Source organism: Leuresthes tenuis, unplaced genomic scaffold (genome assembly GCF_036924035.1).
Source record: "Leuresthes tenuis unplaced genomic scaffold, fLeuTen1.0.hap1 SCAF_9, whole genome shotgun sequence".
NCBI lineage: Eukaryota > Metazoa > Chordata > Actinopteri > Atheriniformes > Atherinopsidae > Leuresthes > Leuresthes tenuis.
The window spans coordinates 29083690-29155778 of record NW_027325363.1 but is presented as its reverse complement, the minus strand read 5'-3'; positions in this window follow the sequence as shown (position 1 = coordinate 29155778).

The following is a 72089-nucleotide window of genomic DNA, read 5'->3' as shown; positions in this document are numbered from 1 at the left end:
TCAGCTGCAAGAAGGTGTGAATGTCCACCCATAATTACTGAAAAATGGGTAAGAAAAGGTGCGAATGCCCAACCATACATCATCAAAAGCAGGAGCGGATGTGTTCGGCTACAAGGTTTGAATGTCCAACCATAGTTTATAAAAAGCGGGTAAGAAAAGATTCGAATGCCCGACTATACACCATCAAATGCGGGAGCGGAAGTGTTCGGCTGTGAGTAGGTGTGAATGTCAAACCATAATTGCTGAAAAATGTGTTAGAAAAGACTAGAATGCCAGACCATACATCATCACAAGCGGGTGAAGTGGCGTTCGGCTGCAAGTAGGTGTGAATGTCCAGCCATAATTACTCACAAACGGGTAAGAAAAGGTAGTATTGCCAGGCCATACATGATCAAAACAGGGAGCGGAGGTGGTTCAGCTGCAAGGTGTGAATGTCTGACTAAAGTTTGTAAAAAGCGGGTACGACAAGGTGCGAATGCCTGACAATGTATGATCAAAAGAGGGAGCGGAGGTTTTCGGCTGCAAGGTCTGAATGTCCAACCATAATCTGTAAAAACCAGGTAAGAAACGGCTCGAAAGCCTGACTATACACCATCAAAAGCGGGAGCAGAGGTGTTCAGCTGCAAGAAGGTTTGAATGTGCATCCATAGTTTGTAAAAGGCGGGTAAGAAAAGGTTCAAATGCCCGACCATACACCATCAAAAGAGGGAGCGGAGGTGTTCCGCTGTAAGACGGTGTGAATGTCCGAACATAATTTGTAAAAACCAGGGAAGAAAAGGCTCGAAAGCCCGACTATACACCATCAACAGCTGGAGCGGAGGTGTTCAGCTGCAAGAAGGTCTGAATGTCCATCAATAATTGCTAGAAAATATGAAAGAGAATTTTCGAATATCAAACCGTACATGATCATAAGCGAGAGAGGAGGTGTTCAGCTGCAAGAAGGTGTGAATGTCCACCCATAATTACTGAAAAATGGGTAAGAAAAGATACGAATGCCCAACCATACATCATCAAAAGCAGGAGTGGATGTGTTCGGCTACAAGAAGGTTTGAATGTCCGACCATAGTTTGTAAAAAGCGGGTAAGAAAAGGTTCCAATGCCCGACTATACACCATCAAATGCGGGAGCGGAGGTGTTCGGCTGTAAGAACGTGTGAATGTCCGACCATAGTTGGTAAAAAGCGGGTAAGAAAAGGTGAAAATACCCGACTGTACACAATCAATAGCGGGAGCGGAGTTGTTCGGCAACTAAAACGTGTGAAAGTCCCACCCTGGTTTGTAAAAAGCGGGTAAGAAAAGATGCGAATTCCCGACAATGTATGATCAAAAGAGGGAGCGGAGGTTTTCGGCTGCAAGAAGGTCTGAATGTCCAACCATAATTTGTAAAAACCGGGGAAGAAAGGGCTCGAAAGCCCGACTATACACCATCAAATGCGGGAGCGGAAGTGTTCGGCTGTGAGTAGGTGTGAATGTCAAACCATAATTGCTGAAAAATGTGTTAGAAAAGACTAGAATGTCGGACCATACATCATCACAAGCGGGAGAAGTGGTGTTCGGCTGCAAGTAGATGTGAATGTCCAGCCATAATTACACACAAACGGATAAGAAAAGGTAGTATTGCCAGACCATACATGATCAAAACAGGGAGCGGAGGTGGTTCAGCTGCAAGAAGGTGTGAATGTCCGACTAAAGTTTATAAAAAGCGTGTAAGACAAGGTGCGAAGGCCTGACAATGTATGATCAAAAGAGGGAGCGGAGGTTTTCGGCTGCATGGTCTGAATGTCCAACCATAATCTGTAAAAATCGGGGAAGAAACGGCTCGAAAGCCCGACTATACACCATCAAAAGCGGGAGCGGAGGTGTTCAGCTGCAAGAAGGTTTGAATATCCGACCATAGTTTGTAAAAAGCGGGTAAGAAAAGGTTCGAATGACCGAACATACACCATCAAAAGAGGGAGCGGAGGTGTACCGCTGTAAGAAGGTGTGAATGTCCGACCATAGTTGGTAAAAAGCGGGTAAGAAAAGGTTAAAATACCCGACTGTACACAATCAATAGCGGGAGCGGAGTTGTTCGGCTACTAAAAGGTGTGAAAGTCCGACCATGGTTTGTATAAAGCGGGTAAGAAAAGGTGCGAATGCCCGACAATGTATGATCAAAAGAGGGAGCGGAGGTTTTCGGCTGCAAGAAGGTCTGAATGTCCAACCATAATTTGTAAAAACCGGGGAAGAAAAGGCTCGAAAGCCCAACTATACACTATCAAAAGCGGGAGCGGAGGTGTTCAGCTGCAAGAAGGTCTGAATGTCCATCAATAATTGCTAGAAAACATGAAAGAAAATTTTCGAATATCAAACCGCACATGATCATAAGCGGGATAGGAGGTGTTCAGCTGCAAGAAGGTGTGAATGTCCACCCATAATTACTGAAAAATGGGTAAGAAAAGGTGCGAATGCCCAACCATACATCATCAAAAGAGGGAGCGGAGGTGTTCCGCTGTAAGACGGTGTGAAAGTCCGACCATGGTTTGTAAAAAGCGGGTAAGAATAGGTTCGTATGCCAGAATATACACCATCAAAAGCGGAAGCGGAGGTGTTCGGCTGCAAGAAGGTTTGAACGTCCGACCAAAGTTTGTCAAAAGCAGTTAAGAAAAGGTTCGAATATCCAACCAAACATAATCAAAAGCGGGAGCAGAGCTGTTCGACTGCAAGTAGCTGTGAATGTCCAGCCATAATTACTTAAAATTGGGTAAAAAAAAAGGTGCGAATGCCCAACCATACATCATCATAAGCAGGAGTGGATGTTTTCGGCTACAAGAAGGTGTGAACGTCCAACCAAAGTTTGTAAAAAGCAGTTAAGAAAAGGTTCGAATATCCAACCAAACATAATCAAAAGCGGGAGCAGAGCTGTTAGACTGCAAGTAGGTGTGAATGTCAGATCATAATTTGCAAAAAGGTGATGAGAAAGGGTGAGAATGCCCGACTATACACCATCAAATGCGGGAGCGGAGTTGTTCGGCTGTGAGTAGGTGTGAATCTCCAACCATAATTGCTGAAAAATGTGTTAGAAAAGGTAAGAATGCCGGTCCATACATCATCAAAAGCGAGAGAGGTGGTGTTCGGCTGCAAGTAGGTGTGAATGTCCAGCCATAATTACTCACAAACAGGTAAGAAAAGGTAGTATTGCCAGACCATACATGATCAAAACAGGGAGCGGAGGTGGTTCAGCTGCAAGAAGGTGTGAATGTCCGACTAAAGTTCAAATATATTAACAAAAGCGGGAGGAGAGGTCTTCGGATGAGATTGGTTGAGAATTTCCAACCATAATCTATAAAATGCGGTGAAAAAAAAGGTGTGATAGAACACTAAAAGGTGGAATAGAAGTGTTCGGCTGCAAGAAGGTGTGAATGTCCGACTATATTTGGTGAAAAGCAGGTGAAGCAAGGTCTGAATGCCCAACCTTACATCATCAAAAACGAGAACAGAGGTGTTTGGCTGCAAGAAGGCCATAGTTTGCCAAAAGTGGGTAAGGTGCGAATGACTGACTAAATATTAACATAAGTGGGGGCGGAGGTCTTCGGATGCAAGTGGGTGTGAATATCCCACCATACAAGTATGGTGGAGAGGAAGCTGTGAATGGCCGACCATAGTTTGCAAAAAGCGGGTGAGAAAAGGTGCGAATGTCCAACCATACATGATCAAAACAGGGAGCGGAGGTGTTTGGCTGCGACAAGGTGTGAATGTCCACCCATAATTAATGAAAAGCGGGCAACAAGTAGGTTTGAATGCCCAACCATACATCATCAAAAGCAGGAGTGGATGTGTTCGGCTACAAGAAGGTTTGAATGTCCGAGCATAGTTAGTAAAAAGCGGGTAAGAAAATGTTAAAATACCCGACTGTACACAATCAATTGCAGGAGCTGATGTAATCGGCTACAAGAAGGTGTGAAAGTCCGACCATGGTTTGTAAAAAGCGGGTAAGAAATGGTGCGAATGCCCGACAATGTATGATCAAAAGAGGGAGCGGAGGTTTTCGGCTACAAGGTTTAAATGTCCGACCATAGTTTGTAAAAAGCGGGTAAGAAAAGGTTCGAATGCCCGACTGTAAACCATCAAAAGCAGGAGCGGAGGTGTTCCGCTGTAAGACGGTGTGAATGTCCGACCATAGTTGGTAAAAAGCGGGTAAGAAAAGGTTAAAATACCCGACTGTACACAATCAATAGCGGGAGCAGAGTTGTTCGGCTACAAGAAGGTGTGAAAGTCAACCCATGGTTTGTAAAAAGCGGGTAACAAAAGGTTTGAATGCCCGAATATATACCATCAAAAGCGGAAGCGGAAGTGTTCGGCTGCAAGTAGGTGTGAATGTCCGACCAAAGTTTGTAAAAAGCAGTTAAGAAAAGGTTCGAATATCCAACCAAACATAATCAAAAGCGTGAGCAGAGCTGTTCGACTGCAAGTAGGTGTGAATATCAGATCATAATATGCAAAAAGCTGATGAGAAAGGGTGAGAATGCCCGACTATACACCATCAAATGCGGGAGCGGAGTTGTTCGGCTGTGAATAGGTGTGAATGTCCGACCATAATTGCTGACAAATGTGTTAGAAAAGGTAAGAATGCTGGACCATACATCATCAAAAGTGGGAGAGGTGGTGCAGTAGAAGTTGAAATTCATCTAGACATTGACAAATATGAAGGACATAGCAGTTTTCACTTGGTTTGAGTGAAGCAATGAATTTTATAGCAAAATCCGAAATCATGCATAACTCCTCAAAAGGAACGTATTGCTCAACCAAAGGGATGCTTCTTTCTCATTCAGGGTATATGAGGAACTTTCTGCTTGATACATTTTAGACATTGATAAATATGAAGGACAAAGCAATTTTAACTTGGTTTGAGCAAAGCAATTGATTTTATAGGAAAATCCGAAATTGTGCAGAACGTATGAAAATAAGCTTATTCTCGGATTCCTGATCCTTCAGTGTTGCTCTTTCTTCTACTGCAAAATCCAATGTTTTTCTTTGTTGAAGTCAATCTAGACATTGATAAATATGAAGGACAAAGCAGTTTTAACTTGGTTTGAGTGAAGGAATTCATTTTATACATAAAATCCCAAATCATGCAGAACGTATGAAAAGAAACTTATTCTCGGATTCCTGATCCTTCAGTGTTGCTCTTTCTTCTACTGCAAAATCCAATGTTGTTCTTTGTTGAAGTCGATCTAGACATTGATAAATATGAAAGACAAAGCAGTTTTAATTTGGTTTGAGTGAAGGAATTCATTTTATAGTAAAATCCCAAATCGTGCAGAACTCATGAAAATAAGCTTATTCTCAGATTCCTAAAACTTTTGATTTGCTCTTTCTTTTACTGCGAAGTACAACGTTGTTTTTTTGTTTAAATCTATCTAGACATTGATAAATATGAAGGTAAAAGCCATTTTAACATAGTTTCAGTGAAGGAATTCATTTTATAGATAAAATCCGAAAACGTGCAGAACTCATGAAAGCAAGCTTATACTCGGATTCCTGAAATTTTAGATTTGCTCTTTCTTTTACTGCAAAGTACAACGTTGTTTTATTTTGTTTAAATCTTTCTAGACATGGTAAATATGAAGGACAAAACAGTTTTAACATAGTTTGAGTGATGGAATGCATTTTATAAGCAAAATCCCAAATCATGCAGAACTCATGAAAAGCTTTTTCTCGGATTTCTGAACCTTTGCTCTTTCTTTTACTGCAAAATACAACGTTGTTTTTTGTTGAAATCTATCTAGACATTGATAAATACCAGCTGAACATCTCTGCTGCCACTTTTGATCTTTATGGTTGGGCATTCTTACCTTTTCTTACCCGCTTTTTACAAATTATGATCTGACATTCACACTTACTTGCAGTCGACCACCTTCTCTCCCGCTTGATATTGGAAAATTTTCTTTCATATTCCTCCGCTCCCTCTTTTGATGGTGTATGTTCGGGTATTCGAACCTTTCCTTACCCGCTTTTTACAAACTATAGTTGGAATTTAACACCTTCTTGTAGCCGAACAATTCCACTCCTGCTTTTGATGATATATGGTTGGGCATTCGCACCTTTTCTTACCCATTTTTCAGTAATTATGGGTGGACATTCAGACCTTCTTAGAGCCGAACACCTCCGCTGCCGCTTTTGATGGTGTATAGTCTGGCTTTCGAGCCTTTTCTTTCCCGGTTTTTACAAATAATGGTTGGACATTCAGACCTTCTCTCAGCAGAAAACCTCCGCTCCCTTTTTTGATCATACATTGTCGGGCATTCGCACCTTGTCTTACCCGCTTTTTACAAACTTTAGTCGAACAATCACACCTTCTTGCAGCCGAACACATCCTCTCCTGCCTTTAATGATATATGGTTGGGCATTCGCACCTTTTTTTACCCATTTTTGAGGAATTATGGCTGGGCAGTCAGACCACCCATATTTCAGACATTCAGACCTTCTTGAAGCCGAAAACATCCTGAAAACATCATACATTGTCGGGCATTCGCACTTTGTCTTACCCGCTTTTTACAAACTTTAGTGGGACATTCACACGTTCTTACAGCGGAACACCTCCGCTCCCTCTTTTGATGGTGTATGTTCGGGCATTCGAACCTTTCTTTACCCGCTTTTTACAAACTATGGTCGGACATTCAACCCTTTTTCTGTAGCCGAACACATCCACTCCTGCTTTTGATGATGTATGGTTGGGCATTCTCACCTTTTCTTACCCATTTTTCAGTAATTATGGGTGGACATTCAGACCTTCTTGCAGCCGAACACCTCTGCTGCCGCTTTTGATGGTGTATAGTCTGGTTTTCGAGCCTTTTCTTTCCCGGTTTTTACAAATAATGGTTGGACATTCAGACCTTCTTGCAGCCGAACACATCCTCTCCTGTTTTTGATGATATATGGTTGGGCATTCGCACCTTTTTTTTACCCATTTTTGAGGAATTATGGGTGGACATTCAGACCACCCATATTTCAGACATTCAGACCTTCTTGCAGCCGACAACCTCCTGAAAACCTCATACATTGTCGGGCATTCGCACCTTGTCTTACCCGCTTTTTACAACCTTTAGTCGGACATTTACACCTTCTTGCAGCTGAACCACCTCCGCTCCCTCTTTTGATGGTGTATGTTTGGGCATTCGAACCTTTCCTTACCCGCTTTTTACAAACTATAGTCGGACATTCAAACCTTCTTGTAGCCGAACACATCCACTCCTGCTTTTGATGATGTATAGTCGGGCTTTCGAGCCTTTTCTTCCCCAGTTTTTACAAATTATGGCAATACTACCTTTTCTTACTCGTTTTTGAGTAATTATGGCTGGACATTCACACCTACTTGCAGCCGAACACCACCTCTCCCTCTTTTGATGATGTATTGTCCGGCATTCTAGTCTTTTCTAATACATTTTTCAGCAATTATGGTCGGACATTCACACCTACTCACAGCCGAACACTTCCGCTCCCGCAATTGATGGTGTATAGTCGAGCATTCTTAGCCTTTCTCATCGGCATTTTGCAAATTATGATCTGACATTCACACCTACCTTCAGTGTTGCTCTTTCTTCTACTGCAAAATCCAATGTTGTTCTTTGTTGAAGTCGATCTAGACATTGATAAATATGAATGACAAAGCAGTTTTAACTTGGTTTGAGTGAAGGAATTAATTTTATACATAAAATCCCAAATCACGCAGAACGTATGAAAATAAGCTTATTCTCAGATTCCTGATCCTTCAGTGTTGCTCTTTCTTCTACTGCAAAATCCAATGTTGTTCTTTGTTGAAGTCGATCTAGACATTGATAAATATGAAGGACAAAGCAGTTTTAACTTGGTTTGAGTGAAGGAATTAATTTTATACATAAAATCCCAAATCATGCAGAACGTATAAAAAGAAGCTTATTCTCAGATTCCTGATCCTTCAGTGTTGCTCTTTCTTCTACTGCGAAGTACAATGTTATTCTTTGTTGAAGTCGATCTAGACATTGATAAATATGAAGGACAAAGCAGTTTTATCTTGGTTTGAGTGAAGGAATTAATTTTATACATAAAATCCCAAATCATGCAGAACGTATGAAAAGAAGCTTATTCTCGGATTCCTGATCCTTCAGTGTTGCTCTTTTGTTCTACTGCAAAATCCAATGTTGTTATTTGTTGAAGTTGATCTAGACATTGATAAATATGAAGTTAAAAGCAGTTTTAACATAGTTTGAGTGAAGGAATTAATTTTATAGTAAAATCTGAAATCGTGCAGAACTCATGAAAATAAGCTTATTCTCGGATTTCTAAAACTTTTTATTTGCTCTTTATTTTACTGCGAAGTACAACGTTGTTTTTTTTGTTTAAATCTATCTAGACATTGATAAATGTGAAGGTAAAAGCCATTTTAACATAGTTTCAGTGAAGGAATTCATTTTATAGATAAAATCCGAAATCGTGCAGAACTCATGAAAGCAAGCTTATACTCGGATTCCTGAAATTTTAGATTTGCTCTTTCTTTTACTGCAAAGTACAACGTTGTTTTTTTTTGTTTAAATCTTTCTAGACATGGTAAATATGAAGGACAAAACAGTTTTAACATAGTTTGAGTGAAGGAATGCATTTTATAAGCAAAATCCCAAATCATGCAGAACTCATGAAAAGCTTTTTCTCGGATTTCTGAACCTTTGCTCTTTCTTTTACTGCAAAATACAACGTTGTTTTTTGTTGAAATCTATCTAGACATTGATAAATACCAGCTGAACATCTCTGCTGCCACTTTTGATCTTTATGGTTGGGCATTCTTACCTTTTCTTACCCGCTTTTTACAAATTATGATCTGACATTCACACTTACTTGCAGTCGACCACCTTCTCTCCCGCTTGATATTGGAAAATTTTCTTTCATATTCCTCCGCTCCCTCTTTTGATGGTGTATGTTCGGGTATTCGAACCTTTCCTTACCCGCTTTTTACAAACTATAGTTGGAATTTAACACCTTCTTGTAGCCGAACACATCCACTCCTGCTTTTGATGATGTATGGTTGGGCATTCGCACCTTTTCTTACCCATTTTTCAGTAATTATGGGTGGACATTCAGACCTTCTTAGAGCCGAACACCTCCGCTGCCGCTTTTGATGGTGTATAGTCTGGCTTTCGAGCCTTTTCTTTCCCGGTTTTTACAAATAATGGTTGGACATTCAGACCTTCTCTCAGCAGAAAACCTCCGCTCCCTTTTTTGATCATACATTGTCGGGCATTCGCACCTTGTCTTACCCGCTTTTTAGAAACTTTAGTCGAACAATCACACCTTCTTGCAGCCGAACACATCCTCTCCTGCCTTTAATGATATATGGTTGGGCATTCGCACCTTTTTTTACCCATTTTTGAGGAATTATGGCTGGGCAGTCAGACCACCCATATTTCAGACATTCAGACCTTCTTGAAGCCGAAAACATCCTGAAAACATCATACATTGTCGGGCATTCGCACTTTGTCTTACCCGCTTTTTACAAACTTTAGTGGGACATTCACACGTTCTTACAGCGGAACACCTCCGCTCCCTCTTTTGATGGTGTATGTTCGGGCATTCGAACCTTTCTTTACCCGCTTTTTACAAACTATGGTCGGACATTCAACCCTTTCCTGTAGCCGAACACATCCACTCCTGCTTTTGATGATGTATGGTTGGGCATTCTCACCTTTTCTTACCCATTTTTCAGTAATTATGGGTGGACATTCAGACCTTCTTGCAGCCGAACACCTCTGCTGCCGCTTTTGATGGTGTATAGTCTGGTTTTCGAGCCTTTTCTTTCTCGGTTTTTACAAATAATGGTTGGACATTCAGACCTTCTTGCAGCCGAACACATCCTCTCCTGTTTTTGATGATATATGGTTGGGCATTCGCACCTTTTTTTTACCCATTTTTGAGGAATTATGGGTGGACATTCAGACCACCCATATTTCAGACATTCAGACCATCTTGCAGCCGACAACCTCCTGAAAACCTCATACATTGTCGGGCATTCGCACCTTGTCTTACCCGCTTTTTACAACCTTTAGTCGGACATTTACACCTTCTTGCAGCTGAACCACCTCCGCTCCCTCTTTTGATGGTGTATGTTTGGGCATTCGAACCTTTCCTTACCCGCTTTTTACAAACTATAGTCGGACATTCAAACCTTCTTGTAGCCGAACACATCCACTCCTGCTTTTGATGATGTATAGTCGGGCTTTCGAGCCTTTTCTTCCCCAGTTTTTACAAATTATGGTTGGACATTCAGACCTTGCAGCCAAAAACCTCCGCTCCCTCTTTTGATCATACATTGTCGGGCATTCACACCTTGTCTTATCGGCTTTTTACAAACTTTAGTCAGACATTCACACCTTGCAGCTGAACCACATCCGCTCCCTGTTTTGATCATGTATGGTCTGGCAATACTACCTTTTCTTACTCGTTTGTTAGTAATTATGGCTGGACATTCACACCTACTTGCAGCCGAACACCACCTCTCCCTCTTTTGATGATGTATTGTCCGGCATTCTAGTCTTTTCTAATACATTTTTCAGCAATCATGGTCGGACATTCACACCTACTCACAGCCGAACACTTCCGCTCCCGCAATTGATGGTGTATAGTCGAGCATTCTTAGCCTTTCTCATCGGCATTTTGCAAATTATGATCTGACATTCACACCTACTTGCAGCCGAACAGCTCTGCTCCCGCTTTTGATTATGTTTGGTTGGATATTCGAACCTTTTCTTAACTGCTTTTTACAAACTTTGGTCGGACGTTCACACCTTCTTGCAGCCGAACACCTCCGCTTCCACTTTTGATGGTATATATTCGGGCATTCGAACCTTTTCTTACCCGCTTTTTACAAACCATGGTCGGACTTTCACACCTTCTTGTAGCCGAACAACTCCGCTTCCGCTATTGATTGTGTACAGTCGGGTATTTTAACCTTTTCTTACCCGCTTTTAACCAACTATGGTCGGACATTCACACCTTCTTACAGCGGAACACCTCCGCTCCCTCTTTTGATGGTGTATGTTCGGGCATTCGAACCTTTTCTTACCCGCTTTTTACTTACTATGCTCGGACATTCAAACCTTGTTGTAGCCGAACACATCCACTCCTTCTTTTGATGATGTATGGTTGGGCATTCAAACCTACTTGTTGCCCGCTTTTCATTAATTATGGGTGGACATTCACACCTTGCCGCAGCCAAACACCTCCGCTCCCTGTTTTGATCATGTATGGTTGGACATTCGCACCTTTTCTCACCCGCTATTTGCAAACTATGGTCGGCCATTCACAGCTTCCTCTCCACCATACTTATATGGTGGGATATTCACACCCACTTGCATCCGAAGACCTCCGCCCCCACTTTTGTTGATATTTAGTCGGTCATTCGCACCTTACCCGCTTTTGGCAAACTATGGCCTTCTTGCAGCCAAACACCTCTGATCTCGCTTTTGATGATGTAAGGTTGGGAGTTCAGACCTTGCTTCACCTGCTTTTCACCAAATATAGTCGGACATTCACACCTTCTTGCAGCCGAACACTTCCGCTCCACCTTTTAGTGTTCTATCACACCTTTTTTTTCACCGCATTTTATAGATTATGGTTGGAAATTCTCAACCAATCTCATCCGAAGACCTCTCCTCCCGCTTTTGTTAATATATTTGAACTTTAGTCGAACAGTCACACCTTCTTGCAGCTGAACCACCTCCGCTCCCTGTTTTGATCATGTATGGTCTTGCAATACTACCTTTTCTTACCCGTTTGTGAGTAATTATGGCTGGACATTCACACCTACTTGCAGTCGAACAGCTCTGCTCCCGCTTTTGATTATGTTTGGTTGGATATTCGAACCTTTTCTTAACTGCTTTTTACAAACTTTGGTTGGACGTTCACACCTTCTTGTACCCGAACACATCCACTCCTGCTTATGATGATGTATGGTTGGGAATTCGCACCTTTTTTTAACCCATTTTTAAGTAATTATGGCTGGACAGTCACACCTACTTGCAGTCGAACAGCTCTTTTCTCGCTTTTGATTATGTTTGGTTGGATATTCGAACCTTTTCTTAACCGCTTTTCACAAACTTTGGTCGGACGTTCAAACCTTCTTGCAGCCGAACACCTCCGCTTCCGCTTTTGATGGTGTATATTCGGGCATACGAACCTATTCTTACCCGCTTTTTACAAACCATGGTCGGACTTTCACACCGTCTTACAGTGGAACACCTCCGCTCCCTCTTTTGATGATGTATGGTTGGGCATTCGCACCTTTTCTTACCCATTTTTCAGTAATTATGGGTGGACATTCACACCTTCTTGCAGCTGAACACCTCCTCTCCCGCTTATGATCATGTGCGGTTTGATATTCGAAAATTTTCTTTCATGTTTTCTAGCAATTATTGATGGACATTCAGACCTTCTTGCAGCTGAACACCTCCGCTCCCGCTTTTGATGGTGTATAGTCGGGCTTTCGAGCCGTTTCTTCCCCGATTTTTACACATTATGGTTGGACATTCAGACCTTGCAGCCAAAAACCTCCGCTCCCTCTTTTGATCATACATTGTCGGGAATTCGCATCTTTTCTTACCCGCTTTTTACAAACCAGGGTGGGACTTTCACACGTTTTAGTTGCCGAACAACTCCGCTCCCGCTATTTATTGTGTACAGTCGGGTATTTTCACCTTTTCTTACCCGCTTTTTACCAACTATGGTCGGACATTCAAACCTTCTTGTAGCCGAACACATCCACTCCTGCTTTTGATGATGTATGGTTGGGCATTCGCATCTTTTCTTACCCATTTTTCCGTAATTATGGGTGGACATTCACACCTTCTTGCAGCTGAACACCTCCTCTCCCGCTTATGATCATGTACGGTTTGATATTCGAAAATTCTCTTTCATGTTTTCTAGCAATTATTGATGGACATTCAGACCTTCTTGCAGCTGAACACCTCCGCTCCAGCTGTTGATGGTGTATAGTCGGGCTTTCGAGCCTTTTCTTCCCCGGTTTTTACAAATTATGGTCGGACAATCAAACCGTCTTACAGCGGAACACCTCCGCTCCCTCTTTTGATGGTGTATGTTCGGGCATTCAAACCTTTTCTTACCCACTTTTTACCAACTATAGTCGGACATTCACACCGTCTTACAGCGGAACACCTCCGCTCCCTCTTTTGATGGTGTATGTTCGGGCATTCGAACCTTTTCTTACCCGCCTTTTACAAACTATGGTTGGACATTCAAACCTTCTTGCAGCTGAACACCTCCGCTCCCGCTTTTGATGGTGTATAGTCGGGCTTTCGAGCTGTTTCTTACCTGGTTTTTACAGATTATGGTTGGACATTCAGACCTTGCAGCCGAAAACCTCCGCTCCCTCTTTTGATCATACATTGTCAGGCCTTCGCACCTTGTCTTACCCGCTTTTTACAAACTTTAGTCAGACATTCACACCTTGCAGCTGAACCACCTCCGCTCCCTGTTTTGATCATATATGGTCTTGCAATACTCAGCACTTTCTGACTACTCTATCAACTGGTCTAAGACCACAGTTCTGCCCATTAACTGTAGGGTCCAGAATATACCTGTGATCACTTTACAGTCAGGAAATATTAGATATTTAGGCATAAACCTTTCCTCCAGGCTCTCAGAGCTAACAAAGCTAAATCATGTGCAATTATTAAAGAGAGTAGAGGACGATCTCTCTCGTTGGAAGTCCTTACCTATATCACTTATGGGGAGAGTTACAACCATTAAAATGATGATACTACCAAAAGTTAATTATTTGTTCTCAATGATCCCCATGAAACCATCTGCTACTTGGTTTAAGTCACTAGATTCATGCATCTCCAAATATCTGTGGAAAAACAAACCACCACGTATTAGTTTAAAAACCCTACAGAAGACCAAGGACTGTGGTGGATTAGATTTACCTAATTTTCAGCACTATTCCTTAGCCAATAGGTTACAGTATATATCAAAATGGTTTAAACATAGCCCAATAGATGAACCATGGATAAATATAGAACAAGCATTGTGTGATAATCTGGAAATCTCTGACCTGCAACGTAAAAAATCACAAATGTTTCAAAAGCATTAACATCAGCACCTCTCTGACAGCCTGGTGGGAATTTCTTAAAATAACAAAGTCCTCACTTGTCCCGTGTAAGCTTACACCCATCTGGAACAATCCTGACATACTGCAAAACAAAAAAATGCTAAACTTTACTCTGTGGAAGATCAAAGGAATCAAACATCTGGAACATATAATCCAAAATGGAAATTTTATTTCATTTGATGAGCTCATATCACAACATCAGATAGGCAGCAATAAATTCCTAGAATATCAACAACTTAAGTCTATAATAACAAAGAAATATATCCTCCACCAACCAGACTTACAACTCCTGACTAGGGTAGCAGAATTTCTAAGCATCTGCACCCAAAAACTACTATCAAAAATATATAAATTATTGTCTAAGATAGATGACACAATGTCTCTTCCATCCTCAAAATGGGAGGCAGATTCATCCATCAGTTCTAGTCATAGCTTCTGGCCACAAATATGTTTGAACACCTTCAGAATGACTCGAAATCCTAATTTACAGCCAATACAATACAAAATCCTTCATAGAACACACTATACAGGACAAAGGATGTTCAGGATGGGTCTAACACACTCAAACATCTGCTCACATTGCACAGATAACACACCTGATGATTATGCACATGCTTTGTGGTTTTGTGCGCCTGTCCAGAAGTTCTGGCTTGAAGTCTGTGAGGACCTATCAACATGGCTAAAGTGTAGCATCCCTGCATGCCCCAGACTGTGCCTACTGGGTGACTTAGACAACATCAACATGGAAATTAACTCAGCACACATGGTTCTCACAGTGTTATGTATCGCAAAGAAAACTATTCTCATGAACGGGAAAGCGAAGAACAATCTGTGTATTAACCAGTTTAGAAATTTTCTTTTAGATTATATTAGCATGGAAACAATGTCGGCCTCCTCAAAACATCAATTGGCTGAATTTCATTCTCTCTGGTGCCCTCTGATTAGCTTTATCACATAGTAGTGGTCGCTCTGGGCGGTTGGGTGTGTGCTGCGTGGGGCTGTGTCGCTTCGGGCGTCTGGTGGTCTCTCGGGTCGTGGGGACCGGGTTGGTCATTGCTGGGCGGGACTGTGTGTCGGGCTTGGAGGGCAGTTTTGGGGGCTTGCGGGGGGCTGGGGGGGCTGGGTTGCCCTGGACGCGCCACATTATGGGTGGGTTGGTGCAGGTCCTGGTGCCGGGCTTGTTGCTCTGGGACCTCCAAGGTGTCCGCAGATGGTTGTTTTTTTTTCAGGGTGTTGGGGCGTGCGGTGGGGGGCGGTACTTTTCCCCTGTTGGGGGGGGCCTGGGTGATGGTGGGTCTCAGGCCCGGGCTGCTGCGACTGGTGTGACCGGGTGGTTTGTTTGTTTGTTTTTTGTTGTTGTTTGTTTGCTTTTTCTAGAGGTCCTCCGGGGTGGGGTTGGGTTGAGTGGGGTGGGGCGGGATGGGTACCTTCTGGGGGTACAGTAGCTCCCGGAATATGGTCGTTGCAGGCCCCGAGCCTGGTGGACATCAGGCCCTCCTGCCCTGTGTTGGCTCCTAGGTAGCAGGGATGCCTATTGCAGCCAGTCCCTGGCTGCCCTCTCTGGGGGAGAGTAGCTCCCCTGGTGTATATCCCCATACCCCTCTCCCTTCAGGCTCCTGTACACAGCACACACTCACACATGAAGGGTTTTGGGGGCGTGTGTGTTCGGTGGGGTGTAGTGGATGGGGCCACGTAGGTGGTCCCCTTTGGTTGCACTCTGCAGTTCCCCGCCCCTGTTTTAATTACACCTTAGACATTACCACTTATCAAACACACTCACACACACACATTAGGTCTTGGGGGGTGGTTACACTGAGTGGCATCTGGTGGGCGGGGCTCTTTGGGTATGTAGGCTGCCCAGAGGGCCGCGTTCCCAGTTCTACAAGTTTGGCTGCCCCTCAATTTTAATTGCTCACTATTAGAAAATATTGAAGAGCCAGAAGGGTGAAGGGAGGGGTCTTCTTCGCACACCCCTGCTTCCTGGTTGCTGCTCGGGGCGGGAGGGGCTAGGAGGATTAATTAATTGTTCTGCTGGTTCGGGGTCTGTGGTGGCTGGGGGGCTGCTGCCCCCCTTGTGTGCCCGCTGCAATACACCCCAGCGGAGTCGAGGGAGGGAGGACTTGTGGATGTATGGGACGTGAAAGTGTGTGTGGTAATGATTGGGCCTGGATCTGGGACTTGCTGTTGCCTGGCCTGCCTGTGCTTCTCCCGATGGGGGGGCAGCGTTGCCTCTCCCCGCTGCTCGCGACTTCACCCACCTGTGGGCACGTCTTGGCTCCCAGGGCACTTGGCCAGGGGCGCTGGGGCAGGCGCTGACCCACTGTGTGGCTGTCTGGGGCGCTTGGCCCTCCTGGGTATTGGGTGGGGCCTCTGCCGGGGGGTTTGGGGGAGCTCGGGCTCCTGGGGCCCGGGTCCAGTGCACGGCCCATGTCTGGGCGGCTGGGGCCTGGCGGGGTCGGTGGGCTGTTGCCCCTGGCTCCCGGAGGGCCTCTGCCCTATGCTTATGGGGGCTCTTTCCGGGGGCTTCCTCTGCAGTCTTCTGGGTGGATGCGTGGTTGCCCCTGCGGTGGGCTTCGTGGGTTCTGTGCTCTGTGGGGGCTGCTGGTGGCCTGGGTCTTGTGGCCCTCTCTGCCTGCTTCTGATTGCTTGGGGGGGCTGTGGATTGTGGCCCTGTACGCTTATACACTCATAACTAAGCACGGTTATCATGTAGGTCCTGTGCCATGGGTGTTGCATGTTCTCACACACACATTCATTAGTCCCGTAGCATGGTCGCTAAGCAGTTGATGTATTATCATGTCGTCTCAGGTCATATATATCCACAGCTGTGTTGTATGCGATTGCCGCTACTTGTGCTTGTTTTTGTTTGTTTGTGTATTTGTTTTTTCTCTGCTTGTCTGCTTTCAGGTGCTCCTGGTGGCGCTAAGGCTGGATTCCCCTCATGTCTTGTCTGTTTTGTTTTTTACAGGTGTAGCAGCTGGTTGTCTGGTTTTTGTTTCTATTTTTGTTCTGTTTCCTCTTCTTTCCTCTTCTTCTTTCCTTGTCCCCCGGTCCGGTTCAGTTCTATTACTTGTCATATATTGTAAACAGACATAAATAAATCGGCATCAAGGGGAGCTTTACATTTATAAAACTTCCCTTGGCAAAGCAAATCTGTTTGGCATCAAAGGTATTCAGACTACAATTCTGCTGCCATAATGCTGAACAGGAGAAGGGGGAAAAAAAAAAAAAGTAAAGAAGACAGTTCTGCCAAAAGCCAGGGACTAGACCTGTTCTAAGTTCTATACTTTTTAAAAGGGGCGTGTTTATCAACTATGGAATTAGAAGATTTACAAAAATGGTCAAGTGCTAGATCTTCATCTGGGATTTTAACAGTGTCATGAGTATAACTATTCAACAGATCAGTTAAAAAAAAAACCTGCTCATGGAGATGTTTCAGGATCTGGATACCAAGCGTGGACCTAATGTTTTCATTTTTGCAATTCAGATACAGGCTATTGAGCAGTGATAACTAACACCAAGTTCAGATACTGCGGATTTTCTACCTTTGATTTGTTAAGATTGAGCCAATCAGGGACAACCTTGAAGGATCTCTTAAGTTTGGTTTTGTAGGATCAGTAATTACTTGAGAAAGGTTGATATTGGTACACACCTTTTTTAAATGATCAGAGGCAGAGTTCAACTTGTTTAAATTTAAATTGCCACACAGAGATTGGGTTTAGGCCACATGCACACAGAATGACATCAACAAATATAAGAAATATTAAACATTTACACATAGATTTTTGAATACATGTAGAGGAATGATACTTTGAAATGTGCTCATTGCGGAGTGATGATCAGTTGAGTAATGAAGGTTGAACTATTCTGGGAAAGAGGTTCTATTCCCATCATAATGATGGACACTCCTGATATAGAAGGTTTCGCTAACGCATTGGAATTGTTTTACTATTTTCATATGCATGTGCAATGAAGAATTGCTTGCTGCTGATAAATGCAAAGAAGAACAGCTTACACATAGATGGTCACATATAGGCTGCTGAATGCAATGAAGACCTGCTTATCCAGTAAAGTTCAATGTCAATGTGTAATATTCAATTAGGATTTGCAAAACAGTGAAGTTAAACAATGAATGGGTCCATAGTCGGTATGAGTAGACTACAGGAATATTTACCTGGGTGTACGTTCAAACAGAGATGAGAAAATTGCGATAAATAATTGTTTGTTTGTTTGTTAGTATGTATATGAATGTTATGTGTATAAACTGTGTTGAGTTATATTAACTCAGTAGTGTCTCAGTGAAACAACCGACGGGGGAAGCCTTGCGGTGACAACAAAAGCAGTGTTTTACTGATCAGTCAAGTTGCTCCAGTGTACTCCATACAAACTGGTTGACTACTGAAGGGATAGAAAATGGGGAATACTTGTTTTAAAGCAAACAAGGAATTAGATGGGAAAAATACATGTTTTAACGGGACCCAGACAATATTAAATACTCAGACAGATGGGAGAAGTGTAGTTTTGTAGGAAATCACAAAATTATTACATAAAATTAGTGAAATCAATTGAAGAATGCCTTTCTGAAGAGCTGTTTACCACAGATGAGCAGCTTTGCACATTGTAGATCGCTTTACTGCCAAAATGATCTAATTTAATGGATTGGTTTAGACATGCATAACAGCATTTTAAGAACAAAGAGAGAAACAAAAAGGGACAACGCTTCACGGTGGAAGGTGATGTATAAATAACTGTGTATATGATGAAGGAGAGACCATTTGAGCAGCACAGCCATTTCGCAGCACAGGGACAGCAGTCCAAGTTAAAGGATCTCCCACGTGGTTTCACCTGTCACACTGTGTCAAGGCATCAAAAGAAGAAAAAATCCTCAAACTCAAGGACAAAGAGACGAAGACTCCGGTGAACGAAGAGAGAGGACTGACAAACCAGAAATACAAAAGCAATGAACAGAGAAGAAGATTCAGTGTCATCAATCTGCAACACGTGCCTCTAATGAGGGGGTGAATATAGAATCCTCAACGATTACAACGTCTCTGGGAACTGTGACAACAACAAGGTTTAAACCATTTTGATATATATTGTAACCTATTGGCTAAGGAATAGTGCTGAAAATGAGGTAAATCTAATCCACCACTGTCCTTGGTCTTCTGTGGGGTTTTTAAACTAATACGTGGTGGTTTGTTTTTCCACAGAAATTTGGAGATGCATGAATCTAGTGACTTAAACCAAATAGCAGATGGTTTTATAGGGATCATTGAGAACAAATAGTTAACTTTTGGTAGTATAATCATTTTAATGGTTGTAACTCTCCCCATAAGTGATATAGGTAAGGACTTCAAACGAGACAGATCGTCCTCTACTTTCTTTAATAATTGCACATAATTTAGCTTTATTAGCTCTGAGAGCCTGGAGGAAATGTTTATGCCTAAATATCTAATATTTCTTGACTGTAAAGTGATCACAGGTATATTCTGGACCCTACAGTTAATGGGCAGAACTGTGGTCTTAGACCAGTTGATAGAGTAGTCAGAAAGTGCTGAGAATTTATTTATGAGTGTGATCGTGTGAGTGAGAGACGTCTGTGAGTTCTGAAGGAAACGTAATACATCATCAGCATAAAGACTTATTTTATGCTCAATATTTTGGAATTGGATGCCTTTAATATTTCTATCTTGTCTGATAGAAGCTGCTAAAGGTTTGATGAAAATAGCAAAAAGTGAGGGAGAAAGTGGGCAACCCTGTCTTGTACCTCTCTGCAGACTGAAGCTTGGAGAAGTTTGATCATTTGTCCTGACACTTGCATTTGGGGAGCTATATAATATCCTTATCCAGTTGATGAAGTGTGACCCAAACCCGAATTTGTTTAATGCTGTGAATAAAAATTTACAGTTCACTCCATCAAATGCTTTTTCTGCATCCTGGAGAGTCGATTGTGGTTTCCAAGTTGTTGATGGTTGAATTGTCTATGAGATTAATGATCCGGTTTGTGAACGAACTGTTGTGCCTACTGCTCTTCAGCCTGAAACGTAGAATTTGAAACGTGACAAATGAACGAAGACCCAAGGAGTTGAGTCGTAAACGAATCAATACTGTTTCCTGTGCGAGGACCCGTCAGTCGAGGAGTTGAGTCATGAACGAATCAATAGTTTCCTGTGCGAGGACCCGTCACCCGAGGAGTTGAGTCGTGAACGAATCAATACTGTGTCCTGTCCTGCTGACTGAGCTTATGAAACTGCCGCCTGCCATGTGGTGAGGAAGGGTACTGCATGAAAATGAACGAATCACTCACTGAGACAACTCGTTACTCCCGAGTCACTCCATCAAATGCTTTTTCTGCATCTAGAGAGTCGATTGTGGTTTCCAAGTTGTTGATGGTAGAATAGTCTATGAGACAAACGGGTAAGAAAAGGTAGTATTGCCAGACCATACATGATCAAAACAGGGAGCGGAGGTGGTTCAGCTGCAAGAAGGTGTGAATGTCCGACTAAAGTTTATAAAAAGCGTGTAAGACAAGGTGCAAATGCCCGACAATGTATGATCAAAAGAGGGAGCGGACGTTTTCGGCTGCAAGAAGGTCTGAATTTCCACCCATAATTCCTGAAAAATGGGTAAAAAAAGGGTGCGAATGCCCAACCATACATCATCAAAAGCAGGAGTGGATGTGTTCGGCTACATGAAGATTTGAATGTCCATCAATAATTGCTTTAAAATATGAAAGAAAATTTTCAAATATCAAACCGCACATGATCATAAGCGGGAGAGGAGTTGTTCAGCTGCAAGAATATGTGAATGTCCACCCATAATTACTGAAAAATGGGTAAGAAAAGGTTAGAATGCCCAACCATACATCATCAAAAGCAGGAGTGGATGTGTTCGGCTACAAGAAGGTTTGAATGTCCGACAATAGTTTGTAAAAAGCGGGTAAGAAAAGGTTCGAATGCCCGAACATACACCATCAAAAGAGGGAGCGGAGGTGTTCCGCTGTAAGAAGGTGTGAATGTCCGACCATAGTTGGTAAAAAGCAGGTAAGAAAAGGTTAAAATACCCGACTGTACACAATCAATAGCGGAAGCGGAGTTATTCGGCTACAGAAAGGTGTGAAAGTCCGACCATGGTTTGTAAAAAGCGGGTAAGAAAAGGTTCGAATGCCCGAATATATACCATCAAAAGTGGAAGCGGAGGTGTTCGGCTGCAAGAAGGTGTGAACGTCCGACCAAAGTTTGTAAAAATCAGTTAAGAAAAGGTTCGAATATCCAACCAAACATAATCAAAAGCGGGAGCAGAGCTGTTCGGCTGCAAGTAGGTGTGAATGTCCGACCATAATTGCTGAAAAATGTATTAGAAAAGACTAGAATGCCAGACAATACATCATCAAAAGAGGGAGAGGTGGTGTTCGGCTGCAAGTAGGTGTGAATGTCCAGCCATAATTACTCACAAACGGGTAAGAAAAGGTAGTATTGCCAGACCATACATGATCAAAACAGGGAGCGGAGGTGGTTCAGCTGCAAGGTGTGAATGTCTGACTAAAGTTTGTAAAAAGCGTGTAAGACAAGGTGCGAATGCCAAACAATGTATGATCAAAAGAGGGAGCGGAGGTTTTTGGCTTCAAGGTCTGAATGTCCAACCATAATTTGTAAAAACCGGGGAAGAAAAGGCTCGAAAGCCCGACTATACATCATCAAAAGCAGGAGTGGATGTGATCGGCTACAAGAAGGTTTGAATGTCCGACCATAGTTTGTAAAAGGCGTGTAAGAAAAGGTTCGAATGCCCAAACATACACCATCAAAAGAGGGAGCAGAGGTGTTCCGCTGTAAGAAGGCGTGAATGTCCGACCATAGTTGGTAAAAAGCGGGTAAGAAAAGGTTAAAATACCCGACTGTACACAATCAAAAGAGGGAGCGGAGTTGTTCCGCTGTAAGAAGGTGTGAATGTCCACCCATAGTTGGTAAAAAGCGGGTAAGACAAGGTGCGAATGCACGACAATGTATGATCAAACGAGGGAGCGGAGGTTTTCGGCGGCATGAAGGTTTGAATGTCCGAGTATAGTCTGTAAAAAGCGGGTAAGAAAAAGTTTGAATGCCCAAACATACACCATCAAAAGAGGGAGCGGAGGTGTTCCGCTGTACGAAGGTGTGAATATCCGACCATAGTTGGTAAAAAGCGGGTATGAAAAGGTTAAAATACCCGACTGTACAAAATCAATAATGGGAGTGGAGTTGTTCGGCTACAAGAAGTTGTGAAAGTCCGACTAAAGTTTGTAAAAAGTGGAGAAGAAAAGGTGCAAATGCCCGACAATATATTATCAAAAGCGGGAGCGGAGGTGTTCAGCTGCAAGGTCTGAATGTCCATCAATAATTACTAGAAAACATGAAAGAAAACTTTCGAAAATCAAACCGCACATGATCATAAGTGGGAGAGGAGGTGTTAAGCTGCAAGAAGGTGTGAATGTCCACCCATAATTCCTGAAAAATGGGTAAAAAAAAGGTGCGAATGCCCAACCATACATCATCAAAAGCAGGAGTGGAAGTGTTCGGTTACAAGAAGGTTTGAATGTCCGAGCATAGTTCGTAAAAGGCGGGTAAGGTTCCGATGTAAGAAGGTGTGAACGTCCGACCAAAGTTTGTAAAAAGCAGTTAAGAAAAGGTTAGAATATCTAACCAAACATAATCAAAAGCGGGAGCAGAGCTGTTCGATTGCAAGTAGGTGTGAATGTCAGATCATAATTTGCAAAAAGCTGATGAGAAAGGGTGAGAATGCCCGACTATACACCATCAAATGCGGGAGCGGAGGTGTTTGGCTGTGAGTAGGTGTGAATGTCCGACCATAATTGCTGAAAAATGTGTTAGAAAAGGTAAAAATGCCGGACCATTCATCATCAAAAGCGGGAGAGGTGTTCGGCTGCAAGAAGCTGTGAATGTCCAGCCATAATTACTCACAAACGGGTAAGAAAAGGTAGTATTGCCAGACCATACATGATCAAAACAGGGAGCGGAGGTTGTTCAGCTGCAAGAAGGTGTGAATGTCCGACTAAAGTTTTTAAAAAGCGGGTAAGACAAGGTGCAAATGCCCGACAATGTATGATCAAAAGAGGGAGCGGAGGTTTTTGGCTGCAAGAAGGTCTGAATGTCCACCCGTATTTCCCCAAAAATGGGTAAAAAAAAGGAGCGAATGCCCAACCATATATCATCAAAAGCAGGAGAGGATGTGTTCGGCTGCAAAAAGGTCTGAATGTCCAACCATTATTTGTAAAAACCGGGAAAGAAAAGACTCGAAAACCAGACTATACACCATCAAAAGCGGCAGCGGAGGTGTTCGGCTGTAAGAAGGTCTGAATGTCCACCCATAATTACTGAAAAATGGGTAAGAAAAGGTGAGAATGCCCAACCATACATCATCAAAAGCAGGAGTGGATGTGTTCGGCTACAGGAAAGGGTTGAATGTCCGACTATAGTTTGTAAAAAGCGGGTAAGGAAAGGTTCGAATGCCCGAACATACACCATCAAAAGAGGGAGCGGAGGTGCTTCAGCTGCAAGAAGGTGTGAATGTCCAACTAAAGTTTGTAAAAAGCGGGTAAGACAAAGTGCGAATGCCCGAAAATGTATGATGTTTTCAGGAGGTTTTCGACTGCAAGAAGGTCTGAATGTCTGAAATATGGGTGGTCTGAATGTCCACCCATAATTCCTCAAAAATGGGTAAAAAAAGGTGCGAATGCCCAACCATATATCATCAAAAGCAGAAGAGGATGTGTTCGGCTGCAAGAAGGTGTGAATGTTTGACTAAAGTTTGTAAAAAGCGGGTAAGACAAGGTGCGAATGCCCGACAATGTATGATCAAAAAAGGGAGCGGAGGTTTTCTGCTGAGAGAAGGTCTGAATGTCCGACCATTATTTGTAAAAACCGGGAAAGAAAAGGCTCGAAAGCCAGACTATACACCATCAAAAGCGGAGGTGTTCGGCTGTAAGAAGGTCTGAATGTCCACCCATAATTACTCAAAAATGGGTAAGAAAAGGTGCGAATGCCCGAACATACACCATCAAAAGAGGGAGCGGAGGAATATGAAAGAAAATTTTCCAATATCAAGCGGGAGAGAAGGTGGTCGACTGCAAGTAAGTGTGAATGTCAGATCATAATTTGTAAAAAGCGGGTAAGAAAAGGTAAGAATGCCCAACCATAAAGTATTTATCAATGTCTAGATAGATTTCAACAAAAAACAACGTTGTATTTTGCAGTAAAAGAAAGAGCAAAGGTTCAGAAATCCAAGAAAAAGCTTTTCATGAGTTCTGCATGATTTGGGATTTTGCTTATAAAATGCATTCCTTCACTCAAACTATGTTAAAACTGTTTTGTCCTTCATATTTACCATGTCTAGAAAGATTTAAACAAAAAAAAAACAACGTTGTACTTTGCAGTAAAAGAAAGAGCAAATCTAAAATTTCAGGAATCCGAGTATAAGCTTGCTTTCATGAGTTCTGCACGATTTCGGATTTTATCTATAAAATGAATTCCTTCACTGAAACTATGTTAAAATGGCTTTTACCTTCATATTTATCAATGTCTAGATAGATTTAAACAAAAAAACAACGTTGTACTTCGCAGTAAAAGAAAGAGCAAATCAAAAGTTTTAGGAATCCGAGAATAAGCTTATTTTCATGAGTTCTGCACGATTTCGGATTTTACTATAAAATTAATTCCTTCACTCAAACTATGTTAAAACTGCTTTTAACTTCATATTTATCAATGTCTAGATCGACTTCAACAAAGAACAACATTGGATTTTGCAGTAGAACAAAAGAGCAACACTGAAGGATCAGGAATCCGAGAATAAGCTTCTTTTCATACGTTCTGCATGATTTGGGATTTTATGTATAAAATTAATTCCTTCACTCAAACCAAGATAAAACTGATTTGTCCTTCATATTTATCAATGTCTAGATCGACTTCAACAAAGAATAACATTGTACTTCGCAGTAGAAGAAAGAGCAACACTGAATGATCAGGAATCCGAGAATAAGCTTCTTTTCATACGTTCTGCATGATTTGGGATTTTATGTATAAAATTAATTCCTTCACTCAAACCAAGTTAAAACTGCTTTGTCCTTCATATTTATCAATGTCTAGATCGACTTCAACAAAGAACAACATTGGATTTTGCAGTAGAAGAAAGAGCAACACTGAAGGATCAGGAATCCGAGAATAAGCTTATTTTCATACGTTCTGCACGATTTCGGATTTTCCTATAAAATGAATTGCTTTGCTCAAACCAAGTTAAAATTGCTTTGTCCTTCATATTTATCAATATCTAAAATGTATCAAGCAGAAAGTTCCTCATATACCCTGAATGAGAAAGAAGAATCCCTTTGGTTGAGCAATACGTTCCTTTTGAGGAGTTATGCATGATTTCGGATTTTGCTATAAAATTCATTGCTTCAATCAAACCAAGTGGAAACTGCTTTGTCTTCATATTTGATCAATTTCAACTTCTACTGCACCACCTCTCCCACTTTTGATGATGTATTGTCCAGCATTCTTACCTTTTCTAACACATTTTTCAGCAATTATGGTCGGACATTCACACCTACTCACAGCCGAACAACTCCGCTCCCGCATTTGATGGTGTATAGTCGGGCATTCTCACCCTTTCTCATCAGCTTTTTGCATATTATGATCTGACATTCACACCTACTTGCAGTCGAACACCTCCGCTTCCGCTTTTGATGGTATATATTCGGGCATTCAAACCTTTTGTTACCCGCTTTTTACAAACCATGGGTTGACTTTCACACCTTCTTGTAGCCGAACAACTCCGCTTCCGCTATTGATTGTGTACAGTCGGGTATTTTAACCTTTTCTTACCCGCTTTTTACCAACTATGGTCGGACATTCACCGTCTTACAGCGGAACACCTCCGCTCCCGCTTTTGATGGTGTAGAGTCGGGAATTTGGACCTTTTCTTACCCGCTTTTTACAAACAATGGTCGGACATTTAAACCTTGTAGCCAAAAACCTCCTTTCCCTCTTTTGATCATACATTGTCGGGCATTCGCACCATTTCTTACCCGCTTTTTACAAACCACGGTCGGACTTTCACACCTTCTTGTAGCCGAACAACGCCGCTCCCGCTATTGATTGTGTACAGTTGGGTATTTTAACCTTTTCTTACCCGATTTTTACCAACTATGGTCGGACATTCACACGTTCTTACAGCGGAACACCTCCGCTCCCTCTTTTGATGGTGTATGTTCGGGCATTCGAACCTTATCTTACCCGACTTTTACAAACTATGGTCGGACATTCAAACCTTCTTGCAGCTGAACACCTCCGCTCCCGCTTTTGATGGTGTATAGTCGGGCTTTCGAGCCGTTTCTTACCTGGTTTTTACAGATTATGGTTGGACATTCAGACCTTGCAGCCGAAAACCTCCGCTCCCTCTTTTGATCATACATTGTCAGGCATTCGCACCTTGTCTTACCCGCTTTTTACAAACTTTAGTCAGACATTCACACCTTGCAGCTGAACCACCTCCGCTCCCTGTTTTGATCATGTATGGCCTGACAATACTACCTTTTCTTACCCGTTTGTGAGTAATTATGGCTGGACATTCACACCTACTTGCAGCCGAACACATCCACTCCTGCTTTGATGATGTATGGTTGGGCATTCGCACCTTTTCTTACCCATTTTTCAGTAATTATGGGTGGAAATTCACACCTTCTTGCAGCTGAACACCTCCTCTCCCGCTTATAATCATGTGTGTTTTGATATTCGAAAATTTTCTTTCATGTTTTCTAGCAATTATTGATGGACATTCAGACCTTCTTGCAGCTGAACACCTCCACTCCCGCTTTTGATTGTGTATAGTCTGGCTTTCGAGCCTTCTCTTCCCCGGTTTTTACAAATTATGGTTGGACATTCAGACCTTCTTGCAGCCGAAAACTTCCGCTCCCTCTTTTGATCATACATTGTTGGGCATTCGAACCTTTTCTTACCCGCTTTTTACAATCCAGGGTGGGAATTTCACACGTTTTAGTTGCCGAATAACTCCGCTCCCGCTATTGATTGTGTACAGTCGGGTATTTTCACCTTTTCTTACCCGCCTTTTACAAACTATGGTCGGACATTCACACGTTCTTACAGCGGAACACCTCCGCTCCCTCTTTTGATGGTGTATGTTCGGGCATTCGAACCTTTTCTTACCCGCTTTTTACCAACTATGGTCGGACATTCACACGTTCTTACAGCGGAACACCTCCGCTCCCTCTTTTGATGGTGTATGTTCTGGCATTCGAACCTTTTCTTACCCGACTTTTACAAACTATGGTCGGACATTCAAACCTTCTTGCAGCTGAACACCTCCGCTCCCCCTTTTGATGGTGTATAGTCGGGCTTTCGAGCCGTTTCTTCCCCGATTTTTACAGATTATGGTTGGACATTCAGACCTTGCAGCCGAAAACCTACGCTCCCTCTTTTGATCATACATTGTCAGGCCTTCGCACCTTGTCTTACCCGCTTTTTACAAACTTTAGTCAGACATTCACACCTTGCACCTGAACCACCTCCGCTCCCTATTTTGATCATGTATGGTCTGGCAATACTACCTTTTCTTACCCGTTTGTGAGTAATTATGGCTGGACATTCACACCTACTTGCAGCCGAACACCACTTCTCCCGCTTGTGATTATGTATGGTCCGGCATTCTAGTCTTTTCTAACACATTTTTCAGCAATTATGGTTTGACATTCACACCTACTCACAGCCGAACACTTCCGCTCCCGCATTTGATGGTGTATAGTCGGGCATTCAAATCTTTTCTTACCCGCTTTTTACAAACTATGGTCGCACATTCAAACCTTCTTGTAGTCGAACACATCTACTCCTGCTTTTGATGATGTATGGTTGGGCATTCGCACCTTTTCTTACCCATTTTTCAGTAATTATGGGTGGACATTCACACCTTCTTGCAGCTGAACACCTCCTCTCCCGCTTATAATCATGTGTGTTTTGATATTCGAAAATTTTCTTTCATGTTTTCTAGCAATTATTGATGGACATTCAGACCTTCTTGCAGCTGAACACCTCCGCTCCTGCTTTTTATTGTGTATAGTCGGGCTTTCGAGCCCTTTCTTCTCCGGTTTTTACAAATTATGGTTGGACATTCAGACCTTCTTGCAGCCGAAAACCTCCGCTCCCTCTTTTGATCATACATTGTCGGGAATTCGCACCTTTTCTTACCCGCTTTTTACAAACCAGGGTGGGACTTTCACACGTTTTAGTTGCCGAATAACTCCGCTCCCGCTATTGATTGTGTACAGTCGGGTATTTTCACCTTTTCTTACCCGCCTTTTACCAACTATGGTCGGACATTCACACGTTCTTACAGCGGAACACCTCCGCTCCCTCTTTTGATGGTGTATGTTCGGGCATTCGAACCTTTTCTTACCTGCTTTTTACAAACTATGGTTGGACATTCAAACCTTCTTGTAGCCGAACACATCCGCTCCCGCTTTTGATGATGTATGGTTTGATATTCGAAAATTCTCTTTCATGTTTTCTAGCAATTATTGATGGACATTCAGACCTTCTTGCAGCTGAACACCTCCGCTCCAGCTGTTGATGGTGTATAGTCGGGCTTTCGAGCCTTCTCTTCCCCGGTTTTTACAAATTATGGTTGGACATTCACACCGTCTTACAGCGTAACACCTCCCCTCCCGCTTTTGATGGTGTATAGTCGGGCTTTCGAACCGTTTCTTCCCCGATTTTTACAGATTATGATTGGACATTCAGACCTTGCAGCCGAAAACCTCCGCTCCCTCTTTTGATCATACATTGTCAGGCCTTCGCACCTTGTCTTACCCGCTTTTTACAAACTTTAGTCAGACATTCACACCTTGCAGCTGAACCACCTCCGCTCTCTGTTTTGATCATGTATGGTCTTGCAATACTCAGCACTTTCTGACTACTCTATCAACTGGTCTAAGACCACAGTTCTTCCCATTAACTGTAGGGTCCAGAATATACCTGTGATCACTTTACAGTCAGGAAATATTAGATATTTAGGCATAAACCTTTCCTCCAGGCTTTCAGAGCTAACAAAGCTAAATCATGTGCAATTATCAAAGAGAGTAGAGGACGATCTCTCTCGTTTGAAGTCCTTACCTATATCACTTATGGGGAGAGTTACAACCATTAAAATGATGATACTACCAAAAGTTAATTATTTGTTCTCAATGATCCCCATGAAACCATCTGCTACTTGGTTTAAGTCACTAGATTCATGCATCTCCAAATTTCTGTGGAAAAACAAACCACCACGTATTAGTTTAAAAACCCTACAGAAGACCAAGGACTGTGGTGGATTAGATTTACCTAATTTTCAGCACTATTCCTTAGCCAATAGGTTACAGTATATATCAAAATGGTTTAAACCTAGCCCAATAGATGAACCATGGATAAATATAGAACAAGCATTGTGTGATAATCTGGAAATCTCTGACCTGCCACTTATTCGTCAAAACGTAAAAAATCACAAATGTTTCAAAAGCATTAACATCAGCACCTCTCTGACAGCCTGGTGGGAATTTCTTAAATTAACAAAGTCCTCACTTGTCCCGTGTAAGCTTACACCCATCTGGAACAATCCTGACATACTGCAAAACAAAAAAATGCTAAACTTTACTCTGTGGAAGATCAAAGGAATTAAACATCTGGAACATATAATCCAAAATGGAAATTTTATTTCATTTGATGAGCTCATATCACAACATCAGATAGGCAGCAATAAATTCCTAGAATATCAACAACTTAAGTCTATAATAACAAAGAAATATATCCTCCACCAACCAGACTTACAACTCCCGACTAGGGTAGTAGAATTTCTAAGCATCTGCACCCCAAAACTACTATCAAAAATATATAAATTATTGTCTAAGATAGATGACACAATGTCTCTTCCATCCTCAAAATGGGAGGCAGATTTATCCATCAGTTCTAGGCATAGCTTCTGGCCACAAATATGTTTGAACACCTTCAGAATGACTCGAAATCTTAATTTACAGCCCATACAATACAAAATCCTTCATAGAACACACTATACAGGACAAAGGATGTTCAGGATGGGTATAACACACTCAAACATCTGCTCACATTGCACAGATAACACACCTGATGATTATGCACACGCTTTGTGGTTTTGTGCGCCTGTCCAGAAGTTCTGGCTTGAAGTCTGTGAGGTTGTTTTTTTTTCAGGGTGTTGGGGCGTGCGGTGGGGGGCGGTACTTTTCCCCTGTTGGGGGGGGCCTGGGTGATGGTGGGTCTCAGGCCCGGGCTGCTGCGACTGGTGTGACCTAGTGGTTTGTTTGTTTGTTTTTTGTTGTTGTTTGTTTGCTTTTTCTAGAGGTCCTCCGGGGTGGGGTTGGGTTGAGTGGGGTGGGGCGGGATGGGTACCTTCTGGGGGTACAGTAGCTCCCGGAATATGGTCGTTGCAGGCTCCGAGCCTGGTGGACATCAGGCCCTCCTGCCCTGTGTTGGCTCCTAGGTAGCGGGGATGCCTATTGCAGCCAGTCCCTGGCTGCCCTCTCTGGGGGAGAGTAGCTCCCCTGGTGTATATCCCCATACCCCTCTCCCTTCAGGCTCCTGTACACAGCACACACTCACACATGAAGGGTTTTGGGGGCGTGTGTGTTCGGTGGGGTGTAGTGGATGGGGCCACGTAGGTGGTCCCCTTTGGTTGCACTCTGCAGTTCCCCGCCCCTGTTTTAATTACACCTTAGACATTACTACTTATCAAACACACTCACACACACACATTAGGTCTTGGGGGGTGGTTACACTGAGTGGCATCTGGTGGGCGGGGCTCTATGGGTATGTAGGCTGCCCAGAGGGCCGCGCTCCCAGTTCTACAAGTTCGGCTGCCCCTCAATTTTAATTGCTCACTATTAGAAAATATTGAAGAGCCAGAAGGGTGAGGGGAGGAGTCTTCTTCGCACACCCCTGCTTCCTGGTTGCTGCTCGGGGCGGGAGGGGCCAGGAGGATTAATTAATTGTTCTGCTGGTTCGGGGTCTGTGGTGGCTGGGGGGCTGCTGGCCCCCTGGTGTACCCGCTGCACTACATCCCAGCGGAGTCGAGGGAGGGAGAACTTGTGGATGTATGGGACGTGAAAGTGTGTGTGGTAATGATTGGGCTTGGATCTGGGACTTGCTGTCGCCTGGCCTGCCTGTGCTTCTCCCGATGGGGGGGCAGCGTTGCCTCTCCCCGCTGCTCGCGACTTCACCCACCTGTGGGCACGTCTTGGCTCCCAGGGCACTTGGCCAGGGACGCTGGGGCAGGCGCTGACCCACTGTGTGGCTGTCTGGGGCGCTTGGCCTTCCTGGGTATTGGGTGGGGCCTCTGCCGGGGGGTTTGGGGGAGCTCGGGCTCCTTGGGCCCGGGTCCAGTGCACGGCCCATGTCTGGGCGGCTGAGGCCTGGCTGGGTCGGTGGGCTGTTGCCCCTGGCTCCCGGAGGGCCTCTGCCCTATGCTTATGGGGGCTCTTTCCGGGGGCTTCCTCTGCAGTCTTCTGGGTGGATGCGTGGTTGCCCCTGCGGTGGGCTTCGTGGGTTCTGTGCTCTGTGGGGGCTGCTGGTGGCCTGGGTCTTGTGGCCCTCTCTGCCTGCTTCTGATTGCTTGGGGGGGCTGTGGATTGTGGCCCTGTACGCTTATACACTCATAACTAAGCACGGTTATCATGTAGGTCCTGTGCCATGGGTGTTGCATGTTCTCACACACACATTCATTAGTCCAGTAGCATGGTCGCTAAGCAGTTGATGTATTATCATGTCGTCTCAGGTCATCTATATCCACAGCTGTGTTGTATGCGATTGCCGCTTCTTGTGCTTGTTTTTGTTTGTTTGTGTGTTTGTTTTTTCTCTGCTTGTCTGCTTTCAGGTGCTCCTGGTGGCGCTAAGGCTGGATTCCCCTCATGTCTTGTTTGTTTTGTTTTTTACAGGTGTAGCAGCTGGTTGTCTGGTTTTTGTTTCTATTTTTGTTCTGTTTCCTCTTCTTTCCTCTTCTTCTTTCCTTGTCCCCCGGTCCGGTTCAGTTCTATTACTTGTCATATATTGTAAACAGAAATAAATGGGCATCAAGGAGAGCTTTACATTTATAAAACTTCCCTTGGCAAAGCAAATCTGTTTGGCATCAAAGGTATTCAGACTACAATTCTGCTGCCATAATGCTGAACAGGAGAAGGGGAAAAAAAAAAAAAAGTAAAGAAGACAGTTCTGCCGAAAGCCAGGGACTAGACCTGTTCTAAGTTCTATACTTTTTAAAAGGGGCGTGTTTATCAACTATGGAATTAGAAGATTTACAAAAATGGTCAAGTGCTAGATCTTCATCTGGGATTTTAACAGTGTCATGAGTATAACTATTCAACAGATCAGTTAAAAAAAAAACCTGCTCATGGAGATGTTTCAGGATCTGGATACCAAGCGTGGACCTAATGTTTTCATTTTTGCAATTCTGATACAGGCTATTGAGCAGTGATAACTAACACCAAGTTCAGATACTGTGGATTTTCTACCTTTGATTTGTTAAGATTGAGCCAATCAGGGACAACCTTGAAGGATCTCTTAAGTTTGGTTTTGTAGGATCAGTAATTACCTGAGAAAGGTTGATATTGGTACACACCTTTTTTAAATGATCAGAGGCAGAGTTCAACTTGTTTAAATTAAAATTGCCACACAGAGATTGGGTTTAGGCCACATGCACACAGAATGACATCAACAAATATAAGAAATATTAAACATTTACACATAGATTTTTTAATACATGTAGAGGAATGATATTTTGAAATGTGCTCATTGCGGAGTTATGATCAGTTGAGTAATGAAGGTTGAACTATTCTGGGAAAGAGGTTCTATTCCCAGCATCATGATGGACACTCCTGATATAGAAGGTTTTGCTAACGCATTGGAATTGTTTTACTATTTTCATATGCATGTGCAATGAAGAATTGCTTGCTGCTGATAAATGCAAAGAAGAACAGCTTACACATAGATGGTCACATATAGGCTGCTGAATGCAATGAAGACCTGCTTATCCAGTAAAGTTCAATGTCAATGTGTAATAGTCAATTAGGATTTGCAAAACAGTGAAGTTAAACAATGAATGGGTCCATAGTCGGTATGATAAATAATTGTTTGTTTGTTTGTTAGTATGTATATGAATGTTATGTGTATAAACTGTGTTGAGTTATATTAACTCAGTAGTGTCTCAGTGAAACAACCGACGGGGGAAGCCTTGCGGTGACAACAAAAGCAGTGTTTTACTGATCAGTCAAGTTGCTCCAGTGTACTCCATACAAACTGGTTGACTACTGAAGGGATAGAAAATGGGGAATACTTGTTTTAAAGCAAACAAGGAATTAGATGGGAAAAATACATGTTTTAACGGGACCCAGACAATATTAAATACTCAGACAGATGGGAGAAGTGTAGTTTTGTAGGAAATCACAAAATTATTACATAAAATTAGTGAAATCAATTGAAGAATGCCTTTCTGAAGAGCTGTTTACCACAGATGAGCAGCTTTGCGACCAAGCACATTGTAGATCGCTTTACTGCCAAAATGATCTAATTTAATGGATTGGTTTAGACATGCATAACAGCATTTTAAGAGCAAAGAGAGAAACAAAAAGGGACAACGCTTCACGGTGGAAGGTGATGTATAAATAACTGTGTATATGATGAAGGAGAGACCATTTGAGCAGCACAGCCATTTCGCAGCACAGGGACAGCAGTCCAAGTTAAAGGATCTCCCACGTGGTATCACCTGTCACACTGTGTCAAGGCATCAAAAGAAGAAAAAATCCTCAAACTCAAGGACAAAGAGACGAAGACTCCGGTGAATGAAGAGAGAGGACTGACAAACCAGAAATACAAAAGGATGCTCGATATCAAGATCCAGAAGAAGAGACTAACAATGCCACGAACACTTACGATGCTGGGAATGATGCCAGCAATGAACAGAGAAGAAGATTCAGTGTCATCAATCTGCAACACGTGCCTCTAATGAGGGGGTGAATATAGAATCCTCAACGATTACAACGTCTCTGGGAACTGTGACAACAACAAGGTTTAAACCATTTTGATATATATTGTAACCTATTGGCTAAGGAATAGTGCTGAAAATGAGGTAAATCTAATCCACCACTGTCCTTGGTTTTCTGTGGGGTTTTTAAACTAATACGTGGTGGTTTGTTTTTCCACAGAAATTTGGAGATGCATGAATCTAGTGACTTAAACCAAATAGCAGATGGTTTTATAGGGATCATTGAGAACAAATAGTTAACTTTTGGTAGTATAATCATTTTAATGGTTGTAACTGTTAGCCCGATTTTTTCATTGGAAGCCCAAGAACAAGCTGGAGAAATCGTTTATTAAAAAAGTATTTATTAGTGGTCACAAGTAAAGTATATTGCAGCGCTGGACTCGGAGTGCCAGAGCTCCCGCAGGAAATCCGTCAGGCCGAGCCCCGTTATCCGGAAACATGTCATATTTATATTCAGCTTTATCTCACAGAAGTTGTTTTCACACTTGTCAGAGTATAATTGGCCAGTTTTGGGTGACATGCTCAGGCCAGCTGCTGTCCTTGTTGTGTTCTTTGGATGTGATAAATAATGTGTGTGTGTGTGAGTGCTGTTTTAGGCGTGGATCTAATGTACCAGACCTATCTGCCCTAATAGAGATGTTTTGTCTGACCCAGTTGTTTATGTCCTTCTAAGGTCTTGGACCATTTAAGGTCATCTGTTGTGCAGTATGAGCAGAGTGGAAAAGTACCAGCTAGGAACATAGGTTATTTAGGAAGATACATAATATGAATTTATAATGTCTAAGAATAAAGCCAATTATAACAACTCCCCCTTTTGACATGATTTAATCATGTCAACTAAATGAGGTAGGACCGTTATATTCTGTATTGTGTCACACCTGTTAGCGGCAGCCAACTTAGCAGGTCCCCAAACTGCAAGTGGCCAACTACCTTGAGGTGCAGCACAACCAGACAGGAGATTCTTGTTATCCCCCTTTTGATACAACTTCATTATGTGAGCTGTTATGTGTAAGCTGTTCTTCTTTGCAATTATCAGCAGCAAGCAAGTTTTCATTGCATATGCATGTGTAACACAATTGTAATGCGTTAGCTAAACCTTTCTGTATCAGGAGTGTTTATCATGATGCTGGGAACAGAACCTCTTTCCCAGAATAGTTCAACCTTCATTACTCAACTGATCATAACTCTGCAATGAGCACATTTCATAAAAGCTATAAGTATCACGCCTGTACGTGTATGCAAGGAATAAATCAATAAATGTTTCAATATGTCTTAAAATTAGTGTGTGTATGTGGCCCCAAACCCAATCTCTGTGTAGAATCTTAGTTCATTTTGGCCCAAAACTATATGTGGTTTAAGCAGTGGCAAGACCCTGCTCACCCATAAGTACCATTACAACACATAACAATAATTAACTAAGCTACAACAATTCATAAAATATTGAAACCCAAAAAGTGCTTAAGGCAATTAACATCACCATCAGGATCGTCCACTGTTCGCAGCGAATAGGAGCGAAAAACCCGATGGCTGATATCTGGGAAAATTCTCCTATAGCCCCATTCCCTCTTGGCGACCGACCACTTAATTACCTTTCAGTGCCTAAGGTCCCGCTCCGAACAGCCGATTCACACCAATGGCACTGGACATATTTATGATTGGCTATGATTAGTACTTGGTCTACTTAAAATCATTAAAGTACATAGGAACATCACAAAACCCAACACACAAAACAATACAGTACAGACATTTAAACATGATGTGAATATGAAGATATGACCCTGTTGAGAACAGATGAGTAATGATAGATGTAGTGTAAAAACTGACAATTTCTTTTGAGTGAAAATTTTATGATAACATTGTGCCGAGTGGTGCAGTGCAGCTCAGTCTCTTCTGGTCCAATCCTGTCACTGCTTGGTGTTTGGTTGTCCTTCTGGCTGAACCTCAGTTCAGCAGTCTGAGCTAACTAGGAAGGAGAGGTTACCAGCACTTCACTTCCACAAAGGGGTCTTTACCACCCGTTTTCCCTAACTAATCTTTTTCTTTGGGACAATTCAGGAGATAATTCAGATTATTTTGTTGACAGTGGTTGAAGGTTGTGTGGTTGTTCAACCATTATCTTGGCATGATGATCATGCCTCCCAGAATTTCAGACCGACGTCTTGTCAGTCACTTGGCTGTGAGTCCTGTAGAGGTTCTGCTGCCGATGCAGTTAATTTAAGCTGTGGATGAATGTTAGCAGGAGAGAGAACCGAGCAGCACAACATTTCATTTTCACAATGTTCTATATTCAGGAATTCCCTTTTAACAGGTTTAATTCCAGTATTCATTGGTTGACCAATTAAGTTTTCATATAAACCCCAAACAAAAACAAATAAATAAACCGAAAAAAATAAATAAATAAAATAAAATAAAATAAAAATAAATTAAATTAAATGAAAAACAAAACAACTGGCCAGTTGATAGAAACCATGTTTTAGGACAGTACCTTTAGACTCACCAACCTGCTGTACAGCATTAATGAGAAATCCAGTACCATCAACCTTTTCTGTGGAAAAACTTGAAACCATTTAGAGAAAACAGCAAGACAAAGACAAAACACAAGACAACATAGAACAAAAGACAAAAGAAAGACAAGACTCACAGAATTTTTGGAAAAACTTGAGAAGTGTTAGTAAACTATGATTAATTGTTGTGTCTCCACCCCCCCGATGAGACTTAGTCTCATCCGTATGTTAGTTCTGCTGAACTCTTCCACTGCAGTTTCTGCTCCTGTGTTGTTGCTGCGGGACAGAAATGTTTGTGGTTAGATTTCATTTTGGGAGCAGCACAGCGCAGCCATTTCTTCTCAATGAGTAACTGATTAACCTTTTTGGGATAAATAGTGTCTGTCCTCTTAATTCAACTCAGAGTGCTTTTGATAAAATTTCAGCATGATCTGCTTAATTCTCACTTGTTACTTTATACTAAATTCTATTTAATTCTTACAAGTGGCTGTGTTTCGTGATGCTGAGCCATCCACAGACAGTTCAGGATCAGCATTAATTTTTTTTTTCATTTAAATTAGAAACACTTCATGTGGTACCAACAGTGTGGCATCAGAGTTTCTTATAACATCACATGATACAATAACATATTTCCATACAAATTAGAATCAAAGACAAAGGTTTATTCTATTTTTCTAGTTGTCTTAATTCCTCATTTATTTATTTTTTAGATGAGCCATGTGGCCTTGTGCTGCTAACCTTTTCCTTAGCAGTGCCACAGCATCATGCTTGTGTTGTTAGACATCAGATCTTTGGTTGGTTATTGATCACTGTTATATTGCATGCATGCTTTGACCTAAGGGCCCAGATTCTTGATATTATTTTGTAATATTTTTCTTTGCTCGTAGCAGTTTTGGAATGTTAGCTAAATTGTTCAGGATCCTTCTTGTTTTTTCTTGACATGAATTAGGCCTTTAATCGTGCAGTTCAAAGCTCTGTGCTTTACCTTACTTCGAGCAGCTCTGCCTCAGTTTATTATGTTTTACTTAATCTTTACTTCTTTCTTCCAGTATGTGTGGATGTATATGGGTGTATGTGTACGTATAGATGTGCACGTGTGTGTGTGTGTGTGTCCTTGGGTTTCACTGTTTTGTTTTATTTTCTTCTATCTTGTGAAGCACTTTGTGTTACATTTTCTTGTATGAAAAGTGTTATGAAAATAAAGTTTGATTGATTGATTGATTGATTAAGTGCACCAGATTAAACAACTTGGGTCATCTCCCGTGTAATTTCTCGAATGTACCAGAACACATGATTAAAACTGTTCTCACAGAACATTTTATTCATCCCATTCATATCCTTTTCTTTCGACCAACATGTCATGACTGAGCACATATTGGATTGTACATATTGTTTCTCAATAAATTGCAATTGAAGTGGATTGTTGCCATTTTTCAGAGATCTTTTAGTCACCTGGTGTGGAGTGGTGGGAAGAGAGGGTGTGTCCAGATTATTGTTGTAGTTCTTTGTCACTTGAGCTTTTAATGTCTGACTTTCACACAGGAGAGGTGTGAAAATTAGTTATTGTAACCTTTATTGTTTCTGCTACTGTGGTTCTACAGTCTAGTCTCCACAGTGGTGTTTTCCTTTGGTTTCATCGTCAGTGGTCCGTTCAGTCTCTGATAGAGTTTTAGTCCCCGTGGTCTAGTCTTTGTCAGTAGGTGAGGTTCCTAAGTCAGTCCGGACCTCAGTTAATGTTCTTTCGGCAGGATCTTGAGCCTGAGTACAGTGATCCTTGTGGATCCAGTTACTCAGTCTATTCTCAGTCAACCATACCTTTACACAATGTGTTGTAGCTTCTGCGTCCTGTCCATATAGGAGAGGACCAGTTAAGTTTGTTCACTTTCCTGGTCCTGTTCCTTGGTGAGTATTTATGTAACCTGTTGAGATATCCTCATCACCGTGTTATTCTGTTGTTTCACATTCATTTTCACATTCACACAGGTTTCCATACTGTAGTACAACAAGGGGTGAGCCTGTTGAGCCTGTTTGCTTCTTGACATGGCAAATTTAGTAGTCCAGTTGGAGCTACTATTTTGCCTTCATGATTCCTCCAGAGTCTTGTGGAATCTTTTTTTTTTTTTTTTTTTCATTCCATGCTTGCTTTTCAGATGGTGCCGCTGCTTCGTGAAGTTCTTTAATGTTTTCTAAACATAATTCTCATTGTGATTTTTCCTCCAATGTTTTCTGAGACATCTGGTTAAATGCAGTATACCCTGCTTTTGTTTTTGCTGCCTTATCTGCCGCATTGTTGCCTCTCGCTACTCTCCCATCTCCCTTTTGATGTGCTCTGCACTTGACTATAGCAACTTGTTTTGGTTCAAGTATGGCATAATAATTGATTTAAGTGTTTAACCGGGGTGCCTGCTGAGGTCACAAAGCCTTTCCTTTTCCAGTGACACATGTCTGGTATAGAGGCATGTCTTTAACTGTAAACACTGTTTTTGTTTTTATTTCACTCATTTATTCAATGTTTATTGTTAGATTAATTAATAGTTATCTGCAGGGTTAGAATTTGCTAATAGTATTAATATATTGTTCAGCTGTACAGCTCTCTGGTTGCTGTGGCTGTTTTTAAATGTGCCACGAAAACAAACCTTGACTTGACTTGTTATGAGTCAGACTTACTGCAGCGCAGCTGTCTTTAAATTTCTTTTAGAGTTTTCTTCTTCAAGAAACTCATTGGTGATATCTGACTCTCGTTGTGCCTTTTATTGCCGTGTTTTTGTTAATTTCCTAATAATCTAACTCACTTTAAACCTTTATATAAAGCATTTTGCTGCTCTGTTAAGATAACAGATCAATTGATTCATAGATCTGCTGCAGTTAAATAGTTAAATGGTTTAATGAGATCAAATATAAATACTGATGATGAATATTAACTCAGAATTGGTGAAAATATTTAGATCAGCTAAATTTTAAGTCATGTTACTGTGATCTCTAACATAATAAAGGCTAACCTTTAATGCTTTAAGATGGTAAGAAACTGTCTGACACCTATCTGTCTGACCTTGCTGTTAAATCCTGATATTTTCTAATATGTCATATGGTCTGACTGTCCGGTCTCAGACCTACTTCAGGTGGAAATCATAAAGTCTCAATTTGTAGAACATCTTTTGTTCAGGCAGTTTTTCAATTAAAGGATCAAAGATTTAAATGCTGTGTTTGTTTGTCTGACCTTAACTTTTTAAGAGAGCTGTTAAATCTTAATTCAACAACAAACTGGTTCTAATGTTTAGTTTTAAACAGTCTGTTCTTCCTGGATTTATTTTGGATTTTTTATTTTGTTATCTCTTCACTGTGATACTTGCATTGAAAAGCGGATTTCAGATTGTCCATTCAATTTGGTATTTCTCCCATTCATCCATCCATCCATTTTCTCTACCGTCAGTCCGTTAATCGGGTAGCGGGGGGGGGGCGAAAGGCGGGGTACACCCTGGACAGGTCGCCAGTCCATCACAGGGCCACATAGAGACAAACGAGACAAACAACCATGCACACTCACACTCACTCCTAAGGACAATTTGGAGTCACCAATTAACCTAACATGCCTGTTTTTGGACGGTGGGAGGAAGCTGGAGAACCCGGAGAGAACCCATGCATACACGGGGAGAACATGCAAACTCCACACAGAAAGGCCCCAGGCGGGGATTAAACCTGGAACCCTCTTGCTGTGAGGCTATGGTGCTAATCACCACACCACCGTGCAGCCCCTTCTCCCATTCAAATTTATTTTAAAATAAATTCATTGTTGAATTGATGATAAATGCTCTAGTAAAAACTTCCATTATCATTGTAAATTTTTCGACTAAATAACTATATGTAACTCTGGTACTCTTTAAGTACAGGCCAATGATCAATCAGAATCTGTCCTCACTCTCAGGGCTGAATGAGGGAAGAAGGAAGCAGGGTTGGGATGAGATAATCTTAGGGTGAGCGCATTTATGACAAAGCTAAGGATATCTAACCTTGTCTTTTCCAATTACACATGTCCACATGTACAGCCTAAGCTGTTTATGCTGAATCTGTATAAATGGTCAGTTTTTTCTTTTGCTAAATGGCATGCTTCTGTTATTGAGCATGCGTGATGTTGGGAAGAGGTGTCTTATCTTCTAGTGTAGTAGGATGTGTCCCTGGAAAAGATGACGTTGTGTCTGGCACATGCTGTGGTAGTGGTGCAGAGGACTGCGTCTGAATATAGAATTTAACTTCTCCTAAAAATGCTGACAGTCTGCAAGAAATGTTTTTTTTTTTGTTTTTTTTCCGTCTTTATCTGCCCTTGCTTTCTGGAATAAACCTGCCTCCTTTAGCTTTGCTGTTGCTTGATTCCTACTGCCTGTTGCTTGTTTTGAAAACATAGAGAAATCACTCAGTAGTGGTGGAGCACTTTCACACCCCCCAAACATTCCTCTCTCTTGCATTTCTCTCGTCCAGTTCACAAATCTCTCAGTCCCTCCTTTTTCATCTTCTCTTGGAACCTTTTTTATCCATCTAGTCAAGGTGTTAAACAATACCGACCCCAATGAGCCGGGTTTACCTGTTTTCCACTTCTCAACTATGATTTGTGACATGTTTAAATATTTTACACGTGTTAATCAGAATGTGTGAATGGCGCAATGCCCGAGTGTTGGACCCGATCAAGAAGCTTCTACACAGAATCTTTTACTCTGTGCGCTTGATCGCTGGGGGTTCTCCCAGTCCCTTCACTCGTTTTAATTCACCAATCTCTGCAACACCCTAACTAAATTCCCCTTTATTTTCTAGTCCAATGCCCCCCTTTTTACAGAACCACTTGAGATCTGTGTCAGTGTAGGAATTCTCGATCAGTCTCGACTGCTCGATACACTTCCACTAACACAGTAAAATATCAACCAAGTAGCAAACCACCCCACATCTTCATGAAAAATAATAACACATAGCCCTGTGTCCTTATGCAGAGACAAACCCCTAGTGTATCTTCTATGCACAACAACTGCAGAACCACCGCTGATTGCGGAAAGAGAAAAAAAACAGAAAGAAGGAAAAAAAACAGACACACCGCCGATCGCGGATTTTACAGTCCAACCACCAAACGTGAAGTAATACAGACCCACCGCCGATTGCAGATAAAGGTCCAAGCGCCCTTATGCGCAGAAATTACCCACACAGTCTATTGTGAAGTAATACAGACCCACCGCCGATGGCAGATAAAGGTCCAAGTGCCTCTTGGACAGAAATTACTCACGCCGCCTATAGTACAGTAATACAGACCCTCCGCCGATTGCAGATAAAGGTCCAAGTGTCTCTTGCACAGAAATTACTCAGATCCGGTCGTGCAGTAATACCGAGAATACTCACACCGCGATAGCGGACTAATAGACCCCCGCCCTTTGGCATCTAATTCCTATTCAATTTAGAAGACAGGATGAATTTATGTTATCTTAATTTATGTCTTTTATTTGGCCAAATTGTACTAAACTAGGACACATATGACTCTCCCTATGTGAGACTATGTGTTTATACTTTACATGTGACCACCTAGTAAACCTGTAGACACAAATTTTGTGCTTTTGATTTAGTGATCGGAGGACATCCTAATTCAGACAATTTAGTTTAGAATGACCAATGTGCAGAAATTTCACATATCCTGATACAAGAGGTTTTCTGCTCACCGTGTGTTTTAGGCGCCTTGAATTGTCTGAAGAAGGGTCCCCTCCAACCAGCTCCGGAAGTCCTCGGTCGGACACGGTCTCAGAGTCAGCCAATCCGGGTCACGGCACCAATTGTTAGCCCGATTTTTTCATTGGAAGCCCAAGAACAAGCTGGAGAAATCGTTTATTAAAAAAGTATTTATTAGTGGTCACAAGTAAAGTATATTGCAGCGCTGGACTCGGAGTGCCAGAGCTCCCGCAGGAAATCCGTCAGGCCGAGCCCCGTTATCCGGAAACATGTCATATTTATATTCAGCTTTATCTCACAGAAGTTGTTTTCACACTTGTCAGAGTATAATTGGCCAGTTTTGGGTGACATGCTCAGGCCAGCTGCTGTCCTTGTTGTGTTCTTTGGATGTGATAAACAATGTGTGTGTGTGTGAGTGCTGTTTTAGGCGTGGATCTAATGTACCAGACCTATCTGCCCTAATAGAGATGTTTTGTCTGACCCAGTTGTTTATGTCCTTCTAAGGTCTTGGACCATTTAAGGTCATCTGTTGTGCAGTATGAGCAGAGTGGAAAAGTACCAGCTAGGAACATAGGTTATTTAGGAAGATACATAATATGAATTTATAATGTCTAAGAATAAAGCCAATTATAACATAACTCTCCCCATAAGTGATATAGGTAAGGACTTCAAACGAGACAGATCGTCCTCTACTTTCTTTAATAATTGCACATAATTTAGCTTTGTTAGCTCTGAGAGCCTGGAGGAAATGTTTATGCCTAAATATCTAATATTTCTTGACTGTAAAGTGATCACAGGTATATTCTGGACCCTACAGTTAATGGGCAGAACTGTGGTCTTAGACCAGTTGATAGAGTAGTCAGAAAGTGCTGAGTATTGCAAGACCATACACCATCAAAAGAGGGAGCGGAGGTTTTCCGCTGTAAGACAGTGTGAATGTCCGACCATAATTTGTAAAAACCGGGGAAGAAAAGGCTCGAAAGCCCGACTATACACCATCAACAGCTGGAGCGGAGGTTTTCAGCTGCAAGAAGGTCTGAATGTCCATCAATAATTGCTAGAAAACATGAAAGAGAATTTTCGAATATCAAACCGTACATGATCATAAGCGGGAGAGGAGATGTTCAGCTGCAAGAAGGTGTGAATGTCCACCCATAATTACTGAAAAATGGGTGAGAAAAGGTGCGAAAAGTGCTGAGAATTTATTTATGAGTGTGATCGTGTGAGTGAGAGACGTCTGTGAGTTCTGAAGGAAAAGTAATACATCATCAGCATAAAGACTTATTTTATGCTCAATATTTTGGAATTGGATGCCTTTAATATTTCTATCTTGTCTGATAGAAGCTGCTAAAGGTTTGATGAAAATAGCAAAAAGTGAGGGAGAAAGTGGGCAACCCTGTCTTGTACCTCTCTGCAGACTGAAGCTTGGAGAAGTTTGATCATTTGTCCTGACACTTGCATTTGGGGAGCTATATAATATCCTTATCCAGTTGATGAAGTGTGACCCAAACCCGAATTTGTTTAATGCTGTGAATAAAAATTTACAGTTCACTCCATCAAATGCTTTTTCTGCATCCTAGAGAGTCGATTGTGGTTTCCAAGTTGTTGATGGTTGAATAGTCTATGAGATTAATGATCCGGTTTGTGAACGAACTGTTGTGCCTACTGCTCTTCAGCCTGTCAAATGAAACGTAGAATTTGAAACGTGACAAATGAACGAAGACCCAAGGAGTTGAGTCGTAAACGAATCAATACTGTTTCCTGTGCGAGGACCCGTCAGCCGAGGAGTTGAGTCATGAACGAATCAATAGTTTCCTGTGTGAGGACCCGTCATCCGAGGAGTTGAGTCGTGAACGAATCAATACTGTTTCCTGTCCTGCTGACTGAGCTTATGAAACTGCCGCCTGCCATGTGGTGAGGAAGGGTACTGCATGAAAATTAACGAATCACTCACTGAGACAACTCGTTACTCCCGAGTCACTCCATCAAATGCTTTTTCTGCATCTAGAGAGTCGATTGTGTTTTCCAAGTTGTTGATGGTAGAATAGTCTATGAGACAAATGGGTAAGAAAAGGTAGTATTGCCAGACCATACATGATCAAAACAGGGAGCGGAGGTGGTTCAGCTGCAAGAAGGTGTGAATGTCCGACTAAAGTTTATAAAAAGCGTGTAAGAAGAGTGCGAATGCCCGACAATGTATGATAAAAAGAGGGAGCGGAGGTTTTCGGCTGCAAGAAGGTCTGAATTTCCACCCATAATTCCTGAAAAATGGGTAAAAAAAGGGTGCGAATGCCCAACCATACATCATCAAAAGCATGAGTGGATGTGTTCGGCTACATGAAGATTTGAATGTCCATCAATAATTGCTTTAAAACATGAAAGAAAATTTTCAAATATCAAATCGCACATGATCATAATAGGGAGAGGAGTTGTTCAGCTGCAAGAATGTGTGAATGTCCACCCATAATTACTGAAAAATGGGTAAAAAAAGGGTGCGAATGCCCAACCAAACATCATCAACAGCAGGAGTGGATTTGTTCGGCTACAAGAAGGTTTGATTGTCCAACTATAGTTTGTAAAAAGCGGGTAAGGAAAGGTTCGAATGCCCGAACATACACCATCAAAAGAGGGAGCGGAGGTGGTTCAGCTGCAAGAAGGTGTAAATGTCCGACTAAAGTTTGTAAAAAGCGGGTAAGACAAGGTGTGAAAGGTTTTCAGGAGGTTTTTGGCTGCAAGAAGGTCTGAATGTCCACACATAATTCCTCAAAAATGGGTAAAAAAAAAGTTGCGAATGCCCAACCATATATCATCAAAAGCAGGAGAGGATGTGTTCGGCTGCAAGAAGGTCTGAATGTCCAACCATTATTTGTAAAAACCGGGAAAGAAAAGGCTCGAAAACCAGACTATACACCATCAAAAGCGGCAGCGGAGGTGTTCGGCTGTAAGAAGGTCTGAATGTCCACCCATAATTACTGAAAAATGGGTAAGAAAAGGTTAGAATGCCCAACCATACATCATAAAAAAGCAGGAGTGGATGTGTTCGGCTACAGGAAAGGGTTGAATGTCCGACTATAGTTTGTAAAAAGCGGGTAAGGAAAGGTTCGAATACCCAAACATACACCATCAAAAGAGGGAGCGGAGGTGTTCCGCTGTAAGAACGTGTGAATGTGCGACTAAAGTTTGTAAAAAGCGGGTAAGACAAGGTGCGAATGCCCGACAATGTATGATCAAAAAAGGGAGCGGAGGTTTTCTGCTGAGAGAAGGTCTGAATGTCCAACCATTATTTGTAAAAACCGGGAAAGAAAAGGCTCGAAAGCCAGACTATACACCATCAAAAGCGGCAGCGGAGGTGTTCGGCTGTAAGAAGGTCTGAATGTCCACCCATAATTACTGAAAAATGGGTAAGAAAAGGTGCGAATGCCCAACCATACATCATCAAAAGCAGGAGTGGATGTGTTCGGCTACAAGAAGGTGTGAATGTCCGACTATAGTTTGTAAAAAGCGGGTAAGGAAAGGTTCGAATGCCCGAACATACACCATCAAAAGAGGGAGCGGAGGAATATGAAAGAAAATTTTCCAATTTCAAGCGGGAGAGAAGGTGGTCGACTGCAAGTAAGTGTGAATGTCAGATCATAATTTGTAAAAGGCGGGTAAGAAAAGGTAAGAATGCCCAACCATAAAGATCAAAAGCGGCAGCAGAGATGTTCAGCTGGTATTTATCAATGTCTAGATAGATTTCAAGAAAAAACAACGTTGTATTTTGCAGTAAAAGAAAGAGCAAAGGTTCAGAAATCCGAGAAAAAGCTTTTCATGAGTTCTGCATGATTTGGGATTTTGCTTATAAAATGCATTCCTTCACTCAAACTATGTTTAAACTGTTTTGTCCTTCATATTTACCATGTCTAGAAAGATTTAAACAATAAAAACAACGTTGTACTTTGCAGTAAAAGAAAGAGCAAATCAAAAGTTTTAGGAATCCGAGAATAAGCTTATTTTCATGAGTTCTGCACGATTTCGGATTTTACTATAAAATTAATTCCTTCACTCAAACTATGTTAAAACTGCTTTTAACTTCATATTTATCAATGTCTAGATCGATTTCAACAAAGAACAACATTGGATTTTGCAGTAGAAGAAAGAGCAACACTGAAGGATCAGGAATCCGAGAATAAGCTTCTTTTCATACGTTCTGCATGATTTGGGATTTTATGTATAAAATTAATTCCTTCACTCAAACCAAGATAAAACTGATTTGTCCTTCATATTTATCAATGTCTAGATCGACTTCAACAAAGAATAACATTGTACTTCGCAGTAGAAGAAAGAGCAACACTGAAGGATCAGGAATCCGAGAATAAGCTTCTTTTCATACGTTCTGCATGATTTGGGATTTTATGTATAAAATGAATTCCTTCACTCAAACCAAGTTAAAACTGCTTTGTCCTTCATATTTATCAAGGTCTAGATCGACTTCAACAAAGAACTACATTGGATTTTGCAGTAGAAGAAAGAGCAACACTGGAGGATCAGGAATCCGAGAATAAGCTTATTTTCATACGTTCTGCACGATTTCGGATTTTCCTATAAAATGAATTGCTTTGCTCAAACCAAGTTAAAATAGCTTTGTCCTTCATATTTATCAATGTCTAAAATGTATCAAGCAGAAAGTTTCTCATATACCCTGAATGAGAAAGAAGCATCCCTTTGGTTGAGCAATACGTTCCTTTTGAGGAGTTATGCATGATTTCGGATTTTGCTATAAAATTCATTGCTTCACTCAAACCAAGTGGAAACTGCTTTGTCCTTCATATTTGTCAATGTCTAGATCAATTTCAACTTCTACTGAACCACCTCTCCCTCTTTTGATGATGTATGGTCCAGCATTCTTACCTTTTCTAACACATTTTTCAGCAATTATGGTCGGACATTCACACCTACTCACAGCCGAACAACTCCGCTCCCGCATTTGATGGTGTATAGTCGGGCATTCTCACCCTTTCTCATCAGCTTTTTGCATATTATGATCTGACATTCACACCTACTTGCAGTCGAACAGCTCTGCTCACGCTTTTGATTATGTTTGGTTGGATATTCGAACCTTTTCTTAACTGCTTTTTACAAACTTTGGTCGAACGTTCACACCTTCTTGCAGCCGAACACCTCCGCTTCCGCTTTTGATGGTATATATGCGGGCATTCGAACCTTTTGTTACCCGCTTTTTACAAACCATGGGTTGACTTTCACACCTTCTTGTGGCCGAACAACTCCGCTCCCGCTATTGATTGTGTACAGTCGGGTATTTTAACCTTTTCTTACCCGCTTTTTACCAACTATGGTCGGACATTCACACCGTCTTACAGCGGAACACCTCCGCTCCCGCTTTTGATGGTGTACAGTCGGTCATTCGAACCTTTTCTTACCCGCTTTTTACAAACTATGGTCGGACATTTAAACCTTGTAGCCGAAAACCTCCGCTCCCTCTTTTGATCATACATTGTCGGGCATTCGCACCATTTCTTACCCGCTTTTTACAAACCATGGTCGGACTTTCACACCTTCTTGTAGCCGAAAACATCAGCTCCCGCAATTGATTGTGTACAGTCGGGTATTTTAACCTTTTCTTACCCGCTTTTTACCAACTATGGTCGGACATTCACACCTTCTTACAGCGGAACACCTCCGCTCCCTCTTTTGATGGTGTATGTTCGGGCATTCGAACCTTTTCTTACCCGCTTTTTACTAACTATGCTCGGACATTCAAACCTTCTTGTAGCCGAACACATCCACTCCTGCTTTTGATGATGTATGGTTGGGCATTCAAACCTACTTCTTGCCCGCTTTCCATCAATTATGGGTGGACATTCACACCTTGTCGCACCCAAACACCTCCGCTCCCTGTTTTGATCATGTATGGTTGGACATTCGCACCTTTTCTCACCCGCTTTTTGCAAACTATGGTCGGCCATTCACAGCTTCCTATCCACCATACTTGTATGGTGGGATATTCACACCCACTTGCATCCGAAGACCTCCGCCACCACTTTTGTTGATATTTAGTCAGTCATTCGCACCTTACCCGCTTTTGGCAAACTATGGCCTTCTTGCAGCCAAACACCTCTGATCTCACTTTTGATGATGTAAGGTTGGGCATTCAGACCTTGCTTCACCTGCTTTTCACCAAATATAGTCGGACATTCACACCTTCTTGCAGCCGAACACTTCCGCTCCACCTTTTAGTGTTCTATCAGACGTTTTTTTTCACCGCATTTTATAGATTATGGTTGGAAATTCTCAACCAATCTCATCCGAAGACCTCTCCTCCCGCTTTTGTTAATATATTTGAACTTTAGTCGAACATTCACACCTTCTTGCAGCTGAACCACCTTCCGCTCCCTGTTTTGATCATGTATGGTCTGGCAATACTACCTTTTCTTACCCGTTTGTGAGTAATTATGGCTGGACATTCACACCTACTTGCAGCCGAACACCACCTCTCTCGCTTTTGATGATGTATGGACCGGCATTCTTACCTTTTCTAACACATTTTTCAGCAATTATGGTTGGAGATTCACACCTACTCACAGCCAAACAACTCCGCTCCCGCATTTGATGGTGTATAGTCGGGCATTCTCACCCTTTCTCATCACCTTTTTGCAAATTATGATCTGACATTCACACCTACTTCCAGTCGAACAGCTCTGCTCCCGCTTTTGATTATGTTTGGTTGGATATTCAAACCTTTTCTTAACTGCTTTTTACAAACTTTGGTTGGACGTTCACACCATGTAGCCGAACACATCCACTCCTGCTTATGATGATGTATGGTTGGGCATTCGCACCTTTTTTTTACCCATTTTTAAGTAATTATGGCTGGACATTCACACCTTCTTGCAGCCGAAAACCTCCGCTCCCTCTTTTGATCATACATTGTCGGGAATTCGCACCTTTTCTTACCCGCTTTTTACAAACCAGGGAGGGTCTTTCACACGTTTTAGTTGCCGAATAACTCCGCTCCCGCTATTGATTGTGTACAGTCGGGTATTTTCACCTTTTCTTACCCGCCTTTTACCAACTATGGTCGGACATTCACACGTTCTTACAGTGGAACACCTCCGCTCCCTCTTTTGATGGTGTATGTTCTGGCATTCGAACCTTTTCTTACCCGCTTTTTACAAACTATGGTCGGACATTCAAACCTTCTTGTAGCCGAACACATCCACTCCTGCTTTTGATGATGTATGGTTGGGCATTCGCACCTTTTCTTACCCATTTTTCAGTAATTATGGGTGGACATTCACACCTTCTTGCAGCTGAACACCTCCTATCCTGCTTATTATCATGTACGGTTTGATATTCGAAAATTCTCTTTCATGTTTTCTAGCAATTATTGCTGGACATTCAGACCTTCTTGCAGCTGAACACCTCCGCTCCAGCTGTTGATGGTGTATAGTCGGGCTTTCGAGCCTTCTCTTCCCCGGTTTTTACAAATTATGGTTGGACATTCACACCGTCTTAAAGCGGAACACCTCCGCTCCCTCTTTTGATGGTGTATGTTCGGGCATTCAAACTTTTTCTTACCCGCTTTTTACCAACTATGGTCGGACATTCACACCGTCTTACAGTGGAACACCTCCGCTCCCTCTTTTGATGGTGTATGTTCGGGCATTCAAACCTTTTCTTACCCGACTTTTACAAACTATGGTTGGACATTCAAACCTTCTTGCAGCTGAACACCTCCGCTCCCGCTTTTGATGGTGTATAGTTGGGCTTTCGAGCCGTTTCTTACCTGGTTTTTACAGATTATGGTTGGACATTCAGACCTTGCAGCCGAAAACCTCCGCTCCCTCTTTTGATCATACATTGTCAGGCATTCGCACCTTGTCTTACCCGCTTTTTACAAACTATGGTCGGACATTCAAACCTTCTTGTTGCCCGAACACATCCACTCCTGCTTTTGATGATGTATGGTTGGGCATTCGCACCTTTTCTTACCAATTTTTGAGTACTTATGGGTGGACATTCACACCTTCTTGCAGCTGAACACCTCCTCTCCCGCTTATGATCATGTGCGGTTTAATATTCATAAATTTTCTTTCATGTTTTCTAGCAATTATTGATGGACATTCAGACCTTCTTGCAGCTGAACACCTCCGCTCCCGCTTTTGATGGTGTATAGTCGGGCTTTCGAGCCCTTTCTTCCCCGGTTTTTATCAAATTATGGTTGGACATTCAGACCTTGCAGCCGAAAACCTCCGCTCCCTCTTTTGATCATACATTGTCGGGCATTCGCACCTTTTCTTACCCACTTTTTACAAACCATGGTCGGACTTTCACACCTTTTAGTAGCCGAACAATGCCGCTCCCGCTATTGATTGTGTACAGTCGGGTATTTTAACCTTTTCTTACCCGATTTTTACCAACTATGGTCGGACATTCACACGTTCTTACAGCGGAACACCTCCGCTCCCTCTTTTGACGGAGTATGTTCGGGCATTCGAACCTTTTCTTACCCGACTTTTACAAACTATGGTCGGACATTCAAACCTTCTTGCAGCTGAAAACCTCCGCTCCCGCTTTTGATGGTGTATAGTCGGGCTTTCGAGCCGTTTCTTCCCCGATTTTTACAGATTATGGTTGGACATTCAGACCTTGCAGCCGAAAACCTACGCTCCCTCTTTTGATCATACATTGTCAGGCCTTTGCACCTTGTCTTACCCGCTATTTACAAACTATGGTCGGACATTCACACCTTGCAGCTGAACCACCTCCGCTCCCTGTTTTGATCATGTATGGTCTGGCAATACTACCTTTTCTTACCCGTTTGTGAGTAATTATGGCTGGACATTCACACCTACTTGCAGCCGAACACCACTTCTCCCGCTTGTGATGATGTATGGTCCGGCATTCTAGTCTTTTCTAACACATTTTTCAGCAATTATGGTTTGACATTCACACCTACTCACAGCCGAACACTTCCGCTCCCGCATTTGATGGTGTATGGTCGGGCATTCAAATCTTTTCTTACCCGCTTTTTACAAACTATGGTCGCACATTCAAACCTTCTTGTAGCCGAACACATCCACTCCTGCTTTTGATGATGTATGGTTGGGCATTCGCACCTTTTCTTACCCATTTTTCAGTAATTCTGGGTGGACATTCACACCTTCTTGCAGCTGAACACCTCCGCTCCCGCTTTTGATGGTGTATAGTCGGGCTTTCAAGCCGTTTCTTCCCCGATTTTTACAGATTATGATTGGACATTCAGACATTGCAGCCGAAAACCTCCGCTCCCGCTTATAATCATGTGTGTTTTGATATTTGAAAATTTTCTTTCATGTTTTCTAGCAATTATTGATGGACATTCAGACCTTCTTGCAGCTGAACACCTCCGCTCCAGCTGTTGATGGTGTATAGTCGGGCTTTCGAGCCTTGTCTTCCCCGGTTTTTACAAATTATGTTCGGACATTCACACCGTCTTACAGCGGAACACCTCCGCTCCCTCTTTTGATGGTGTATGTTCGGGCATTCAAACCTTTTCTTACCCGACTTTTACAAACTATGGTCGGACATTCAAACCTTCTTGCAGCTGAACACCTCCGCTCCCGCTTTTGATGGTGTATAGTCGGGCTTTCGAGCCGTTTCTTCCCCGATTTTTACAGATTATGATTGGACATTCAGACATTGCAGCCGAAAACCTCCGCTCCCTCTTTTGATCATACATTGTCAGGCCTTCGCACCTTGTCTTACCCGCTTTTTACAAACTTTAGTCAGACATTCACACCTTGCAGCTGAACCACCTCCGCTCCCTGTTTTGATCATGTATGGTCTTGCAATACTTAGCACTTTCTGACTACTCTATCAACTGGTCTAAGACCACAGTTCTGCCCTTTAACTGTAGGGTCCAGAATATACCTGTGATCACTTTACAGTCAAGAAATATTAGATATTTAGGCATAAACCTTTCCTCCAGGCTCTCAGAGCTAACAAAGCTAAATCATGTGCAATTATTAAAGAGAGTAGAGGACGATCTCTCTCGTTGGAAGTCCTTACCTATATCACTTATGGGGAGAGTTACAACCATTAAAATGATGATACTACCAAAAGTTAATTATTTGTTCTCAATGATCCCCATGAAACCATCTGCTACTTGGTTTAAGTCACTAGATTCATGCATCTCCAAATATCTGTGGAAAAACAAACCACCACGTATTAGTTTAAAAACCCTACAGAAGACCAAGGACTGTGGTGGATTAGATTTACCTAATTTTCAGCACTATTCCTTAGCCAATAGGTTAAAGTATATATCAAAATGGTTTAAACCTAGCCCAATAGATGAACCATGGATAAATATAGAACAAGCATTGTGTGATAATCTCTGACCTGCCACTTATTCGTCAAAACGTAAAAAATCACAAATGTTTCAAAAGCATTAACATCAGCACCTCTCTGACAGCCTGGTGGGAATTTCTTAAAATAACAAAGTCCTCACTTGTCCCGTGTAAGCTTACACCCACCTGGAACAATCCTGACATACTGCAAAACAAAAAAAATGCTAAACTTTACTCTGTGGAAGATCAAAGGAATCAAACATCTGGAACATATAATCCAAAATTGAAATTTTATTTCATTTGATGAGCTCATATCACAACATCAGATAGGCAGCAATAAATTCCTAGAATATCAACAACTTAAGTCTATAATAACAAAGAAATATATCCTCCACCAACCAGACTTACAACTCCTGACTAGGGTAGCAGAATTTCTAAGCATCTGCACCCAAAAACTACTATCAAAAATATATAAGTTATTGTCTAAGATAGATGACACAATGTCTCTTCCATCCTCAAAATGGGAGGCAGATTTATCCATCAGTTCTAGTCATAGCTTCTGGCCACAAATATGTTTGAACACCTTCAGAATGACTCGAAATCCTAATTTACAGCCCATACAATACAAAATCCTTCATAGAACACACTATACAGGACAAAGGATGTTCAGGATGGGTCTAACACACTCAAACATCTGCTCACATTGCACAGATAACACACCTGATGATTATGCACACGCTTTGTGGTTTTGTGCGCCTGTCCAGAAGTTCTGGCTTGAAGTCTGTGAGGACCTATCAACATGGCTAAAGTGTAGCATCCCTGCATGCCCCAGACTGTGCCTACTGGGTGACTTAGACAACATCAACATGGAAATTAACTCAGCAAACATGGTTCTCACAGTGTTATGTATCGCAAAGAAAACTATTCTCATGAACTGGAAAGCGAAGAACAATCTGTGTATTAACCAGTTTAGAAATTTTCTTTTAAATTATATTAGCATGGAAACAATGTCTGCCTCCTCAAAACATCAATTGGCTGAATTTCATTCTCTCTGGTCCCCTCTGATTAGCTTTATCACATAGTAGTGGTCGCTCTGGGCGGTTGGGTGTGTGCTGCGTGGGGCTGTGTCGCTTCGGGCGTCTGGTGGTATCTCGGGTCGTGGGGACCGGGTTGGTCATTGCTGGGGGGGACTGTGTGTCGGGCTTGGAGGGCAGTTTTGGGGGCTTGCGGGGGGCTGGGGGGGCTGGGTTGCCCTGGACGCGCCACATTATGGGTGGGTTGGTGCAGGTCCTGGTGCCGGGCTTGTTGCTCTGGGACCTCCAAGGTGTCCGCAGATGGTTGTTTTTTTTTCAGGGTGTTGGGGCGTGCGGTGGGGGGCGGTACTTTTCCCCTGTTGGGGGGGGCCTGGGTGATGGTGGGTCTCAGGCCCGGGCTGCTGCGACTGGTGTGACCGGGTGGTTTGTTTGTTTGTTTTTTGTTGTTGTTTGTTTGCTTTTTCTAGAGGTCCTCCGGGGTGGGGTTGGGTTGAGTGGGGTGGGGCGGGATGGGTACCTTCTGGGGGTACAGTAGCTCCCGGAATATGGTCGCTGCAGGCCCCGAGCCTGGTGGACATCAGGCCCTCCTGCCCTGTGTTGGCTCCCAGGTAGCGGGGATGCCTATTGCAGCCAGTCCCTGGCTGCCCTCTCTGGGGGAGAGTAGCTCCCCTGGTGTATATCCCCATACCCCTCTCCCTTCAGGCTCCTGTACACAGCACACACTCACACATGAAGGGTTTTGGGGGCGTGTGTGTTCGGTAGGGTGTAGTGGATGGGGCCACGTAGGTGGTCCCCTTTGGTTGCACTATGCAGTTCCCCGCCCCTGTTTTAATTACACCTTAGACATTACCACTTATCAAACACACTCACACACACACATTAGGTCTTGGGGGGTGGTTACACTGAGTGGCATCTGGTGGGCGGGGCTCTTTGGGTATGTAGGCTGCCCAGAGGGCCGCGTTCCCAGTTCTACAAGTTTGGCTGCCCCTCAATTTTAATTGCTCACTTTTAGAAAATATTGAAGAGCCAGAAGGGTGAAGGGAGGGGTCTTCTTCGCACACCCCTGCTTCCTGGTTGCTGCTCGGGGCGGGAGGGGCCAGGAGGATTAATTAATTGTTCTGCTGGTTCGGGGTCTGTGGTGGCTGGGGGGCTGCTGGCCCCCTGGTGTGCCCGCTGCACTACACCCCAGCGGAGTCGAGGGAGGGATAACTTGTGGATGTATGGGACGTGAAAGTGTGTGTGGTAATGATTGGGCCTGGATCTGGGACTTGCTGTCGCCTGGCCTGCCTGTGCTTCTCCCGATGGGGGGGCAGCGTTGCCTCTCCCCGCTGCTCGCGACTTCACCCACCTGTGGGCACGTCTTGGCTCCCAGGGCACTTGGCCAGGGGCGCTGGGGCAGGCGCTGACCCACTGTGTGGCTGTCTGGGGCGCTTGGCCCTCCTGGGTATTGGGTGGGGCCTCTGCCGGGGGGTTTGGGGGAGCTCGGGCTCCTGGGGCCCGGGTCCAGTGCACGGCCCATGTCTGGGCGGCTGGGGCCTGGCGGGGTCGGTGGGCTGTTGCCCCTGGCTCCCGGAGGGCCTCTGCCCTATGCTTATGGGGGCTCTTTCCGGGGGCTTCCTCTGCAGTCTTCTGGGTGGATGCGTGGTTGCCCCTGCGGTGGGCTTCGTGGGTTCTGTGCTCTGTGGGGGCTGCTGGTGGCCTGGGTCTTGTGGCCCTCTCTGCCTGCTTCTGATTGCTTGGGGGGGCTGTGGATTGTGGCCCTGTACGCTTATACACTCATAACTAAGCACGGTTATCATGTAGGTCCAGTGCCATGGGTGTTGCATGTTCTCACACACACATTCATTAGTCCAGTAGCATGGTCGCTAAGCAGTTGATGTATTATCATGTCGTCTCAGGTCATCTATATCCACAGCTGTGTTGTATGCGATTGCCGCTTCTTGTGCTTGTTTTTGTTTGTTTGTGTATTTGTTTTTTCTCTGCTTGTCTGCTTTCAGGTGCTCCTGGTGGCGCTAAGGCTGGATTCCCCTCATGTCTTGTCTGTTTTGTTTTTTACAGGTGTAGCAGCTGGTTGTCTGGTTTTTGTTTCTATTTTTGTTCTGTTTCCTCTCCTTTCCTCTTCTTCTTTCCTTGTCCCCCGATCTGGTTCAGTTCTATTACTTGTCATATATTGTAAACAGAAATAAATAAATGGGCATCAAGGGGAGCTTTACATTTATAAAACTTCCCTTGGCAAAGCAAATCTGTTTGGCATCAAAGGTATTCAGACTACAATTCTGCTGTCATAATGCTGAACAGGAAAAGGGGGAAAAAAAAAAAAGTAAAGAAGACAGTTCTGCCAAAAGCCAGGGACTAGACCTGTTCTAAGTTCTATACTTTTTAAAAGGGGCGTGTTTATCAACTATGGAATTAGAAGATTTACAAAAATGGTCAAGTGCTAGATCTTCATCTGGGATTTTAACAGTGTCATGAGTATAACTATTCAACAGATAAGTTTAAAAAAAAACCTGCTCATGGAGATGTTTCAGGATCTGGATACCAAGCGTGGACCTAATGTTTTCATTTTTGCAATTCAGATACAGGCTATTGAGCAGTGATAACTAACACCAAGTTCAGATACTGCGGATTTTCTACCTTTGATTTGTTAAGATTGAGCCAATCAGGGACAACCTTGAAGGATCTCTTAAGTTTGGTTTTGTAGGATCAGTAATTACTTGAGAAAGGTTGATATTGGTACACACCTTTTTTAAATGATCAGAGGCAGAGTTCAACTTGTTTAAATTTAAATTGCCACACAGAGATTGGGTTTAGGCCACATGCACACAGAATGACATCAACAAATATAAGAAATATTAAACATTTACACATAGATTTTTGAATACATGTAGAGGAATGATACTTTGAAATGTGCTCATTGCGGAGTGATGATCAGTTGAGTAATGAAGGTTGAACTATTCTGGGAAAGAGGTTCTATTCCCAGCATCATGATGGACACTCCTGATATAGAAGGTTTCGCTAACGCATTGGAATTGTTTTACTATTTTCATATGCATGTGCAATGAAGAATTGCTTGCTGCTGATAAATGCAAAGAAGAACAGCTTACACATAGATGCTCACATATAGGCTGCTGAATGCAATGAAGACCTGCTTATCCAGTAAAGTTCAATGTCAATGTGTAATATTCAATTAGGATTTGCAAAACAGTGAAGTCAAACAATGAATGGGTCCATAGTCGGTATGAGTAGACTACAGGAATATTTACCTGGGTGTACGTTCAAACAGAGATGAGAAAATTGCGATAAATAATTGTTTGTTTGTTTGTTAGTATGTATATGAATGTTATGTGTATAAACTGTGTTGAGTTATTTTAACTCAGTAGTGTCTCAGTGAAACAACCGACGGGGGAAGCCTTGCAGTGACAACAAAAGCAGTGTTTTACTGATCAGTCAAGTTGCTCCAGTGTACTCCATACAAACTGGTTTACTACTGAAGGGATAGAAAATGGGGAATACTTGTTTTAAAGCAAACAAGGAATTAGATGGGAAAAATACATGTTTTAACGGGACCCAGACAATATTAAATACTCAGACAGATGGGAGAAGTGTAGTTTTGTAGGAAATCACAAAATTATTACATAAAATTTGTGAAATCAATTGAAGAATGCCTTTCTGAAGAGCTGTTTACCACAGATGAGCAGCTTTGCGACCAAGCACATTGTAGATCGCTTTACTGCCAAAATTATCTAATTTAATGGATTGGTTTAGACATGCATAACAGCATTTTAAGAACAAAGAGAGAAACAAAAAGGGACAACGCTTCACGGTGGAAGGTGATGTATAAATAACTGTGTATATGATGAAGGAGAGACCATTTGAGCAGCACAGCCATTTCGCAGGACAGGGACACCAGTCCAAGTTAAAGGATCTCCCACGTGGTATCACCTGTCACACTGTGTCAAGGCATCAAAAGAAGAAAAAATCCTCAAACTCAAGGACAAAGAGACGAAGACTCCGGTGAACGAAGAGAGAGGACTGACAAACCAGAAATACAAAAGCAATGAACAGAGAAGAAGATTCAGTGTCATCAATCTGCAACACGTGCCTCTAATGAGGGGGTGAATATAGAATCCTCAACGATTACAACGTCTCTGGGAACTGTGACAACAACAAGGTTTAAACCATTTTTATATATATTGTAACCTATTGGCTAAGGAATAGTGCTGAAAATGAGGTAAATCTAATCCACCACTGTCCTTGGTCTTCTGTGGGGTTTTTAAACTAATACGTGGTGGTTTGTTTTTCCACAGAAATTTGGAGATGCATGAATCTAGTGACTTAAACCAAATAGCAGATGGTTTTATAGGGATCATTGAGAACAAATAGTTAACTTTTGGTAGTATAATCATTTTAATGGTTGTAACTCTCCCCATAAGTGATATAGGTAAGGACTTCCGACGAGAGAGATCGTCCTCTACTCTCTTTAATAATTGCACATGATTTAGCTTTGTTAGCTCTGAGAGCCTGGAGGAAAGGTTTATGCCTAAATATCTAATATTTCTTGACTGTAAAGTGATCACAGGTATATTCTGGACCCTACAGTTAATGGGCAGAACTGTGGTCTTAGACCAGTTGATAGAGTAGTCAGAAAGTGCTGAGAATTTATTTATGAGTGTGATCGTGTGAGTGAGAGACGTCTGTGAGTTCTGAAGGAAAAGTAATACATCATCAGCATAAAGACTTATTTTATGCTCAATATTTTGGAATTGGATGCCTTTAATATTTCTATCTTGTCTGATAGAAGCTGCTAAAGGTTTGATGAAAATAGCAAAAAGTGAGGGAGAAAGTGGGCAACCCTGTCTTGTACCTCTCTGCAGACTGAAGCTTGGAGAAGTTTGATCATTTGTCCTGACACTTGCATTTGGGGAGCTATATAATATCCTTATCCAGTTGATGAAGTGTGACCCAAACCCGAATTTGTTTAATGCTGTGAATAAAAATTTACAGTTCACTCCATCAAATGCTTTTTCTGCATCCTAGAGAGTCGATTGTGGTTTCCAAGTTGTTGATGGTTGAATAGTCTATGAGATTAATGATCCGGTTTGTGAACGAACTGTTGTGCCTACTGCTCTTCAGCCTGAAACGTAGAATTTGAAACGTGACAAATGAACGAAGACCCAAGGAGTTGAGTCGTAAACGAATCAATACTGTTTCCTGTGCGAGGACCCGTCAGTCGAGGAGTTGAGTCATGAACGAATCAATAGTTTCCTGTGCGAGGACCCGTCACCCGAGGAGTTGAGTCGTGAACGAATCAATACTGTGTCCTGTCCTGCTGACTGAGCTTATGAAACTGCCGCCTGCCATGTGGTGAGGAAGGGTACTGCATGAAAATGAACGAATCACTCACTGAGACAACTCGTTACTCCCGAGTCACTCCATCAAATGCTTTTTCTGCATCTAGAGAGTCGATTGTGGTTTCCAAGTTGTTGATGGTAGAATAGTCTATGAGACAAACGGGTAAGAAAAGGTAGTATTGCCAGACCATACATGATCAAAACAGGGAGCGGAGGTGGTTCAGCTGCAAGAAGGTGTGAATGTGCGACTAAAGTTTATAAAAAGCGTGTAAGACAAGGTGCGAATGCCCGACAATGTATGATCAAAAGAGGGAGAGGAGGTTTTCGGCTGCAAGAAGGTCTGAATTTCCACCCATAATTCCTGAAAAATGGGTAAAAAAAGGGTGCGAATGCCCAACCATACATCATCAAAAGCAGGAGTGGATGTGTTCGGCTACATGAAGATTTGAATGTCCATCAATAATTGCTTTAAAATATGAAAGAAAATTTTCAAATATCAAACCGCACATGATCATAAGCGGGAGAGGAGTTGTTCAGCTGCAAGAATATGTGAATGTCCACCCATAATTACTGAAAAATGGGTAAGAAAAGGTTAGAATGCCCAACCATACATCATCAAAAGCAGGAGTGGATGTGTTCGGCTACAAGAAGGTTTGAATGTCCGACCATAGTTTGTAAAAAGCGGGTAAGAAAAGGTTCGAATGCCCGAACATACACCATCAAAAGAGGGAGCGGAGGTGTTCCGCTGTAAGAAGGTGTGAATGTCCGACCATAGTTGGTAAAAAGCAGGTAAGAAAAGGTTAAAATACCCGACTGTACACAATCAATAGCGGAAGCGGAGTTGTTCGGCTACAGAAAGGTGTGAAAGTCCGACCATGGTTTGTAAAAAGCGGGTAAGAAAAGGTTCGAATGCCCGAATATATACCATCAAAAGTGGAAGCGGAGGTGTTCGGCTGCAAGAAGGTGTGAACGTCCGACCAAAGTTTGTAAAAATCAGTTAAGAAAAGGTTCGAATATCCAACCAAACATAATCAAAAGCGGGAGCAGAGCTGTTCGGCTGCAAGTAGGTGTGAATGTCAGATCATAATTTGCAAAATGCTGATGAGAAAGGCTAAGAATGCTCGACTATACACCATCAATTGCGGGAGCGGAAGTGTTCGGCTGTGAGTAGGTGTGAATGTCCGACCATAATTGCTGAAAAATGTATTAGAAAAGACTAGAATGCCGGACAATACATCATCAAAAGAGGTAGAGGTGGTGTTCGGCTGCAAGTAGGTGTGAATGTCCAGCCATAATTACTCACAAACGGGTAAGAAAAGGTAGTATTGCCAGACCATACATGATCAAAACAGGGAGCGGAGGTGGTTCAGCTGCAAGGTGTGAATGTCTGACTAAAGTTTGTAAAAAGCGGATAAGACAAGGTGCGAATGCCAAACAATGTATGATCAAAAGAGGGAGCGGAGGTTTTTGGCTGCAAGGTCTGAATGTCCAACCATAATTTGTAAAAACCGGGGAAGAAAAGGCTCGAAAGCCCGACTATACATCATCAAAAGCAGGAGTGGATGTGATCGGCTACAAGAAGGTTTGAATGTCCGACCATAGTTTGTAAAAGGCGTGTAAGAGAAGGTTCGAATGCCCGAACATACACCATCAAAAGAGGGAGCAGAGGTGTTCCGCTGTAAGAAGGCGTGAATGTCCGACCATAGTTGGTAAAAAGCGGGTAAGAAAAGGTTAAAATACCCGACTGTACACAATCAAAAGAGGGAGCGGAGTTGTTCCGCTGTAAGAAGGTGTGAATGTCCACCCATAGTTGGTCAAAAGCGGGTAAGACAAGGTGCGAATGCACGACAATGTATGATCAAACGAGGGAGCGGAGGTTTTCGGCGGCATGAAGGTTTGAATGTCCGAGTATAGTCTGTAAAAAGCGGGTAAGAAAAAGTTTGAATGCCCGAACATACACCATCAAAAGAGGGAGCGGAGGTATTCCGCTGTACGAAGGTGTGAATATCCGACCATAGTTGGTAAAAAGCGGGTATGAAAAGGTTAAAATACCCGACTGTACAAAATCAATAACGGGAGTGGAGTTGTTCGGCTACAAGAAGTTGTGAAAGTCCGACTAAAGTTTGTAAAAAGCGGAGAAGAAAAGGTGCGAATTTTCGACAATGTATTATCAAAAGCGGGAGCGGAGGTGTTCAGCTGCAAGGTCTGAATGTCCATCAATAATTACTAGAAAACATGAAAGAAAATTTTCGAAAATCAAACCGTACATGATCATAAGTGGGAGAGGAGGTGTTAAGCTGCAAGAAGGTGTGAATGTCCACCCATAATTCCTGAAAAATGGGTAAAAAAAAGGTGCGAATGCCCAACCATACATCATCAAAAGCAGGAGTGGAAGTGTTCGGCTACAAGAAGGTTTGAATGTCCGAGCATAGTTCGTAAAAGGCGGGTAAGGTTCCGGTGTAAGAAGGTGTGAACGTCCGACCAAAGTTTGTAAAAAGCAGTTAAGAAAAGGTTAGAATATCTAACCAAACATAATCAAAAGCGGGAGCAGAGCCTTTTCGATTGCAATTAGGTGTGAATGTCAGATCATAATTTGCAAAAAGCTGATGAGAAAGGGTGAGAATGCCCGACTATACACCATCAAATGCGGGAGCGGAGGTGTTCGGCTGTGAGTAGGTGTGAATGTCCGACCATAATTGCTGAAAAATGTGTTAAAAAAGGTAAGAATGCCGGACCATTCATCATCAAAAGCGGGAGAGGTGTTCGGCTGCAAGAAGCTGTGAATGTCCAGCCATAATTACTCACAAACGGGTAAGAAAAAGTAGTATTGCCAGACCATACATGATCAAAACAGGGAGCGGAGGTTGTTCAGCTGGAAGAAGGTGTGAATGTCCGACTAAAGTTTTTAAAAGCGGGTAAGACAAGGTGCGAATGCCCGACAATGTATGATCAAAAGAGGGAGCGGAGGTTTTTGGCTGCAAGAAGGTCTGAATGTCCACCCGTATTTCCTCAAAAATGGGTAAAGAAAAGGAGCGAATGCCCAACCATATATCATCAAAAGCAGGAGAGGATGTGTTCGGCTGCAAGAAGGTCTGAATGTCCAAACATTTTTTGTAAAAACCGGGAAAGAAAAGGCTCGAAAACCAGACTATACACCATCAAAAGCGGCAGCGGAGGTGTTCGGCTGTAAGAAGGTCTGAATGTCCACCCATAATTACTGAAAAATGAGTAAGAAAAGGTGAGAATGCCCAACCATACCTCATCAAAAGCAGGAGTGGATGTGTTCGGCTACAGGAAAGGGTTGAATGTCCGACTATAGTTTGTAAAAAGCGGGTAAGGAAAGGTTCGAATGCCCGAACATACACCATCAAAAGAGGGAGCGGAGGTGCTTCAGCTGCAAGAAGGTGTGAATGTCCAACTAAAGTTTGTAAAAAGCGGGTAAGACAAAGTGCGAATGCCCGACAATGTATGATGTTTTCAGGAGGTTTTCGACTGCAAGAAGGTCTGAATGTCTGAAATATGGGTGGTCTGAATGTCCACCCATAATTCCTCAAAAATGTGTAAAAAAAGGTGCGAATGCCCAACCATACATTATCAAAAGCAGGAGTGGAAGTGTTCGGCTACAAGAAGGTTTGAATGTCCGAGCATAGTTCGTAAAAGGCGGGTAAGGTTCCGGTGTAAGAAGGTGTGAACGTCCGACCAAAGTTTGTAAAAAGCAGTTAAGAAAAGATTAGAATATCTAACCAAACATAATCAAAAGCGGGAGCAGAGCTGTTCGATTGCAAGTAGGTGTGAATGTCAGATCATAATTTGCAAAAAGCTGATGAGAAAGGGTGAGAATGCCCGACTATACACCATCAAATGCGGGAGCGGAGGTGTTCGGCTGTGAGTAGGTGTGAATGTCCGACCATAATTGCTGAAAAATGTGTTAAAAAAGGTAAGAATGCCGGACCATTCATCATCAAAAGCGGGAGAGGTGTTCGGCTGCAAGAAGCTGGGAATGTCCAGCCATAATTACTCACAAACGGGTAAGAAAAGGTAGTATTGCCAGACCATACATGATCAAAACAGGGAGCGGAGGTTGTTCAGCTGCAAGAAGGTGTGAATGTCCGACTAAAGTTTTTAAAAGCGGGTAAGACAAGGTGCGAATGCCCGACAATGTATGATCAAAAGAGGGAGCGGAGGTTTTTGGCTGCAAGAAGGTCTGAATGTCCACCCGTATTTCCTCAAAAATGGGTAAAGAAAAGGAGCGAATGCCCAACCATATATCATCAAAAGCAGGAGAGGATGTGTTCGGCTGCAAGAAGGTCTGAATGTCCAAACATTTTTTGTAAAAACCGGGAAAGAAAAGGCTCGAAAACCAGACTATACACCATCAAAAGCGGCAGCGGAGGTGTTCGGCTGTAAGAAGGTCTGAATGTCCACCCATAATTACTGAAAAATGAGTAAGAAAAGGTGAGAATGCCCAACCATACCTCATCAAAAGCAGGAGTGGATGTGTTCGGCTACAGGAAAGGGTTGAATGTCCGACTATAGTTTGTAAAAAGCGGGTAAGGAAAGGTTCGAATGCCCGAACATACACCATCAAAAGAGGGAGCGGAGGTGCTTCAGCTGCAAGAAGGTGTGAATGTCCAACTAAAGTTTGTAAAAAGCGGGTAAGACAAAGTGCGAATGCCCGACAATGTATGATGTTTTCAGGAGGTTTTCGACTGCAAGAAGGTCTGAATGTCTGAAATATGGGTGGTCTGAATGTCCACCCATAATTCCTCAAAAATGTGTAAAAAAAGGTGCGAATGCCCAACCATACATTATCAAAAGCAGGAGTGGAAGTGTTCGGCTACAAGAAGGTTTGAATGTCCGAGCATAGTTCGTAAAAGGCGGGTAAGGTTCCGGTGTAAGAAGGTGTGAACGTCCGACCAAAGTTTGTAAAAAGCAGTTAAGAAAAGGTTAGAATATCTAACCAAACATAATCAAAAGCGGGAGCAGAGCTGTTCGATTGCAAGTAGGTGTGAATGTCAGATCATAATTTGCAAAAAGCTGATGAGAAAGGGTGAGAATGCCCGACTATACACCATCAAATGCGGGAGCAGAGGTGTTCGGCTGTGAGTAGGTGTGAATGTCCGACCATAATTGCTGAAAAATGTGTTAAAAAAGGTAAGAATGCCGGACCATTCATCATCAAAAGCGGGAGAGGTGTTCGGCTGCAAGAAGCTGTGAATGTCCAGCCATAATTACTCACAAACGGGTAAGAAAAGGTAGTATTGCCAGACCATACATGATCAAAACAGGGAGCGGAGGTTGTTCAGCTGCAAGAAGGTGTGAATGTCCGACTAAAGTTTTTAAAAGCGGGTAAGACAAGGTGCGAATGCCCGACAATGTATGATCAAAAGAGGGAGCGGAGGTTTTTGGCTGCAAGAAGGTCTGAATGTCCACCCGTATTTCCTCAAAAATGGGTAAAGAAAAGGAGCGAATGCCCAACCATATATCATCAAAAGCAGGAGAGGATGTGTTTGGCTGCAAGAAGGTCTGAATGTCCAAACATTTTTTGTAAAAACCGGGAAAGAAAAGGCTCGAAAACCAGACTATACACCATCAAAAGCGGCAGCGGAGGTGTTCGGCTGTAAGAAGGTCTGAATGTCCACCCATAATTACTGAAAAATGAGTAAGAAAAGGTGAGAATGCCCAACCATACATCATCAAAAGCAGGAGTGGATGTGTTCGGCTACAGGTAAGGGTTGAATGTCCGACTATAGTTTGTAAAAAGCGGGTAAGGAAAGGTTCGACTGCCCGAACATACACCATCAAAAGAGGGAGCGGAGGTGCTTCAGCTGCAAGAAGGTGTGAATGTCCAACTAAAGTTTGTAAAAAGCGGGTAAGACAAAGTGCGAATGCCCGACAATGTATGATGTTTTCAGGAGGTTTTCGACTGCAAGAAGGTCTGAATGTCTGAAATATGGGTGGTCTGAATGTCCACCCATAATTCCTCAAAAATGTGTAAAAAAAGGTGCGAAAGCCCAACCATATATCATCAAAAGCAGAAGAGGATGTGTTCGGCTGCAAGAAGGTGTGAATGTTCGACTAAAGTTTGTAAAAAGCGGGTAAGACAAGGTGCGAATGCCCGACAATGTATAATCAAAAAAGGGAGCGGAGGTTTTTGGCTGAGAGAAGGTCTGAATGTCCAACCACTGTTTGTAAAAACCGGGAAAGAAAAGGCTCGAAAGCCAGACTATACACCATCAAAAGCGGCAGTGGAGGTGTTCGGCTGTAAGAAGGTGTGAATGTCCACCCATAATTACTCAAAAATGGGTAAGAAAAGGTGCGAATGCCCGAACATACACCATCAAAAGAGGGAGCGGAGGAATATGAAAGAAAATTTTCCAATATCAAGCGGGAGAGAAGGTGGTCGACTGCAAGTAAGTGTGAATGTCAGATCATAATTTGTAAAAAGCGGGTAAGAAAAGGTAAGAATGCCCAACCATAAAGATCAAAAGCGGCAGCAGAGATGTTCAGCTGGTATTTATCAATGTCTAGATAGATTTCAACAAAAAACAACGTTGTATTTTGCAGTAAAAGAAAGAGCAAAGGTTCAGAAATCCGAGAAAAAGCTTTTCATGAGATCTGCATGATTTGGGATTTTGCTTATAAAATGCATTCCTTCACTCAAACTATGTTAAAACTGTTTTTTCCTTCATATTTACCATGTCTAGAAAGATTTAAACAAAAAAAACAACGTTGTACTTTGCAGTAAAAGAAAGAGCAAATCTAAAATTTCAGGAATCCGAGTATAAGCTTGCTTTCATGAGTTCTGCACGATTTCGGATTTTATCTATAAAATGAATTCCTTCACTGAAACTATGTTAAAATGGCTTTTACCTTCATATTTATCAATGTCTAGATAGATTTTAAAAAAAAAACAACGTTGTACTTCACAGTAAAAGAAAGAGCAAATCAAAAGTTTTAGGAATCCGAGAATAAGCTTATTTTCATGAGTTCTGCACGATTTCGGATTTTACTATAAAATTAATTCCTTCCCTCAAACTATGTTAGAACTGCTTTTAATTTCATATTTATCAATGTCTAGATCGACTTCAACAAAGAACAACATTGGATTTTGCAGTAAAACAAAAGAGCAACACTGAAGGATCAGGAATCCGAGAATAAGCTTCTTTTCATACGTTCTGCATGATTTGGGATTTTATGTATAAAATTAATCCCTTCACTCAAACCAAGATAAAACTGCTTTATCCTTCATATTTATCAATGTCTAGATCGACTTCAACAAAGAATAACATTGTACTTCGCAGTAGACGAAAGAGCAACACTGAAGGATTAGGAATCCGAGAATAAGCTTCTTTTCATACGTTCTACATGATTTGGGATTTTATGTATAAAATTAATTCCTTCACTCAAACCAAGTTAAAACTGCTTTGTCCTTCATATTTATCAATGTCTAGATCGACTTCAACAAAGAACAACATTGGATTTTGCAGTAGAAGAAAGAGCAACACTGAAGGATCAGGAATCCGAGAATAAGCTTATTTTCATACGTTCTGCACAATTTCGGATTTTCCTATAAAATGAATTGCTTTGCTCAAACCAAGTTAAAATTGCTTTGTCCTTCATATTTATTAATGTCTAAAATGTATCAAGCAGAAAGTTCCTCATATACCCTGAATGAGAAAGAAGAATGTTTTCTAGCAATTATTGATGGACATTCAGACCTTCTTGAAGCTGAACACCTCCGCTCCAGCTGTTCATGGTGTATAGTCGGGTTTGCGAGCCTTTTCTTCCCCGGTTTTTACAAATTATGGTCGGACATTCACAACGTCTTACAGCGGAACACCTCCGCTCCCTCTTTTGATGGTGTATGTTCGGGCATTCAAACCTTTTCTTACCCGCTTTTTACCAACTATGGTCGGACATTCACACCGTCTTACAGCGGAACACCTCCGCTCCCTCTTTTGATGGTGTATGTTCGGGCATTCGAACCTTTTCTTACCCGCCTTTTACAAACTATGGTTGGACATTCAAACCTTCTTGCAGCTGAACACCTCCGCTCCCGCTTTTGATGGTGTATAGTCGGGCTTTCGAGCCGTTTCTTACCTGGTTTTTACAGATTATGGTTGGACATTCAGACCTTGCAGCCGAAAACCTCCGCTCCCTCTTTTGATCATACATTGTCAGGCATTCGCACCTTGTCTTACCCGCTTTTTACAAACTTTAGTCAGACATTCACACCTTGCAGCTGAACCACCTCCGCTCCCTGTTTTGATCATGTATGGCCTGACAATACTACCTTTTCTTACCCGTTTGTGAGTAATTATGGCTGGATATTAACACCTACTTGCAGCCGAACACCACTTGTCCCGCTTGTGATGATGTATGGTCTGGCATTCTAGTCTTTTCTAACACATTTTTCAGCAATTATGGTTTGACATTCACACCTACTCACAGCCGAACACTTCCGCTCCCGCATTTGATGTGTATAGTCGGGCATTCGAATCTTTTCTTACCCGCTTTTTACAAACTATGGTCGGACATTCAAACCTTGTAGCCGAACACATCCAATCCTGCTTTTGATGATGTATGATTGGGCATTCGCACCTTTTCTTACCCGACTTTTACAAACTATGGTCGGACATTCAAACCTTCTTGCAGCTGAACACCTCCGCTCCCGCTTTTGATGGTGTATAGTCGGGCTTTCGAGCCGTTTCTTCCCCGATTTTTACAGATTATGGTTGGACATTCACACCTTGCAGCCGAAAACCTACGCTCCCTCTTTTGATCATACATTGTCAGGCCTTCGCACCTTGTCTTACCCGCTTTTTACAAACTTTAGTCAGACATTCACACCTTGCAGCTGAACCACCTCCGCTCCCTGTTTTGATCATGTATGGTCTGGCAATACTACCTTTTCTTACCCGTTTGTGAGTAATTGTGGCTGGACATTCACACCTACTTGCAGCCGAACACCACTTCTCCCGCTTGTGATTATGTATGGTCCGGCATTCTAGTCTTTTCTAACACATTTTTCAGCAATTATGGTCGGACATTCACACCTACTCACAGCCGAACACTTCCGCTCCCGCATTTGATGGTGTATAGTCCGGCATTCAAATCTTTTCTTACCCGCTTTTTACAAACTATGGTCGCACATTCAAACCTTCTTGTAGTCGAACACATCCACTCCTGCTTTTGATGATGTATGGTTGGGCATTCGCACCTTTTCTTACCCATTTTTCAGTAATTATGGGTGGATATTCACACCTTCTTGCAGCTGAACACCTCCTCTCCCGCTTATAATCATGTGTGTTTTGATATTCGAAAATTTTCTTTCATGTTTTCTAGCAATTATTGATGGACATTAAGACCTTCTTGCAGCTGAACACCTCCGCTCCCGCTTTTGATTGTGTATAGTCGGGCTTTCGAGCCCTTTCTTCTCCGGTTTTTACAAATTATGGTTGGACATTCAGACCTTCTTGCAGCCGAAAACCTCCGCTCCCTCTTTTGATCATACATTGTCGGGAATTCGCACCTTTTCTTACCCGCTTTTTACAAACCAGGGTGGAACTTTCACACGTTTTAGTTGCCGAATAACTCCGCTCCCGCTATTGATTGTGTACAGTCGGGTATTTTCACCTTTTCTTACCCGCCTTTTACCAACTATGGTCGGACATTCACACGTTCTTACAGCGGAACACCTCCGCTCCCTCTTTTGATGGTGTATGTTCGGGCATTCGAACCTTTTCTTACCTGCTTTTTACAAACTATGGTTGGACATTCAAACCTTCTTGTAGCCGAACACATCCGCTCCCGCTTTTGATGATGTATGGTCCGGCATTCGCACCTTTTCTTACCCATTTTTCAGTAATTATGGGTGGACATTCACACCTTCTTGCAGCTGAACACCTCCTCTCCCGCTTATGATCATGTACGGTTTGATATTCGAAAATTCTCTTTCATGTTTTCTAGCAATTATTGATGGACATTCAGACCTTCTTGCAGCTGAACACCTCCGCTCCAGCTGTTGATGGTGTATAGTCGGGCTTTCGAGCCTTCTCTTCCCCGGTTTTTACAAATTATGGTTGGACATTCACACCGTCTTACAGCGGAACACCTCCGCTCCCGCTTTTGATGGTGTATAGTCGGGCTTTCGAGCCGTTTCTTCCCCGATTTTTACAGATTAGGATTGGACATTCAGACCTTGCAGCCGAATACCTCCGCTCCCTCTTTTCATCATACATTGTCAGGCCTTCGCACCTTTTCTTACCCGCTTTTTACAAACTTTAGTCAGACATTCACACCTTGCAGCTGAACCACCTCCGCTCCCTGTTTTGATCATGTATTGTCTTGCAATACTCAGCACTTTCTGACTACTCTATCAACTGGTCTAAGACCACAGTTCTGACCATTAACTCTAGGGTCCAGAATATACCTCTGATCACTTTACAGTCAGGAAATATTAGATATTTAGGCATAAACCTTTCCTCCTGGCTCTCAGAGCTAACAAAGCTAAATCATGTGCAATTATTAAAGAGAGTAGAGGACGATCTCTCTCGTTGGAAGTCCTTACCTATATCACTTATGGGGAGAGTTACAACCATTAAAATGATGATACTACCAAAAGTTAATTATTTGTTCTCAATGATCCCCATGAAACCATCTGCTACTTGGTTTAAGTCACTAGATTCATGCATCTCCAAATTTCTGTGGAAAAACAAACCACCACGTATTAGTTTAAAAACCCTACAGAAGACCAAGGACTGTGGTGGATTAGATTTACCTAATTTTCAGCACTATTCCTTAGCCAATAGGTTACAATTACAAACTGGTCTGGGAGCTGCAGGGCCTCTGACTGGAAGTCTCTACAGAGGGTGGTGAGGACAGGGGAGAAGATCACGGGGGCTCCGCTCCCCTGCATCAAGAACATCGCGGACAGACGCTGCCTATCCCGGGCTCACCAGATCCTCTCCGACCCCACCCACCCCAACCATGGACTGTTTTCCCCCCTGGCGTCCGGCAGAAGGTTCCGCAGCATCTCCTGCAGAACGACCAGACTACTGAACAGTTTCTTCCCCCTGGCCATCAGACTGCTTAACGCCACATAACACTCCTCCACCCCTAAACACACACACAGACACTACAAAAACCACCCCCCATGGACATGGACAATACACGCACCTTAGTTAGTCTAGTTTTGTCTTCAACATGAACCTGGGGACTCCTTGGCACTTACTTTACTCTGACTGTGAAATTCTTTTCTAGTTCTCTTAAGTGCAATTGTTATAGTGCAATATTTAATGTTTCTCTTTGCAATAACTCAGTGCAATATTTAATGTTTCTCTTTGCAATAACTCAGTGCAATATTTAATGTTTCTCTTTGCAATAACTCAGTGCAATTTTTAATGTTTCTTTTGACAATTAGTGCAATATATCAATAACTTAGTGCAATATACATGAATATATATATACTTATTTACCCTGCATATAGTTAGCTCTTAGCTCTTAGTTATAGAAAACATATTTATTGTATAGGAATAAGGTCTAGCTCTGTTACACTGGTAGCCAAGTAACGACATTTCGTTGTCAAGATTCACCTTGTGTTTTTTGTGCAATGACAATAAAGGAAGTCTAAGTCTAAGTCTAAGTCTAAGTCTAACAATATATATCAAAATGGTTTAAACCTTGTTGTTGTCACAGTTCCTAGAGACGTTGTAATCGTTGAGGATTCTATATTCACCCCCTCATTAGAGGCACGTGTTGCAGATTGATGACACTGAATCTTCTTCTCTGTTCATTGCTGGCATCATTCCCAGCATCGTAAGTGTTTGTGGCATTGTTAGTCTCTTCTTCTGGATCTTGATATCGAGCATCCTTTTGTATTTCTGGTTTGTCAGTCCTCTTCGTTCACCGGAGTCTTCGTCTCTTTGTCCTTGAGTTTGAGGATTTTTTCTTCTTTTGATGCCTTGACACAGTGTGACAGGTGATACCACGTGGGAGATCCTTTAACTTGGACTGCTGTCCCTGTGCTGCGAAATGGCTGTGCTGCTCAAATGGTCTCTCTTTCATCATATACACAGTTATTTATACATCACCTTCCACTGTGAAGCGTTGTCCCTTTTTGTTTCTCTCTTTGTTCTTAAAATGCTGTTATGCATGTCTAAACCAATCCATTGAATTAGATCATTTTGGCAGTAAAGTGATCTACAATGTGCTTGGTCGCAAAGCTGCTCATCTGTGGTAAACAGCTCTTCAGAAAGGCATTCTTCAATTGATTTCACTAATTTTATGTAATAATTTTGTGATTTCCTACAAAACTACACTTCTCCCATCTGTCTGAGTATTTAATATTGTCTGGGTCCCGTTAAAACATGTATTTTTCCCATCTAATTCCTTGTTTGCTTTAAAACAAGTATTCTCCATTTTCTATCCCTACAGTAGTCAACCAGTTTGTATGGAGTACACTGGAGCAACTTGACTGATCAGTAAAACACTGCTTTTGTTGTCACCGCAAGGCTTCCCCCGTCGGTTGTTTCACTGAAACACTACTGAGTTAATATAACTCAACACAGTTTATACACATAACATTCATATACATACTAACAAACAAACAAACAATTATTTATCGCAATTTTGTCATCTCTGTTTGAACGTACACCCAGGTAAATATTCCTGTAGTCTACTCATACCGACTATGGACCCATTCATTGTTTAACTTCACTGTTTTGCAAATCCTAATTGAATATTAAACATTGACATTGAACTTTACTGGATAAGCAGGTCTTCATTGCATTCAGCAGCCTATATGTGAGCAAGCAATTCTTCATTGCACATGCATATGAAAATAGTAAAACAATTCCAATGCATTAGCGAAACCTTCTATATAAGGAGTGTCCATCATGATGCTGGGAATAGAACCTCTTTCCCAGAATAGTTCAACCT